Raw genomic sequence first — 72,089 nt, 5'->3', positions numbered from 1 at the left:
TCAATTGAATTTTTTGCATGATTGGATGTGATTGTATGCACATTTCTTTTGATGATAATCCATATTATGCCATTAAAGCACCTTTAATCAGACCCTGCACGTACACCCCGTACATTATTCTGCCTAGTATTCTTAGAGTTAATTTTCTTTGGGATATTTTGATATTACCCTTTTGATATTGTTGCGCCTGTTTTGGCATCGTTTCAATTGCTGAAGTGGGTACCGTTGTGCATGTGTGCACACCACAAATTATAACCTCTCTGTAATTCAGTTTGTGACAAAATAGAATTCACGAAGTAAAATAGACTTCATGGCTTATCTCTTTACAACTAGCCAAACAAAGTATTGAACTATATCATTGCGAGAGGGATGAATTAAATACCAGATGTTTTACTTTATAAATGCTCAACCAAAGGCATAGATAACATTATAAATAAGAACGTTTGAGAGATAAAAAGCTGTACTTGTAAAAAGATATCTATAACATTTAATTTGTAATGATAAAAATTCCCTAATTCCCCCAAAACAGCTGCATAGAGATATGTACGGCGTATATCGAAAGCGTGTGGTGTTGACGAAGACATTTGAGGAGAGTCAGAAACAGCTTCCCACCCCCCCCCCCCTAACCCCCGGTTGTCTTTCAAGGGTGCGGTGAGCGCACTGACAGTCACCTTTTTTTTTTTTTTACCATAGCGCCCTTACTTAAGGTAGGAGGTATAACAAACTATACATTTTTTGAATCCCTATGCCCAGACGAGTAATTTGATATGCAATTTGATAAGGTTCACTGTGTTGGTGAATTTGACCACCATTCAAAAGTGTGTTGACCTTTTAACGTTTTTGACCATAGCGCCCTTATTTAAGGTCGGAGGTATAGCAAACTGTACATTTTTGGAATCCTCATGACCAGACAAGTAAGTTGATATGCATATTGACACGATAGGAACTACTTAAATTTCTATCCCTGTGTGACCTTTGTTGACCTCTCACGAAAATGCCTGGGATTTTCTAGGGGGCAGCCCAAGTCAAAATTGTTCGGTATTCATCAGGGAACACAAAAACACTTTCCAACCTTTAGTCCCCGAGTTTGGTCACGGGACCTACAGGCTGGTCTCCTACTATTTGGTCATATTTCTTCTATCAAAATATAGGTAGAGAAGAGACCCTTGATGGAATGGGAAGTGTGCGCCCATTATGCTTAGAGAAAGAAAACTATGCGATCCTCCGGGCGAGCCTACAAAACACCCGCTCCAATCTCTACTACATTCCATTTTGTGGTTTCCTAGCACGCATCTGGGAGCTGGATTTTTGTGTGTCTTTCTTTTGGGTGGGGGCGGAATCGCTTTGTTATGTTTCAAGGGGTGTGGCTGCAACAGAAGGTGCTGAAGATTCTGTAAATACTTGAAAAATGCTGTCAATAAATCTGTTCATGTTAGTTACTTTGTTGCTTCTGGTGTTAATTTATATTCCGATTACATATTCTGGCTTTCAAGAACTTTTTTGAGTTAATAGGTAATACTCATCAGCACCCCCGATGAAAAAGTCGTTCCGGGCCAGGTGTTCGATGCCTATTACAATAGGGACTTCGAAGACAACGTGGATTGCTACGATCGACGTCCTTTTAATGCACTGCCTTAAATGGACGTCACACGTATCAGTCTACGCAAATCTAAAAGTCCCTAATGATAACCATTTTCAATTCAATTTCAATTCAAGGTTTTATTTCGAAAAACATAGAGTACAATGATGCACATGCTGCAGCTAAAAGCTGAAATGTATGTGTTTACAATGAGTAAGGATACATATAAATAGGAAAGAATATCCATTCACAAAACATATCTACATTATCATACAATGAAACCATGACTGATAAAATACTGGTCTGGTTAAAAAGACAACTGTTCATATATACAAATTTAAAAAAAATGGGTTTGAAAAAAAAAAAACTTAAAACAATCAGCGATTATTAAGAAGATCAATAAAATATGGTATTGCACTTTGTTTAAAATGAGAGGTTCTGCATTTATATTGACTATACTTGTGTTTATTTCGTAATGACATGCCAACAATTTTTCGTTCAGGAATCCAGCTTTTGCATTGTGGGTTATTAATAAGAGATTCGGCAAAAACAATACATAATTTTTCACGTCTTATTTGTAATCGTTCAAGCTGGCATCGTTTCAAAGCGGCTTCATAATTATTATAATTTTTTCCTAAAATGATTTTACATACCCTTTTCTGAATTCTTTCTAAATTCTGTATGTGCTCTTAAAGGTAAGACCTCCATTAAAAACAGGTGCACAATACTCTAAAACAGGACGAATGTAACCAACATATATTTGAATTCAGTCAGGAATCGGTAAGTTATATTGCTTAACCATTCGAAACATGTATAGTTTTCTATTGCACTTTTTTAAAACTTCATTTATGTGAGTGTCCCATTTCAAATTTTGCTGGATGTAGACTCCCAGAATTTTTACAGATTTTATATATGACAATTGTGAGTCACCAATACTAAAAGTCTCAGGAATAGATGGATTTTTCATAAATGTAATTCTCATTGCAGCACATTTTTTAGGGTTTAGTTTCATGTGATTACTTTCTGTCCATTCTAATAAATTATCTAATACATGTTGTAATATTGATTGTTTCTGTACAGTTCGACCTTCAAGTAAAGTAAGATCATCAACATATTTAAAATATAACAACGATTGATCTTCGCAAGCATCATTGAACATAATTAGAAATAAAATTGGGCCTAAGTTCGTACCTTGAGGAACCCCGGCATGGGTGGTTACATATTCAGAAAAAACATTTTGATATTTTACACATTGAGAACGTTGTTCTAAAAAACTTATTATCCAATTTATAATAAAAGGTCTGACTTTGAGATCAATTAATTTCCTAATCAAAATATTGTGATCTAATCGGTCAAATGCTTTGGAAAAATCTGTACAAGTAAAAGTTGACATAGATTTTGGTCTCTCACAATTTTCGAAAATATTATGCAATAGTCTAATAAGATAGTGAGATGTTGATAAAACCAGGTCTATTGCCATATTGGTGAGGGTCAATGAACTTAGATATGTCTTCCAAAAGCCACCTGGCTATACAAGATTCTGCCATTTTTGAGAGACTACTAGTTAAGGCTATGGGGCGCAGTTGTTCAATTGTTTGTGGTTGAGACTTTGGAATTGGATCGATTTGACTTCTTTTCCACTGCCTTGGTACTATGCCCTGATGAAAAGATGCATTTAAGATATCTGCTACAGGTTAACTTAATTCATATGCAAATTCACGAATAATACGAAGTGGAAGATCTTCTTTCAATCCTGCTTTTATACTTTTTATCTTTTTAAGCATGTTGTAAAACTCATATTGCTGGACCTCTGGGCATATAGATTGTGAAGGTAAGAATGCAGGTAATCTGCTCATGTCCAGGGATCAGAAGTCTTTTGTTATTGATATAAACAGCTTGTTACACTATGAATATGATGGACAAGTAAACGGCTGTGGGTTAAAGAGTCCCGATTTAGAGTTCGTAAATACCACCTCTTCCTGTTTCTGAATAGGCGGAACGAAATACTCTGGTGTATGTAGTAACCCGGTGCGATGATGCATGACCTGCTAAGCCTGACCGGTGTACGACAGCACTGGGCGTTGACTCAACGACTTGACGCGAGTAGGTTGCCTGAGCGTGTCGACTACGAACACATGTCCATTCACTGATGGTGCCTAGGATTATGGCTACGAGCCCAGCTTGTCCCTAAAAGAATTAAATGGAAACCAAATAGCCAACCATCTACAAAAATAAACACGATAGCTATAGCGGTGTAAATCCTAACAATTTACAACAATCATTTACAATCTCTAGAGCTTAGCTTCACTGACATAAACCACTAAAATAGGCGACATTTATAAATGACCATGTACGGTATCTTTCACCTAGAAATTATAGAATAACACCTATGTCTTTACATATAGTTATACATGTATAACTTTTCAGTGCAATACAATTTCTTAAACCTCATATATTCTAAGCAAACAAAATAATCAAGGTTAAGTCTTCCTTATTCAACAAGCAAGATAAAACACAAAAATCCATTATCTCGTAGTACATAGAAAATATCTTTCTCTTTATGAAATGTATGAAATTAACCTTCCTTCCAGATAATTACAAATAAGGTAATACATTTATTTCTGTAACTTACAGTTCAGATGTTCAAATGATGATTCAAGTTGAGGCGAGGGCGGATGAGGCTTCTACCACATCGGCCTGTGCTGCCTGGTTCTTGCCTGGTCCCATAGTATAGGGAAAGTCTATGCCAGCAACAGCATGCTTATAGCCTGTGGCTGTAACATTTACCTTCGTGGCCAACACCCCTCATTTACTCCCAAAATCAGACCAAATTCTGAAAGGTCTGCTCCTCTCGAGATCTCATGTGCAATCTGATTAAACTACCCTAAATATCTAATCCACGTTGGCTCTCTCAAAACTGTCCATCCAAATTCCTTTTACTGAATCCTCTATACAAAACTTTCCTATTAACATTCTCCTCATCCTTTCCCCACACACAGACAAAGACAGACACCTGCTCTACTAGAGACCCAAGTTAGTTGACCTAGTAAATCCAAGTTAGTTGACCTAGTAAATTGCTACCAACAACATCTATTCATCTAACACCTGTCCATTACATTCTCTGTCTAAAAAAGAAATCCCAGTCACATTGTGACACACCTGTTCTACACATGTTTACATAATAGCAGTGAAGGGATGTTCCTTTGTCTACCTGAGGAACTGTATATGTTGTACGCTTTCTTTATCAGTCAGGTTCATAATGTTAATAGCTTCTGCTGTTTTTTCATAACATTTGGGGTCATTATCTGCAATACCTTGTACTTTAATGACTGGTGAATCTAAATTTCTTTTAGTTATTATCTTGATCTGTTTGTACCATGCACCTGGGTTTATGGTTTTAAGGTGTGAAACACGAGTATTATAATAACGATTTTTTTGTTATACATTATCATTCGATTGATCTTATTCCGCAAACGTCGCCAAAGCGGCTTATCTTTGAATTGGAAAGCCTTTTCTCTTATACTAAAAATGGCTTTGAATCGTGGAGTCAGCCATTCTTTATCAATATCATAGGAGCCGGAATTGGGGGGGGGGGGGGGGGGGGGGGGGCAAAACGCATTTTTGCCCCCCCCCCAAAAAAAAAAAAACCAAAAAAAAAACGCCCCCCCCCCCTCAAAAAAAAAAAAACAGTAAAGTAGTAAACATGGTTTGTATTTCTAATCCAAAAGAACGTAACAATAATTAAATCACATGAACTGAATTAAATCACATATACCATTCCATTCAAAGAAAAGGAAAGTTCACAGGAATTAAATTTCATAAAATTGCGCATGCCACCTATACGGTATTTATCAATGGTGGTCTCTATAATAGCGATACGCGCATATCGTGGACATATTGTGCGAGAATGGAAAAGCGTGTCCGTTTTTTTGTTATAGGGGTGAGAAGACATGAGCCCCTGAACGCTGGTGTACTGATGGAGGGGGGGGGGGTGATGTATTTCTTATTCGAAACAAGTGATTTACAAATGTTGATGTTGTGACATGATTTTCCGGCATTTTTTGTGTAAGTCATACCCTTTTATGCGTTTGTTGGAAAATAAGAAATTCCCAAATTACAGTCAGGCGAAATACGCTAATTTAGAAGCCTTTATGTCATGGTCTGCAAAGTGGCTGGGCTCGAGCCCCCCCCCCCTCCTTTTTTGAAAAAGTATGTTAAAAAGAAAAAGAAAGAAAGACGGAGAAAAAAAAAGTGACCTGGCAATGTCACAAATAAGGTATAAGAAATGCTCATCTGACCGTAATTAAATGCTTAAAACCCCAGAGCTTACGGAGGCTCCGCCCCGAACCCCACCAAGGAACCTAAGGCGGGCCCCTGGATGTTCATCTGACCGTAATTAAATACCTAAAACCCCTGAGCTTCCGGGGGCTTTGCCCCCTGGACCACACCAAGGGCCCTAAGACGGCCCCTGGATGCTCATCTGACTGTAGTTAAATATTAAAACCTCTGAGCTTCTGGGGGCTCTCCCCCTTGGAACACGTATATTGCCTTACAGAGGGCCCCTGGATGCTCATCTAACCGTAATTAAATACCTAAAACCCCTGAGCTTCCGGGGGCTCAGCCCCTTGACCCCCTGCCGAGGCTCATGCCTAGGACCCCACGCCAATTTACGCTCTACCTGATCGATAATACTCCACTTTAAATAACGTTCCGCGGGACCTGCATGTAACGTGTAAGACTGGTGGTGATGCAGATTTTTCGGCCGCCCCCCCCTTCCGAACTTTTTTTCTCATTACGTCACTGCCCCTGGATTGTGAGCCCCCCGGAATGTGAGCCCCGTGGAATGTTTGCCCCCCCCCCCCCCCCAGTCCCAAACTGCTTCCGGCGCGCCTGATCAATATCATTGAGTTCAACTTCTTAGACGGGTAAGTATTTATTCAACTTCAGCGATACCGAATCTAAAAATAATGAACATTTATCAGAAGGGTCTAATAATTGTGATACTTCACTCCATGAATTCTGAGTAATCCACTGACCAAATAATCGCAAACCACTAACAGGAAGAGGACGAACAACTCTTCTTTTAACTTTCCTTTTTGGCCTCGATCATATAGAAAGGAGAGGGTATAACAAAATACAGTTATGATCACTTCTTCCAAGGGATGACATAGACGTGACCGGGGAGTAAAATTTGCCACAATTTGTAATAATTTTATCCAGGATATTGTCCTCCCTAGTTGGTAAATTTACAACCTGATGGAAATTGTCAATATTGAGAATACTGTGGATATTAAGATCATTCATATCTCCTACTATAAATATACCAGCATATCTGGATGTTGAATCATTACATTATCAATTGCTGAGGTAATGTGTCCAATATACTCATTTTGACATTGATTACGTGGTGGAAAATACAAAACACAATTACCAATACATGAAATTTCACGTGGTAGTAACTTTGGTCTCATTATGACCCGAATTGCCTCAATCTCATCAGGTACAATGACAGGAAGAATGTGTGGATTAAAACTTCTGTTAACATACAATGCAACTCCTCCCCCCTCTTCTTCCAGTTCTAGGTTTTGAGAATAAAGTAAATCCATTTATAGGTATTTTCATCAGTCCATGTTTCAGTCAAAGCAATTAAGTCCACTTTTTGTCATCAGCAACAACCTCTAATATAATCTCATTATTTAGTGACCGAACATTACTCAAAACAGATAAGGTAAATCATATTCATTTGCTTTTAACAATTTAACTGATTTAAGATTAGTTTAATCTATCTGTCTTTTCCTTATATATACTGAATTCCTTCCTCTAATCAAAACTAGTATTGTTTGCAGGTTTAAGTCTGTATTATTTGACCTTCGTTTTCCTTTTGATCCTCGATGTGTTTTGCACTTTCGCGATATTCCAAGCTCGTGGATCTGTTTCCAAACATTGTAGTCCAGCCTAAAGGATTGTGATGCACGATAAAAAGATGGAGATGATGGATGGTCGTTGAGATCCAGATAGTAGAAATTTTGTCTGAATCGGCAGGCAGAAGTAGGTTCCACATCATGGTTACTGTTGCATGGGTTGGATCCTGGTCGTTCTTGTCGATCATTGTTACCATGGTTACTAATGCAGGGGTGGGGTCCTGGGTTGGGTTCTATATCTCCATAAATGGTGAGAGATATTTGGAAAGTAGCCGTTGAATTTGAATAACACCGTATATGTCTACCCAAATATTTGACAGTTTTTATACTCTTTTTTACCGATGAGTGATGTGACGGTTGAGACCAACCAAATAACGTGGAGGAATTGAGAGTGACATTACCACATTCATTCCATTCACAGTGAGACACACACAATAAGAGGGTTAATAAAATCAGACCAGTGATCCATTTCAAAGCCATTGTGTAGTTACTGGCATTATTTCACTGAACAGAACACTTTCAATAGATGAATGAACCAGCTGCTGCTATTCATCACCACTGCACAGACTTGTCACTGATGTATGCATGTAATGTAGTCAATATGGTTGCTAAGTACTTCTTCAGCATACAGGAGTAACATTTTCACTTTCAATCTACAACTATGCTTCGTTTCATGGTTGCTCAATTTTATGAGGGCTTTTGACAACGCACATGTTTTTTTAAAAAAAATGGTGAGTAAAAAGGTGCACTTATTAAAGGAAGAGGGGTGTTGGTCAGAATGGGAAAGGAAATACATAAGCAGCGGAGAGGCTGGAGCACGTATTAGATATATAAAAGGGTTGCTAGAGAACCCCATTAAAAGAGATACATTTCACAATCAAAGGGGTCTATTTTGGTTAATTGGAAACGTGAAGGGGCACGATTATCTGCCCGCCCCCTCTTGGAATCATTTATTTTTCATTACTGTTGTAATAGTTAATATTAGTATTATTTGTTTTATTATCATTTATTTTAAAAAACTCACATTGCTTTACACGTTGAAAAAGTCAATCAATTAGACAAGTTGCCCACTGAAATGGTAAAATATTTATACTTAAATATGGAAACATATAATAAAGGAGACACACTAAAAATGAACTGATTTAGACGACAAAAACATATGCCCCCGCCAACACTAAAGCCTTATATTGTTTTATGTTTCGGTAAAAATGTGTGATTAGCAGCGCCCAGCCAGGGGGGCGGTGGGGGCGGTCGCCCCCCCCAAAAAAAAAAAAAATGGCGGCCAAAAAAAAAAAAAAAAAAAGAGAAAGAAGAAAGGAAGAGGATGTAGGAAGAAAAAGGATTAAGAGTCGAGAACGGTAGAACGAATCGTCTTCTTTCTCTAACAATGTAATGATACGTCAAAGCTTCGCGCGGGAGGGGGGGGGGGGGTTAAACTGAATTCAGACAAGGATTTAGAGTCGAGAACGGTACAATTAACGAATTGTCTTCTTTTTCTGATAATGAAACGTAACAAAAAAACTGAATTTAGACAAGGATTAAGAGTCGAGAACTGTACAACGAATCGTCTCCTTTCTTTAATAATTTAATGAAATGTCAAAGCTTCCGCGGGGGAGGAGGGGAACTCCCCCTCTCTGCACCCAGCCCCTAGGGAGCGCGCTTCGCGCGCTCTGTAAGTGAATCGCACGCTTCGCGTGGTCACAACCGCCCCCTAAAATGAAATCCTGGCTACGCGCTTGGTGATTAGTATACCTAGCATCTTGAATATTTTCCTCTCAGTCGTTCTCGTTTCATACTACGTTTGGGAGACCCGATAGCATATTTGACAGTGGAAGAAAGATATTCTTTCCTTGACTGAATATGTGTTTCCTATCAAAATAATTTTATGTCTGTACCAAGGCTTTTTGCAGCCCGGAAGCAGCAAAATTCAATTCGGTTACTTTAATTTCATAAGAGATGACATTGATATTAACATGGCATTGTCTCGATTAAAAGTTTGAATGCATACAATACACACAATATGTCAGACGCGTTTAACAATTCATGGACACTCTTTGTCCGCATCTAAACACTATTGCATTAGTCATCTTCTTCACCTTCAATGGTCAATATGGTTAGACCTACATACATTTATTTAGGAAAGCTTTGTGCTCAACATTGCTCAGTATGGTTGTAAATAGTAATTTGTGCGAGTACTTTGAATTTCGACCCGTTCAAAATGACACACGTCTTTTCACTTTGTCAAATACCAATGATAGCAGCTTAAAGCCTTCTGAACTTGATAATTTCCCGCTTACATGACGAATTAGGCCATTTTCGTAATGTAACCAAATTTAATGCATAAGTGTTTGTGAAGTGCCTCAATACATATTATTTCATTCACCTGAAAAGAATAATAGTATTTCAATAGACAGAATCCGAACTACATACATCAGTTGTTGCCAGGTTGGACAAACATTATGGCTTGACCTACCTAGCAACACTTAATATATGCAGTTTGCATTCTGACTATTAAAACACTATTATTCTTATCAGGTGAATGAAATAACTTGTATTGAGGCACTTCACAAAGGCTTATGCATTAAATTTGGTTACATTACGAAAACGGCCTATTTGTAGCTCAGTAAAGGGTTACTGTACTTTATCATCTATGATTCAATCAGGAAAGGAAAATGTATACATTGTTTGGAAGGAGTGCAAACCACAACTCAAGTCTTTTGTAGATCAATTGAGTTTAGTCATGCAAGACGCTGCAAGTAAATTCCATACATTTTTCTGCCTGGTATTCTTACAATTGAATTCTTTTAGGATTCCTCTTTTGATTATGTGGCGCTAATTAATTCGGGCATCGCTTCAAATACTAAAGGGCTTACCATTGTGCGTGTGTACACTCCATGAATTATATCCTCGCTGTTTATTCAGTTTGTGACAAAATAGAATTCACCCAAGTGAAAAGGGCTTCACGGCTTATCTCTTTACAAATAGTCATAGAATTGAACTCTATCATTTCGAGAGAATTTTTTTTTTGTTATGAGTGGAATGAAATGTGGAGAGGGATGAATCAAACACAGGAGGGTTTTAAATTCTTTATGCTCAACAAAAGGCATAGATACCATTAGAAATAAGAACATTTTAGCGATAACAAGCTGCACTTGAAGAAGAGATTGTACAATGTCTGGTGACCAGGCACGGATCCAGGATTTCTTAGGAGTGGGGGCCCAAATTTGAAATCAATTTGAAATTTAGTGTGCTGAAATTTAAAACTCGCGCCAGGGGGGTGGGCCCATCTAAAAAAAAGAGTAAAATTAACGTTAAATATGTAAAATTACAACTTTTTTCCCAGGGGGGGGGGGCGGCCCCCGGCCCCCCTGGATCCGCCACTGCTGGTGACGGTACGAGAAGAATAACATTTCTTGATTTTCATTCAACCTAACCCCATTCAAGAATTAGAAGAAATGGAACAGGTTATAGCCAGTATGGTTATGACATGACATTATAACACGGATGACAGTAACCGAGATAAAGGTTATTATATGATAGGTCTATTTTTTCAATAAATACTTGTGCGTGTGCGTGTGTATGGGTGTGCGTGTGTGTGTTTGTGTGTGCGTTTGTGCGTGTGGGTGTGTTTTTAAGGGGGTCCATGGCTCATAAGGTTTCCGTTGATATATATTTCATCTAATATTTCGTTTTTCACTTTCCGAGAAGGTCTCCAGGTTTATTAAAAATAACATTTTAAAGATAAAATAGTTATTTAAGAACCTCAAAACAGTTGGATAGAAGTATGAAGTGATTATGCCGAAGGGGATGCGGCGTGGACGCAGACGTTTCTCGAATTAGTTTTGTATATAAGCCTTGTGATTGAATGAATGATAAAAATGTAAACTAAAATGACAAAAATAGGATGTTTTCGTAACTCGTGCATCTTATTTTACTTTTAAAGATTTTCTTGGAGGAATAAAGCATGGGAAAGACATTCAATTGGGATATTTATATTATATCGAAATAAACTTAGGAAGCGAAATTGCCTTCAATTACAATGGAAATGTATACCATAATGCTTAAAAGAAAACAAAAACTAGTAGAGACTGAAAATTCCCGACCCACGCTCCAGTGCCTTATAATGTGGTGGTGCTGATAACAGCGGCTGCCTGACAAGCATTTAGGAGCTAGCGTGCTTTTCAATACAAAGTGTCACTCTCGTCCCCCCCCCCCCCTGTCCTCGGAGGGGGGGGGGGAGGAGGTCCATGGGGGATAATTTTCCAAGCGGTTATTGTCCTGGGGGGGTAATTATCCAGCTGTTAATTGGCCGAGGGGGAATTTTCCAGGGGGTTATTGTCGTACAACCGGTTGAATATGCATAACAATTTTTTTAAAGGGTTGCGAGAGCAAGATATGAGCGGGGGAGGACGCTCAGAACTGAAAATATCCTAAGATTCGCCATCACACATAGAATTGGGGAGTCAAAAGCCGTCCATTCATTGATTCTGATTGAATTTCTAACTAATGTTAGATCCTCCAAAAATGATACAAATACATGTTGGTGTCAATTTAATACATAAGACTAATTGTTTTTGAATCGGTGCCCAGTTTTTACATCATAACATTTAGGTGAAGGTAAAAACCTAGATACATCTACCTGATTTAAATTTCGAACTAATGCTGGATCTCCCCCCCCCCTGAAAAAACAACAACAACAACAACCAAAACAAAACAAAACAACAACAAAACAGAACGACACAAATGAAAAAAGAAATGGTCATTTAGGACAAAAACGTTCATGTTAAAAAACCCGTCTATAATCGATTCTGACTGATGTCGGACCCCAAAGATGGAATAAATAATTTTTTGCTGGCCAAACAAGGTGAACATTTCGACCAGAACGTCGTAAATGAGGTCAATAATAAATTTTTGTTTTAATCTGCCCAAAATGTATAGCCAGGATCAGGCTATTCAATCTCCTGTAGCATACTTTTACGAGCTCTTTAAATTACATATGGATGTAGTACGTGATACTACTGTGTTACTTTGTGTATCAATTCATGAGTGAATAGGCAATGTTTAAGACCATTTTAATTATGAATATGTATATATTTGGGAGCTTATATACATGGCCGATGGATAAAGCGTTGACGATAGGAGAAAACAAGTGTTAAAAAAATAGAAATATTTGAGGCTCTATATTAATTGTGTTATCTGATTGTAATGAATTGATTAAACATGGATGGTTTCCTAGCATTATATTGTCACTTAATTCTCGTTTTTACTTTCATTATGATTATCGTTTATCCCACACCAGGGAAAATAAAACAGAAAGAGAGCGAGAGGTGGGTAGAGGGTGAGAAAGAGACGGAGAGAGGGTTAGAGAGAGAGAATGAGAGAGCGAGAGAGAGAGAGAGAGAGAGAGAGAGAGTGTGGGGGGGGGGGGTGTGGGAGAGAGGGGACCAAACAAGAAAGACGGGGAGACAGAAAGAATGCATAATTATTAAGGGGGAGCAAAGACACGGACATGCAAAGAAAGAACGAGACAGAGGTTTGGGGTGAAGAGGGAGATAGATGAAAGATTATGATATGGAGGGAGTGGCAACGAGAACAAAAGGAAGATAGAAGTCTGTAAGAGAGAACCAGAAATAGAGCAAGAGAAAGAGAGAGAGACAGAGAGAGACAGAGAGGGGGGGGGGGGGAAGAGAGAGGAGGAAGGGGGGTGGGGTATGGGGGGGGGGGAATGATAAGGGTTGTCGACGAGTTTACATTCCGAACTTTCGGGATTTGATATTAATAGTCATAATATTAAAAGAGGGCAAAGGTGGTTGCAGAACATTTGAAGAGTCGTCAATGGAAAAAAATAAAATAAAAAATAAAGCCTACAGATGACGCTCTTCCTATTGAACAGTTTTTCCATCAAGAGTAGTCGCGTAGTGTCGCATCGGACAAAATAATATTGGCCTACCCTTAAACATGTTCTCTTACTCTCGAGAAATAGGTTGATGACTGAGATGGCTCCCTCTCTGTTTAACCCTAATAAGGCCGGGGGCCATTATGCCCCCCGGCCCACCACGATTTTTCTGATTGTTCGGGAATGCATATGGATGGCGCCCCGCCGCACGCTGACTTTTTTCCTTCGAGTCTTGCGCATCTTTTAAAATAATTCTTTTGAAAATCAGAGCTACAGTTACAAGGTCACGTGACCTTTTGTCTTTGCATGTCAGCCCAAAAATCGCTCATTTTCGTGATTTGTGTACAAAAAATAATATGGAAATGTCTTTTTTCCTAAAAATAGATCAAACATTGGTTATTGGGTCTTGTTTCAGGTTAAGGTGGTTGTTTTGGGAGTCAAAATAGTTGAATTGTAGTTAGAAATGAAATAAAACATCAAAAACAATACAAAAAATAAGTTAAACAAAAACAATGAAATACATAAGATTTTTTTTTTTCTTTCTAATCTCTGCACTGGAAGCTGGTGGTGCGCGTTACAGCTGCTCCACTAGTTTCCTTATTTCTTTGCACTGGGTTCGTTTCTTGCTTATATTTTTATATCGTACGTGTTTCATGGTTTATAGTCCTGATCATATTGGACAAGTTTTTTGCAGATACTGTTTGGTAATTTGTTAGAAAATAACAACTTTCATCTGACTTTCCTAATACTGGACTCTCCGCCAATTATAGTGACCTAACAGTGTCACAAATAAGGTATATAAATATGCTTATCTGACCGTAATTTAATGCCTAAAAGCCCTGTGCTTCCGGGGCTCAGCCCCTTGACCCCCTGCCGGGGCTTCCAAACGTTTTTGCTCATGACGCCACTGCCCCTGGAAGGTGAGCCCCCTGGAACGTTTGCCCCCCCCCCCCCCCATCCCAAACTGCTTCTGGCGCGCCTGACACTATCTACAGTAACGATGATGATAGTGATGTTGATGGTGATGTTGATAGTGATGTTGATGGCTGATGATAGCGATGTTGATAACTGATTATGAAGCAATGTTTTCATGTACATTATAAATAACATGCAAAGTAAAAAATAAATAAATTTGCACATTGTGCGTAGTAGATTTCAAGGAGAGATAGTTGCTGAACCGGAGATAAAAAAAATGTCAATACACTTTTCTCTTTATGCAAAAAATGAAAAGGCATCTCTTTTAATCTGACGTGTACAAACGTAAAATGATAACAGTTACTCGCAGATACAGATACAATATTATACTCGCCAACTCCATTTTATCAAATTATTGACTACTTGTACATCACAAATGATGGTAAGTGATCAGAAGCTCTACACATACATGTAACAAATGAAATGATGATATACATACACTAGTTTTACTACAATAACATAATAGTATATATTACATTTACATAACATGTTCATGATTTGCTAATAAGCAGAGTTTGTGAATATTTTTCTGTCTTCGTCATATCATAGGTAAGTCCTATCAATATACAATTATTCATTTGCTGAATGCTTTAATGTAAGAGTTCATAATCTGATGGATGATAATAAAAGTACATTCTATTTGAAATTCCAGTAATTAACAAAGAATTTATATTCCTATTTTTTTTTTTTTTTTTACATATATCACATGATTACACAGTCATTTATATATTATCATTTGAAAGATCAGTATTTAATACATGTGTTCATATCGTACTGGAATTCAGATTATATATTTCGTGGGGGTAGTACATTAACTAGAAAAGCATTATCTAAATCTAAATAATACTAAAAATACAAATACTGGTAGATGTACAGGAAACACTACCTGGTATAACGTCGCTATCCTTGAAATTTCATAATACCATAGGTTGTTTGGTGCTGCTTTGGAATATGAGAAATCATCTTTGGCATATCTCTTTCCTTTGAATTACTGACACTACATGAAGTTTGTTTCCTGGCTATTTATAGGTCAAACCGATATAATAGGACATATAACAAAACAAGCCTAATATATAACATAATCATCGGGTATAGGCATATTTGATTTGTACACACTGTAACATATAATGCAATATACCAGTTCCTAGTAGCACATGGTACAAATTACCCCAAATATCCACAGATCTTTTGCCCATGGAGTAGTTCCACTTTGTGAATTTTAGAATAATCACCTCCAAAGTCATGGCTGTGATTCATGGATTATGTTTGGAAGAATACTTCCACCTGTGTCCCATAGAATAGTTATTATGTAACCTTCATGAACACGTATCCAGTATTCGTTTTTACAACTTTGGTATACATGACCCTCATCTTCAAACTGGCCCTCATCTACAGACTGGCTTATCGGTTGTGAACTAGGCATCTAATTCATCTTTGTTTAATAACATCGTCATACAGAAATATATGTCAGATAATGTCCTCATAAAGGCATTTTGAAAAACTCGATCAAAAAACTGTTATTTAAAATATCCCTCATGAACAACTTTGGTCCAGAGACCATGCATTCATCCTAGCTACTACTCTGTTATGTCCCTTTCCGAGGAAACCTGTCTAATTTCCACTGTAACTTGACAAAAGTTAGTAAAACAGTAAATGCCTTCTTTCTAGACAAGTCAAACATTATTTTTTTAGTATTAAAACTTTGGTTGCTTTGTTCGTCTGTCTGTATGGTCCCTTGTTTGCCACATGTGCAATTTTGCACCAAACAATATGCACCAATCAACAGAAAAATTGCTTTGTGCAACACAATGGCTTGGCAAAATGACACATATCTGGGCACGTTACATCAAACTTACCATTGATGGTAACTTTGTCATCAATGGCAACTACCATGGTAACATGGCTCAACAGCCAATCAAAATCAAGGTTTCCATGGTAATTACCATTGATGGCAAAGTTACCATCAATGGTAGGTTTTGTGCAACAGGACCCTGGTCTTGGTTAGCTCCATGACAACCCTTTTAACACCAGTAAAGATTAATCTTGCACTAAAAACAGGTAAACGATCTTACGGTATATACGTCCCATGATAAAATGCAATGTGGCACAGTGATTCAGTGAGATTATTTAAATGGTACACCGGTATAAAGATTTAAAGACATTTATTCCTGAATTAGCTATGCAGCTCCATGACTGAAAAACAAGGCAAACCTTGAACAGGTATACATGTAGGTATGAAAGATCATGGCTCTATTTCACATGGAAAAGCTAGAAAATCAATTATATATTTAAAAACATGATTTGAAACACAGAAACATTTTAACTTTAATATGAAGCTTTTCTCAAAGCATATAAATGTATGTACGGCTGACTACGTATATTCATGACTAAGAAAGTTCAATGCACTTTTCTTGTAGGATTCTATCTGGATGGATGGTACTAAGAAAATCAATGCACTTGCAATAAATTCGGTGAGAAAATCTTTTTGTCAATCTAGGACCCTGCCCACAAGCAATTTGCTAATAAGGGTATATAAAGAGCTATTAAAGCCACCATAATCTTCTTGTCTGTCACTTAAATAACTATTGGACTAGTAGCACTTGCCACCTTCTAAACTGTGTGGAATGATGCATTTGTGAATAAACAAGAAGACTTTCCCATTTTGTGCAATGTGCACGGATATCCAAGGTAAAAAATGTCAATGGAAGCACATACAGACTTTGTACCAATATAATGTGATGTGCTCTATAAAAGAAGAATCGACTATCGTTTTCATTAACCACTATGATCCTGGCTATTAAAATGCAGAACGATTTATCTGCTGTGGACGGGGCTGCGCCCTCTATGGTAGCTCTGGGGAGTGTTTCACAAAGACTAAGATCAACTTTAAGTTGGACTAAACTATGGCAGGCCTGTCATGCCACTGGTTGCACTCCCCATTGGTTTCTGAATTATGATCATTAGATAATACTTTTTCATTCATTAATGAACTATCAAAAAATGTAAATTCTGTAGATTTGCGACCATGATTTTAAACATCCCTTGAGAAACCAATGCCAGGTATGGTATAGAGGAACTAGTGGCATTAACGGCCTGTCATAGTCAAGTCCAACTTCAAAATCGATCTTAGTCTTTGTGAAACACCCCCTGGTGTTCATCTAATCTACAACATTTCCACGTAGTTTGCTGGGAAGAGGCCGACCTTACCCCTGCAGACCCCCTTCCACCAACCATCGTCAATCTGTAAACAGCAGCAAAGAAAACAATAAAATATGATTAAAATTTGCCTAAGATATACAGCCGTAAACCCCAACAGTTTTTACAATTTTTGTTTTTACTAAAGTCACATCTATTCGGCTAAGAATGACGTTATTACCATCCTTCATATACATGTACTTAACTGATCTCTGAGAAGTGACTGACTTTTGTTTATAAGTGGTCCAAACATTGTTGGAGCGGCGTGTGCAGTGCTTTGTTACCACAAGGAAAAGGCGCTATATCAAGTATCTTTTAATTGATTGATTGATGTGAAGTCTAATATATGCCACACACATATGTATGTTACAGCATAGACTTGGTGATTAAGTGTAGGACCTTTGTTGTGCAAAGCTGCCATCCATTTACACCTTTTAAAAAACACAACATTTTCTTTACAGCCACTTACCACATCATGTCTGAGCAAGCCTTAATAAATTATATATTATCAAGGTTTCATGAAATGCTCATGGTTTATAGCGCCTGTGGAAGACAATTTCATGGTTTATAGCGCCTGCGGAAGACAATTTCTGATCTTGAAATGTGGATCAATAAAATCTTCTGCAAATGAATCTGAAACTGAATATGTACACTTACCGTCTCTACGTGTGTGATTATTTCATTCGGGTCAAAGGTCAATTCATCTTCAGCAGCTGTTTGGAGGAAAAAAAATGCAAAAAATATTAAAATCACAAGTTTTAGAGACCTTCACGGAAGGGCAGCAACCAAAGACAAGAAAGCAGGATTCAACTAAAAGTCCTTCTCGCTTGGAAAAAAAACGTCTAAATGTATGGTTTTTCCGATAATCTGTTACACATATTTTGGCCCCCAACAAATAAATTTGTAAGTCTGATATTTATATTTGTTTATATTTATCTTATTTCATGTCTAGAAAAACAAAGGAGTATCAACAATAATATAGAATTTACTGCAGGATTCTCATTATACGTTAACAATGTCATTATCGATTGTCATCATCTGTTCATCACCATCATCATCATAATCAATATCATTTATCACCACCGATTAACATTAACACTGAATGATAAATAAATATTCTGACTTACTAGCTTGGTAATCATAGAGGGCCTTAGCCCGAAGGCCATCCTGGCCCTCTGGTACCGCTTCATAGGTGGTGTCTTCAACAGGTTCATTCTGGGGTGGCAAGTCCTCATAGGTGGAATCATCGGCCACTGGAGCACGATCTAGAACAATTACAGAAAGAGCATTGTTTCATCAAAGGATATGAAATGATACTTATTATATTCCTTCTACTGTACTAATCCCCTAACATGTGAAAAATCCTGAAAAAATTCTCAAACCACAAAGATATTCAAGGTTTTCTTTGAAGGCCTCTAACGGTAAATTCTCCCGGCCATTTTTGAACTTTCCCAACCCCTTTTCCATGAAAATAAGACATAAGACAGGCTTTAAAACAAATCTTTCACTCTTAAATGTTTAGAATGGTATATAGAGCCAATTCATTGCTCTGTGACGATTTACATTCACCTTAAATGTAAATAAATTGTAATAATATAGTTCTGAGAATTAAGGAATAGATTAGATCAGTTTTTCCCAATTGTTATCATTAAGAATGGTCTCTTTTCAATCAAAATTTCAGATTATCTTAAATTGTACATCTAGCATTGAATTCACTACCTTAGCACCATTTTCTTTCATCTGAACAATGTTACCAAGTCTTTTTAAAGTGTCTGTACATATCAGACCTGTTTAAACCTGTTTTATACTAAATGTATTCCTGGTAATAAAACATTTCATTTTTTGATTTTGATTTTGATTTGATTTATTGGTTTCTGCATCTTTTTTTTTCTTTTTTCATCATACATTTTCATGAACATGGTTTGATACAATATTTTAAGTGTATATAATCTTATACAGATAATGAACGAATTTAAACAAATATATTGAATGCATAATTAACATACATTAGATGCAGGAGGGCTACAGAAATAAGCAAAGTAGCTTGACGTGCCCGCAGCCCTCAACTTAGATACAACAACAATAACAAATACAAATACCTAATAAATATAATGGCATCTCTAATTATGGATTCCACTGGCAAGCTTTTGAGGCGTCAAAGGAAACTTTCTTCAAATATGCTTAGGAACATAATAATTACAATGGACAGCGCTTAGAAAAATAGATCATCTATCAAGCATTATAAAAGAGTGACATATTATAGTGGAGTACTTACCAACTTCTTCATAAGTCTGTTGACCCATGTCATCTGGAGGCTGATCGTAGGTTGCCGTTGCGTCTGCATCAGCATACGTATCCTCCGGTTCGTCAAAATTTGTACCCACGTCTCCCGTATCCTCGTACAGGTTTGGTTCGTCCGGCGTCGAGGGGAGGGGCTGAGCCTGTCGCCCTGGTAACGATGGAAGCTGCTTGCTCTGTCGGGGAGGGGGGAGTGCTGGGGGTTCTTCTTGGTCTGCTTGTGTCTCCCATTCGTCATCGGCTGCGGCTGGTGGAGGTTCGCGACGCGGTGCTGCGGCGGGCTCGGGCAGGCGGGCTCGCTGTGGCTCTGGCGCAGGTTCCCGTTCTGGCTCTTGCTCCGGCTCCGGCTCATCTGGAAGGGCTCGGTGATGCTCTGCTAAGGCTCTCTGCCTCTCCTGGATATTGAATAATCAAACACAATAATTAATATTAGATAGGATGGGTGTGTTCTTTTATTAACCTTTCAGGACCGATGACCTGGGAGCTGTTTCACAAAGCCTTTTTTCAATGACAAATCTGCTGATAATCAATAAGAAGCAAGGATTTCAGTAGCTTGTAACAAACACTGTAATTTGTCACTGATGACAAGTTTTGTGAAATGTGGCCCATCAGTGCCCTGTTTCACCAAGTAACAATAACTGTTATAAGCTACTGAAATCTTGGCGTTTGATTGGCTGAGAACAATTTGTCATAGAAATGTATTTCACAGCTAATACACCAGTTTACAGTTGTATCAGTGCGCATGCGCAGACATGGGCGCCTTTTTAAATGGCGAATAAACAAAGCCAATGACCCGAGGTCATGGATTTATGTGTAAATTAAGATTGCGCCCATGCAAATTATGATGACATCACTGCCTGCGCGCTGCGCTGTGTGCTCACATCATAATTTGCATGGGCACAATCTTAATTTACGCATAAATACCACTGATCTTTAGGTCATTGGCTTTGTTACTCGCCAATTAAAATGGCGCACACAACTGTAAACTGGTGTATTATTAGCTCTTTTTCGGTAACATATATTCCCCAAATCACGAGCAAGAGAAATATTCAAAAACAGTGTTTTACGTACCTCCTCCTTTTTCTTGTCCGCTTCTTTTTCCTTCTGTTCCCTTGCTTGTCTTCTCCCTCTCTCTTCCTCTGCTTTTCTTCTGCTCTCCTGTTAACAAAAAGAGAAAGAAACAAACTATGATTTCCAAGTTCAAAACAATTCATGAAAAGAATTTGGTTGATATACATGTACTGTATAATGAAAGAACTGAAAAAATGGCCTATTACAAAACAGGATATCACCCTAATTATTCTTTTGATCATCACATTAAGAATTTGTGAAAAGATTTGTAAGAGCATAAAACTTTGATGGGATTCCTAATACCTCACTATCAGCTCATGAAAAGGAAATTACTTTGTCACAAAAATTCAGACGAAGAGTACAGGTTTGAAAGATGTATTGAGCAATAATGATAAAATCGATTTCAATACATTTGTATTTAACACTTTTAATTAAGCTTTTCTTTACAATGTTCGTATAAATTGTGATTGTTCATTAGCTGAATATCAGGAGGATTTGTTCGCAACACCCCCCGCCACCTCCCCTCCCCGTCCCCCCCCCCCCCCCCCCAAAAAAAAGAAGAGGAACAAGAAGACTTACCTCTTCTCCTGCTTGCGCCATCTGTTCAAACTTATTCCTCATGTTTCCAGCGCCACTTTTAGCTACGTAGGGTGAACAAAATAAAAACATCAATATCCAGGTAGAACTATTCAATGTAATACTTATCAGAAATATCAGTATTTTACTTAGTTTTCGACTTAGATAAAATTCAGTTCAAGCCTATGGCTAAGTATTTTACCCTAAATTTAAGACAGCTTCCTAGCAGACTTAAGCCAATTATTTGGAGGCCTTGATTGGCAGGCATATACTTTTATAACACATTATTATCATAACCTGGGCACATTATGAGCACGCATTTCAAGGTGTTAATTGCACATTATTTTGGAATGACAACGTGATGTCAAAATGAATACCAGCAAGCAGTTTACCTTTAAGTTGGCTAAATAAAGTAAAATGCTCCGATATGATCTGATTACGAGTTGAGACACATTCCTTAGCCTAGTAAAATGCTAAGTAAAATACAGACTTGATCCACGTACTGAAAACGATGTTATCTTTCATGTACTTGGTACTTGGTTGGTTGCTCCTCCAAAATACTTGTCTGAGTTTTAACTGGATAGGGTGGATTAATTTGTGGATGGAGGGGAAGTCGGGGCAATTTTGAATTTGACGCGGTCAGTGTGGAAGATAGTCTCCGGCTTAAGCTGGTTCCGATCACGCATTGTATTCATGAAGTAGGAGTTCGCGAATGTGTCTGTTCTTGAGTGGGTTTGTTGAAGTTGCCTGTTATGCCCTCTGAGGGAAAATGAAATGCACGTAGCAGAGAAACGGAAATTGAAACCAAGGAAGGTGTCTTACCTGGTGGTTGAGGTCGTGTCTTCTTATAGGACGATGAAACACCCTGCATGTCACCAAAGCCTCCTGCCGTTGCGTCCTGCGCATTCTTATCAACGCCAAACTTCCCTCCAAATCCCTTACTCGAGTCCGTCTGTGATGCATGCTTTTCCGTCTTGCCTTCGTAGTCGAACCCGACGGCCGATGAGTCCTGGCTATCCTTCTGAACGCCGTATTTCCCTCCAAACCCCTTGCTCGAGTCCGTCTGTGACGCGTGCTTCTCTACCTTGCCTTCGTAGTCGAACCCGACGGCCGATGAGTCCTGGCTATCCTTCTGAACGCCGTATTTCCCTCCAAACCCCTTGCTCGAGTCCGTCTGTGACGCGTGCTTCTCCGTCTTGCCTTCGTAGTCAAACCCGACAGCTGATGAATCCTGGCTGTCTTTCTGCACGCCGTATTTCCCACCAAACCCGCTGGAATAATCTGTCAATTTTGCACACCATAGGATCATGATGGATATTTTTCTTAAATAATATCTTGAACTGAACCTTAACCACAAAAGTCTTACAGTTATATTTTTTTGGAACAAAAGGCACTTGCATTATGTGTGAATCTGCCATAAATTTGTAAATACTTGGGTGACTGGCCTCATGTCAACACAATTTTCACAGGCAATTGTGATGTTTTCCTTTTTCTCTTTTCCAATGGGAAATTGTACAGTTTCCCCATACTTTTGATTTACCGTTTAAATGTTTGGAACCTTAATCGCTCCTTCAAATTTCTATATAGGCAGCAGGAATAGGACTTTTGTACATGTACATTTATAGCCAAGCAGGATGTACTCATAAACATGATACCTTGATTATCTCACAGTAATCTTTCAGTAATTTTTTTTACTCCTTTTTAAACAAAATCCTTGTTTGAGTTGTGTACCCCTAGTTGCCCTATCAATCAGTTTATTCTTTTTACTCTTCCAAGCAATTTACTACAATAGTGTTTGGTCTACAACCCTTTCGTCTAATACCCAATTAGTCTATTCACATTATGGATTGCACCAAACCCTCCATTAGCCACATGGTCCAATAACCGTTTAGTCTAATATCCATTTGGTCTAATCTCTAATTAGTCTACTACCCATTTGGTCTATTGTTCATTTAGTCTAATTCCCAGATTCTCTCATGCCTATTTCATCTATCATCCATAAGGTCTAATAATTATTGAATGATTATCATTATTTAACTGGGAATTAGACTGAATGAGCAAAAGACTAATTGGGGCGTAGACAAACAGGGAGGTGTTTCAAAAAAGCTGTTTGTAAAGTTACGCATGACTTTATGAACGACTTGAATATGAAGTGCCAGAAAGGATGCCCCAAATTTTTCCTGATATTTCAAATAACCTCAATTAAATCATGGCAAAAAATATACCTCATATTAATTTTTTTTGTTATAATAAGAATGTTAATCTACATCTGCACAGTTCAACTTTAGTTGATGCAGTTAAAAAAAGATTGAGCATCCCATTTGGCTTTTCATATATAAGTCGTTCGTAAAGGCATGCGTAACTTTACAACCAGCTTTATGAAACACCCCCCAGGCTGTAGACTAAACTGCTATAAACCCACTACGACGTCACATTTCCCACGGACCTTTCTGCGAAGCGTGTTTCTCTGTCTTTCCTTCATAGTCAAATCCAACAGCTGAAGCGTCTTGGCGGTCAGTCTGCACGCCGTGCTTGCCACCGAAACCGGTAGAATAATCTGTGATGGATGCATGCATGCAAAATTATCATGCAGGGGTACTTTAAAGTGACTCGGTAACATTATTGAAGTTTGATGAAAAAAACGCATAATTTTTGTATGAAATGTTACTTAGTATATTCCTTCTACTGTACTTACCCTCTAACATGCAAAAAAACTTCTCAAACTTGTTTCGAGCACGGGACCCCCCAGTTACAGGACAGCTGCTCGACTACTGAGCCATTGCGCCTCTCTATTTCTCAGGTTCAACAAAGGACATTAGTCTTAGGCCAAAGTTTTTGTTTCGTTAGGCGTGATTTAGACCCAGTGTCAGTGTTAACCTGTCGACTTCTGAATTGTTCTAATTCCCATAGACTTTGCACTTGGACCACCCGGTTCCTGTAGACAACAGGTTAACTGTATCAATAGAATAAAGACCTATGGATCTCTATTTCTCAGGCAGTGTGAACGTACCTTTCTGTGAGTTGTGTTGTGATAAACCTGCTTGGTAGTCCCATCCAACAGCACTCTGAGATGATAGAGAGAGAGAGAGAGAGAGAGAGTCAGAGATTGAGAGAGAGATAAAGAGAGAGAGAGAGAGAGAGATTGAGAGAGAGAGAGATTAATATAGAGAGAGATAAAGAGAGAGAGAGAAATATAGAGAGAGATAGATAGATAGAGAGAGATAGTAAGACAGAGAGAGAGATAGAAAGAGATAGATAGATAGAGAGAGATAGAGAGAGATAGAGAGAGAGAGAGAGATAGATAGAGATAGATAGTAAGACAGAGAGAGATAAATAGAGAGAAAAGAGTCAGAGATTGAGAGAGAGATAAAGAGAGAGAGAGAGAGAGAGAGAGAGAAGTTATTGAATTGGCACATTGCCCTCACTGTCACCTGTACACGTCTCTTTATCATGTGACATGAATTTTAAAGCTTGCGGTTAGTATTGATATGGGGTAAATGGTTACAAAGCAAAACCATTTGGTAGCCTACTGTTAAAAAGGTCCCAAGCACAAAGTAAGACATTCTCAAGTGTTAAAGGGTGCAAAAACTGGTTTCACGTACTGGTGTACTAAATTATGTGTAAAACAATTTGTTGTCAACAGGTTTGATTAAAGGCATTGAAGTTTAACAATATTAAATCGGAGATGCATGGCCCTACGTATCTGTGATACGATGTAATATTGAAGCCCTCAAAAAATTGCGCTTCAAAATGATCATGAAGTGCCTCAAAAATGTAAAATCTTTGAGTGACCGGTTTTACCATCCTTAATTTCCCCAATAGACTGTAGTGTTATAAAAACCGTTAGGAAAAACAGTTTTAGAAATTTAGATTTCCAATCTTACATATCTTGATAATCAGACAGGGGATCGGCTTGTAAAAGTCATGGGGTTCCTGACTAATCTAAAGGTTTATAATTATCATTGCTGCATGAGCTAAATCCAGGATTTTGTTTCAGAGTCCGAGACAAAGATACCCAATCCCTTTAACGGTAATAAATAATTGCAGATAAAAAGCTTTTTAATTACCTTATCCATGCTCTGCTTCTGCACTCCAAACTTCCCTCCAAAACCTGAGGAATAATCTGGAAGGATAAAATAAGACAATAAAATAAAAAAAGTACGTACTTGTATGTGACTGACTTTCATGAAACCAATTTTATTTTTACATTTAGAACTCCTGGCCCCTGTTTCATAAAACTTGTTATCACCAGCAAGCTACAATGACTGTTATAAGCTACTGAAATCTTGGCATTTGAATGGCTGAGAGCAAATTTGTCATAGAAATTTAGCATTTGTTATTGATAACAAGTTTTATTGAAACAGGGCTCATATCCATACTCCCCTGGCTAAACCACCTATCAGCAGGTGTTGGTAGAATAAGATTCAATCACACCATCTACATGTACAGTCAAACCTGTCTATAGCGACCACCCAAGGGAAACACAAAAAGTAGTCTTTGTACACAGGTTCATTTAGTACATGTTTCAATGAGAAACAATTTTCAAGGGAAACAAAACATGTGGTCTGTATAGACAGGTGGTCACTAAAGGTTTAACTGTACTTACAAAAAGTAGTGTACAGAAGCTTTGATCGAAATTATGACACAAACAAAATATCAGATTTAAAAACAATGTGAATTCTTAAATCCTGAAATACAAGGTACAGAGTAATAATGTTTTGCATAAGGATGAGGCTTACAAGAATAAGCTCTTTATTTGTAAAGGGTCATGGAAAAGTATGTCATCAATTGTCCCCCCCCCCCTCCTTTCTCTCTCTCTCTCTCTCTCTCTCTCTCTAAACGATTAAGTAAATGAAAATTGTATATTACTGTATTTTATCTAACCAATTTTAAATGTATTGTATTTTAATTTAATTTTTTAATCTTGTGTAAATTCAATTTGTTTCAGGCTTGCTGCTATTCAATCAATAAACCAGTTTAAAAATAAAGAAATGAATAAATAAATATACGTATCACCATTGTATGCCCCCTTTACAAGTTGCATGTACATTTAGTTTCAAAGTGCTATAAAAAGGCATGAGATTTGAATAGGATGGTGTTGATATCATACAATAGAAGTACCAGGTACATTCTTTCATTTTATACACATTACTTCCTCCTAAAGTGTAGCACTGATAAAACGATATTGAAGCGATGTGCAGATACTAGTTCAGTTGCATGTGATAGAACCTAATGAATAGCTGTTTGATCGAGGCGTCAGACTCAAACAGGAACATTTATACTGCCAAGAACAGAACAATTATTTTGGCACGATCAAGTTGTTTGGTCACATGATGTCCTTCTCTGCACATAAATTGAAATCAAACTTAGGTCATTTCAATTCATATTTGGTCTCGTCTGATTAAGGCTTGTTCATACATGGTGCGGCAAACCGCCAAAAGAATGCTGCTACAGATTTTTGTTAACGTAAATGAATGGTAACTGCGCACACGATGTTCATGCACTTTTCCCTCTAGCTCTGTGTTATATGATACAGAAATGTGAAGGGTACCGGTATTTAAAGCCCCACTATCCTACTTGTAGCTTCTTGCTCCCTCTATATATAAAACTTCCCCAATCGGTGCCTGTTGGTCCCCCATGATCCTCTTTTTCTTAGGTTAGTTGAGAGCTGAGTTAATGAGATAGCCACCTGTCAGTGACCTCGCTGTGTGGTCTAATCCCTTCTGGCCCAGTAGTATTGACGGTCTTTAAACTTTAAGTCAGCATAAAAATGTTAAGAAACGCTGTGTTTCGCAACCGTCATATCTGAACAAGCCTTCAACTGGATGCAATGATCATAAACATGTACGAAGATCTGAGCATTGGTTGGTAAAATATGGGAAACAATGGGTGGTATTCCGGTAGCGTGTACTAGTAAGTTAGCACGTACATGTACATTTACTTATTTAGTCCACACTATTATGGAGTAACTGTTGCAAACTCATTTACCCTGTACATATTATTTCAATCCTTCAATGAAAAGTGTCCAACAAATTAATTTTGCAATGAAATGGTAAGAAAAGATGATATGAGTATGAACTGAATTTTAACAAAATCCTTGATAGATTATTTTTGTCATGAATATTGAAGGAGGAAGATAAAACCTAGCATTTCATAGAAGTGTGAACTAAAATTCTTGTTTAGTCTAGACTTAGTCCGGGTTAACTTATGAGAATACCTCCCAATGACTTCAACTCGCCCCCCTCCATCAAAGCAGTGCAACTCATACTCATATGTACATCTGAAGCAGTGAGAATAGTCCTATGTTAACTACCATAACTTCCTCATTACACTTTGCTGTGAACATACACTCTACAGGGTATGTAAGCATGTCAATTTCCAGGAATCATTCACATTTGTCCTTCTCAATCCAGATATATTTAATTGGTTTGTGACAATGATTGAAGGGCTTATAGGAGGAATGGTATTGACTCTTTCGCAAAAATCACTCCATTTTGTGATTCGGCTCATTAGCCTTTGATGCAGAGCCCTATAAAATATGCCAGGGCCCTGTTTCATAAAACTTGATATCAATAATGCGTTACAAGCTACTGTTATAAGCTACTGAAATCATGGCATCTGATTGGCTGAGAGCATATTTGTCATAGTAATTTAGCATTTGTTATGGATATCAAGTTTTATGAAACGGGCCCCTGATGTGTGAGAAGAGCAAAAAATTCCTGCACTTGTATGATACTGCATCCATTCTTGTTTCAAGACTGTATTGCGTTTGATGCTAGGAATATCTAAAAGGAACATAATCTCTAAAATCCTTAAATTGGCAATTGTTGAGAGATTCAATATCATAGTTTTTCAATCAAAATTTGCCATTTCTGAACTTTTTGACAACATTCGCACCTATGTATAATGTTTATAATGTTTATAGAGATGATGCATTTTACCTTTACGATGTAGCAATAAAATAAAACAAATGGTTGCCAATTTGAAGAACAAATTGTGATCAATAAAGCCATACACATAAATCCTGCCCTGAAAGGGTTAATACTGAGCATCTCACACTATACGATCTGGCCAACATCCAATTTTGGAATAATTTGCATTAGCTTTTGATGTGAACATTCGAACTTATAAAATCTGAATGATTGCAGATCTGAATAGTCATATGATTTATAGCATCGATATTTCAACAAATTTCCAGCTTCCTTTCTTTCGCGACAATCATTCCACGTTTTGTGGCTCGGCTCATTAACTTTCATGGCAGATATTTGATGCGAATATGCCAGATGCATGTTAAGGAAAGAGCACAAATTTCTACACATATTGCATCAAATTTAGCCCTCCGCACACCATACCATCTGGCTAGGATCCAATTTCGGAAGAATTTGCAATAGCTTGTGATGTGAACATTCAAACCTAAATGATCAAAGATCTGAATAGTCATATGATTTATAGCATCTATATTTAAACAAATTTCCAGCTTCCTTGGCTAAGGAAAAGCTAAATCAGCTCAGAGTCGTAGTGCAACTGTCTATGATTTGAAGCCGATTCGGCTTTTATTCTGACTAGAAGGCTTCAATGCACTAAAATTCAAGCTGTAAGAAGTCTTATCATTATTTAGAACTTATATCAGGAAAATTATGTGTTTAGATTTCCATATCTAATAAAATTGCTGTCTGTCACTTATCAGATTTCAGGAATATCTTATAGGGTGCGGTGGGCTTTATAGCAAGTTATTATTTATTCAGTATCCGCATCAACATCATTTATTAAAATCAGCATTTTTCCTCATACAAGGGCTTTCACGCCATGATACCACTCCCTTCCTCCACTTCTTCTTGTATTGAGCATCCTCCTCATTCAGCCAAATCTTACTGCTTACTTTCTTCACCATATCTTTCCATGAAATCTCCGTTCTTTCTTTCCCTCATTATGTCATCCACCTCAAGATCCGATAGGTTCATCATCTTCTCAACACGTTGTTTTAGAATACGTGATTTACATTCTCAAAAGCCATTATTTAAATCGACTCTACTTACCTTTTTGTGAAGCATGTTTATCCGTCTTCCCCTCGTAGTCAAATCCGACAGCAGAAGCGTCTTGGCGGTCAGACTGCACGCCGTGCTTGCCTCCGAAACCCTTGGCGTAGTCTGCCTGAGATGCGTGCTTGTTGAGCGATTCCTGATGGTCATGCCCCACGGCAGACTGTAAGAAACAATTCATAGATGGAGCATATTTATATAGAGCACATATCCACCCAGCAAGGTACTCAAAGTGCTCCAATATTACCTTGGCTCTGCTAGGCTACCTATTTCGGTGCTCACAACATTCAAGGAATTCCTTCCTGCTGGTCCACATTTACTTCACCTGGGTGGAGTGTGGCAAATGTAGATCAGCGTCTTGCCAAAGGACATTAGTCAATGTCAAATCTGAATCAATATCTTGCCATAAGACATGTAATAACAAGAAAAAGTGGAGGGAGTGTCATCATGGCACAAAAGTCAGTAACCCCTCGTATAGAGGGAAAATGCTGAATTTCATATATGATAATGATGATGATGAATCGCTACATTAATACTGCACACATATCCATCCCGGAGGATGCTCAGAATGCCTACAAAAAGGAAGAATAAGGGGACCATGGGGGACCTATGGTCACCGATTATTCATTGTTTGCTATATAGAGGGTGCAAATAGTTATAAGTAGTGCAGTGGGGCTTTAAACCACATGAATACGTCATCTCTTCTAGTCCCATACCTTGTCCATCCTGTCCTGTTGAACACCAAACTTTCCTCCGTAGCCATACGAGGCCTTGGGAGCAGCAGCCAGCTCTTTCTCCTTCTGGTCGGCGTCACCTTGCTTCACATTCTCTCTCAACTCATGGATACTGTGGGAAATACAAAGAAAAAGTATTCCCTTTAGATTTATTTCATTCATAGAAAAATGAAGAAGGAGGAGAAGAAAAAGAAGAACAGGAAGAAGAAGGAGAAGCTTAAGAAGGAGAAGGAGAAGGCGGAGAAGGAGGAGGATGAGGAGGAAGAGGAAGACAAGAAGAAGAAGAAAAAGACAAAGAGGAAGAGGAAGAAGAAGCGGAAGAGGAAGAGGAAGAGGAAGAAGAGAAAGAAGAAGAAGGAGGAGAAGAAGAAGAAGAAGAGGTGGAAGAAGAAGAACAAACTGGCTAACTTACTTGAATTGCTCTTGCCTTCCTGATCCTTCTACTGACTTGGACCCCCATCTCTGCTCCTGCTCACTCACATCATTCTAGTCAATCAATGCAAAATAATAATAAGATGTTTATTGAATAATCAGAAAAGATTAATACATGTGATGTGAATCAACAATTGTTGAAACCTACCGGTAAACAAGAATATTAATGATAATTATTATAAAAATATAATTATGATGATGATTATGATGATGATGAAAACAACAATAATATTAATAATATTAATAATGAGGATGATCATAATGATGATGACCATAATGATGATGATTGATATGCCCAAAATTATTCTTGTATCACTGCTTGTTTGCCTTAAGCAGAATAAACTAAACTAATCTGAATACTTGAGTTGAAATTTAAATGGGATCATCATATTAAGACTTCAGACAAAGTTCTACAAATGTATGTGTACCATGTTTTAAACAGGAGAACACATGAATGAAAATGCTTATCAATTTATTAACCCCTTCAAATTTCCTGGTCTTAATGTTAGAATACCGCACCGAACATAAATAAATAGATGTTCAAATCATAGAGTAAGGATTAGGGTTAGGTTTAGGGATAGGATTAGAGATTAGCTAAGAAACTTAAATTTTTGGATTTACATGTAGCTTCATTGGTCAACAATAGACATCTGGAAGCTATTTCTCAAAACCATCACAAGTCTAATTTATTGGACATCCCTTAGAAACACTTATCAGAGAGTTAATATATGCTTCAAAGGAGTGTCCACAAAGTTAGAATAATGATGATTTTGAGAAACTGGCCCCCAGCAGCTTTTGAGGTGGTGTAACGTTATAACGTTGGGCAAGAGTTCCATATGTAACCCCCACTAAAATTGAAGAAAAAACATATAGATATGTTTCAGAGTGATACCTAATAATAATATAATATTGGTATATAAAACATGGGAAACTAGGGTTAGGGTTAGGGTTAGACAATGAGAGATAGAAAGAAAGTGTAATAATAAGACAATACAAGAAATTTCGTTTTCGTTTTTATTTAGTGGGGGTAACATACAAAACTTTTTCCTAACGTTGTTCCTTTTCCTGTCCTAAACTGGAGGTCAACTCACAACAAAATCTGGATCAGTTTCCCAGTCATCGTCCTCATCCTGTGTGACTGGAGGTTTGTTGCTGCTTCCCACTTGAGACCTCCACATCTTGGGTAAGATCAGAGAACTTTCTTCACTTCAAATCCGTCCAAAAGAAAGAAAAACAAATGAGAAGTTTACTATCTTGCGACACAGCTCAACAAGTTTAGTTATAGTCTATACATTACATGTAGGTCTAGATTAGACCAAATTTTCTCTCTAAAGAGAGAGCCGACCCTACCCAAATAAGAGGCTTAACGAACGAAAGAGACAGAAAATTCGGTCTAGGTCTAGATCTAGATCTATATCTAGGCCCGAGTCAGTCGGATTACGTCTACCATCATGGCATTGCAAGGCAAGCATAGTCTGATAACAGTGATCTGACGTATTCATGGGAATAATATGCAATTTAATATGATGTTATCATCATGTTTTCAATCTCATCTCAGACTCAGTCATCAAGTCTGGCACGCAACATCACAGCATCATTCGTTTTCTGTCACCATCTCAATTCTACAGTCCCACACATAGACATCGGCATAATGAGGAAGTGTGTACCCGCAAATACATTTCTATTTTACTCGTTCAAAATACGCAAAATGGAAGCTCATTTCATCCCAGAATAACGAAAAACAGAACACACAATTACATCAATTGTCGACTAATCAATAAAATATCATATTAATGATGATTTACCTTGTAAATGGTGTAGATTTCAACGCCCACTAGCTGTGTCGCGATTGTCGGTAGTCAACGTTCACAGTACTTCCGCAATTGGATTGTACTATGATTACGGATATACAACGTCCGTTTGCGGTGAGTGTTTGGTAGCGATCAAGGAATCAACAAACGGATATTTACCAGTCTTAAACGGGGAAAAAAGGAGGGGGGGGGTGGGGTGACTCATTGGCTAGGTAAAATGAATTTGACAAGATAAATAGTGACATGTCCAGAGGTGCGTTTGAGGGGGGGGGGGGGGGGGGGGGGGAGGGGGGTAAATATAAGCACGGATAACAAGTTCAAGCGCCTTTTGAAAGGGGCAAAAAATGGAAAGGAAGCAATACAAAAGAAATGAGAAAAACAGCTGCATAATTATGGGTCCGCGATCGACCACGTCCCCATTTTTTCAATATTAGATATCCTTGTTTGCTTCTCCTAGAAGTATTTAGTTTTTTTTCAATAAGAAAGAAAATTTGTAATAAACAGGAGTGTTAAATTTCGGCTTAAAGTGAGGTTAACACTATGGATCGGACAAAGAAAGCGGACAAAATATACAGTTCCTCATGTAGACAAAGGAACATCCCTTCACTGTTATGTAAAAATGTGTGGAACAGGTGAATATGCATGTGACACCTGTTCTACACATTTTTACATAATAGCAGTGAAGGGATGTTCCTTTGTCTACCTGAGGAACTGTATATTTTGTCCGCTTTCTTTGTTTGTCGGTTCATAGTGTAAAGTTTTACTTTGCACTCTTCACCATAACCGTAGAAAACAATAACTGTCGATCAGTATACATTTCTTCACTTCCCGCAGATAAAAAAAGGGCCTATGCGAAACATGATTGATGGACCAATAAATTGGTTAGGTCTACTTTGCTGCCTGAACGAGGTTAATTTGATAATTAAATAGCCCATCATTAATTTTGGTCTTGGGAAAATTATAAGTTTAGCCTATTTCTTTTTGTTCCTGTTTAGTGATCACCAAGGCCAAGAAAATGTCACCTGAATTGTTTGCTCGATTATCAACCTTTCTGTTTTCGGGACACATACTCATTAATTCCCACCTTGCAGATTTAAGGATGTTGGAACGAAATTACATTACATATACCAACATTTATACATTGTAGCTCGAACTTTCAAGAATTAAAGTTCAAGTACTTTCAATAGCCTATAGCTTGTCAGTCAGTCACTTCAAAAACCACGGTGGGGACATTACAAGCACAATCATAATAGCCTATGATATGGGACCTACTCCGAAAGTTATCTAATACACGCAGGTATTGAATTTCGCTTGAGTTGACTTGAACATTTAATTTAATTTATGCGATCGAAGAGCGATCGAAGAGAGATTTAACAAAGAATCATAAGAATCTTAAGTGGTTTCCGACTTCATGTAAATGTAGAATCCAAGTTTGTGTTGTATGCAAAGGAAGTTATTCAACAGTAGCAACTTGCAGTCCTTGCCACCTTCCGGTACAAAGCTCCTTGTCAAAAACTTCCGATGCGGCTGCTGTAAAATCTGGATTTCAGAATCATTTCCACATTCTTTTCATCTCATTTTACTTGATCGACACAGGCGCGGATCCAAGATTTCTTATGGGGGGGGGGGGGGGCCCAATTTGAAATCAATTTGAAATCGTGCCAGCCGAAATTTTTGCTGAGTGGGGGGGGGGGGGGGGGGGGGGGGGGGGGGGGGGGTGGGGGGGGGGGGGGGGGGGGGGGGGGGGGGTTGTATAGTGCTCACTATTTTTTTTTGCCCCGGAAACTTGGAAATCGTGCCGGCCAATTTTCGCTCAACACCCCCCCCCCCAGGGGAGAAAAAAGGTAATTTCTAGTCACCATTAAAAAAAAAAAATTAAATGGTCGGGGGGGGGGGGGGGGGGGGGTAAGCCCGCTGCCCTCCCCCTGTATCCGCACCTGTGTTAAAAAAAAACACAACTCTTTTTCATTACCCTTGTTTTGCTTGCTCCGGCGCGCTAATTTGGAAAATTTTCCACTGCAATGTAAGCTATGAATTCTCGTTTGGGATTAAATGCATGCACGTACGAGTATCGCAATCGAAATATCTAGTACCGAACAGGCCCGTAGCCAGAGTTTAATGCTGGAGGGGGGGGGGGGGCACATTCATGTACTCGATCGAGGTAAAAAAAAGTTCAACCGATCTTGGAAAATTTTTGAGGGGCACCCCCCCCCCCCCCCCCCCCCCATGGCTACGTGCAAATGCATACCGAATGTAAATTTTCATGGCTTGCATGTTTTTTTTATTTTTCTATTTTCATAAATTTTCATAATCGCTCACAATCATGAATATTCAGCCACCGACTGCGACGAATAAATAAAACCTTCAATTATTCCTTATGTTGCTACTTCCTATTATTGCATTATATTATGAGAGGATCAGGGGAAATATCAAACATCATTTGAGAGTTTATCCGTTTTGCAATAAAGAAAGGTAAAACTATCCAGAATAATTAAAAACGCAAGTCTCGCTCCTCGATCATTCATTTCCTTGCGTCTCCTACCACCCCCCCCCCCTCTCTCTCTCTCTTTTTTTTTTTGGGGGGGGGGGGATGTCTCCGTTTCCTTTCCTCTTTCTTTTCCCTGTTGAAGGGGACGTACGTCCAACCTGATATTAAGTTGGTTTGATAAAAGCAGAAATATGAGAGAAACAAATTAGTGAATGCTTGAGCAATATCCGAACACAAATTGGCAAAACCATGACGTTTTTGCGAGCTCCTCTCCAATTTGCTCTGTACAAAAAATTTCATTAACTTTCATTTTCTGAATTATTGATGATGGGACAGATTTGTTACATACAGGGGTTTGAAGAAACATATTTACAATGATAACATTTCGGGTGAATATATGATTGGAAAATGTCTTAAGGGAAAATATGGATTTAAACAAAATTGGTATACAGAGCAAAGGGGAGGGGGCCTCGCGGAATACGTCACAGAGTTGCCAATTTGTGTTTGATTGATATGGCTCCTTCAAAAATAAAACTTCATTTCTAATCGATTTTGATCATACTTTTACTGACCTAGCTGTTTTTCTCATTTTTTCTACTTCTATCAAAACCAGCTAAATAATTAGGAGGGTCTTCCGTTTTAAATTCTCCCCGCAGGGCCGCGATTCACATCACCTTTTTGCGTCGTTTTATCTCCACTCCACAGGCTTTCTTTATCTCACTCTCCACCCCTTCCCAAATTTAACCCTCCTCTTTTTCTATTATTCTTCTTTCTTTGTTTTCATTTCCTCTCCTTCCCCATCTCCATCTCACTCTTCTCCGTCAAACAAATGTTCTTCGCAGGATCATATTTTAATGACGGGTATATACAAAATTACACAGAAATGAAATCCATCAGTAAAAAACGACCTTGTTTACTAAAAGCTATTTTATTAAACACTTTTAACTTCTATACAACAGCTTGTATTTTAGAATCATCACATACCTGAAACGAGTGTATATGGTTATACATGATGGTTTACATGAATAAATCATTGAAAGCACATTTAAAAAAAGAAAGACAATAGGTGGCGTTTTCCCTATTTCCAGCCGTTCCCTAAAAACAAATCATCATTATTTTCCAACATTGAACTTGACCTGTAATGATCAACAATGGCAAATTTACACGAAAAAGGACTAGAAATATGAACTTCCAAAATATCAATACAAAATGTTCCAGTTAACACATATTTACAGCTGAAAGACGTTCTTGAAATCTTTTATACAACAGCAATATTGGCTCATGCCTATATCAATAGCCTTATGTACAAAATGAGTCACAGACACAGGCACAAAAGACAAACGGAAAGAAAGGCGCAGATAGAGAAAAGGAGAAAGGGATTCCCACTTTTCTCTATCTGCGCCTTTCTTTCCATTTTTTAAGCGGCTGGCCGAGTCGTTGCGATATTTTCGGCCAGATTTAAAAAATGTTAACCCCCCCCCCCCCCCCCCCTTGACAAAATCCTGCGTACGCCACTGTGGATCTGTCTATGTCCCCGCCAAAGAAACAAAAACCGAAACCAACATAACATTAAGTTGTATGAAATGAATTATCATTCTAAAAAAAATTCATGAAAAGCAATGGTAATCCCCAACCCCCCCCCCCCCCAAAAAAAAAAAAAATGTTACGTACATATATCCATAATTTACAGGGCATTTTGTCCCTCCACTCTTTTCGTTCAAAAAGTTGCATATTTCACTGTGTGATATTGAAAAAATTGATGTCCAGTGAACTTGTATGAAGAATTTATTATCATAGTACATAACAATGTATATATATCATAATATTTTTCCAACTGCGGCTGCCCAACTTGTCGACCCATGAAACCGATTCCATATTTGATAGGAAGACAGACAAGTGAAATACGTTTTTTTTTTTTTTTTTTTTTTATAGATCTCGAAGATCTACTACCCTTATCTAAACCATATTATATACAAAATGATACGTCTAGTCGATCTCATTTCAGCTTTAACGAACATGATTTCTTTCAAGGTAAATCAAAGATCGTTACCAATGTGTCTCTGAAGAGACACATCCTCCATGTCTCTTAAGAGACACATTCGAAAAATCCGAACAAATTTTTGAGAATACAAATACATGTATATATGAGAAAACTGGAATCAAAGGAAAAACTGCTTTTTGCTGCATTGAGTAGTACTTTGAAGGTCCATTTCGCAACACTCCTCCATGTTTCAAAGAAGTTTGTCCTGGTCTTAAGCCGTCTTCTGATTAGCGATTCGAAGAATTCAATCAAAGAATGTTCTTTACATTGCTTTTTTACACGACAATAGAAATATGACGACTAAAACCTATATTTTCCTCACAGTTCATAAGTGTAGTAAAATGTCCTACAATAACAACAAGAAACAACAACAAAGTATTATGACAAGATATAACAAAGTGACAATTCCAAGCTAAGTTGGTTTTCAACTGAAAATGATATGTTTGGATGTAAGATTCCAACTATATTCAGTGATCAAAATCCATTTGAGGATCTTTGACGGAGTTTGAACGTCTCCTTCTCCTAATCTTCACCTGCGGTTCGGTAAACACCGTGCTATGACCCCCAAACTGTTTATAAACGGTCTTATTGTGCTCCATTGCCGGGTCTAAATGACAGGGATTTGTTGCTAGTTTGTGCAACTTCTCATTCCGACGAACCTGCCCCTCCGGAGGCGGTTGGGGGAGAGGGCGCTGTCGACGTCTTCGGCGCCGCTTCTTCTCTTGATGATGACCTTGATGCTGCGGCGAAGGCAAGTCAGATGTAGCTTCACCATCTCCGTTCTGCTTACTCGGTGTGACCAGATTTAGCCTTCTTAGGCAACTTCTTTGTCTTAGATCGGCATTCACTCGTACTAGCTTCAGCGTCATTTTCCTTTTTTCTCCTTTTGCGCTTAGCCTTTCCTATTCGCCGCCCAGCAATCTTGACACCTTTTTTCTGCTTCGGAAGCCTAACATTGCTCATCATTCCTTTGGCAATGGAATCTAGCTGTTCTCCATCCATATCATCGCAGACAGACCAACGCCGTTTAGCTGTTTTATCTGGGGTAGGTGGAAGGATAGGCCCGTAGCGGACATTCGTTCTCGACTCTGTAGACGGCTCATCTGAGTAAGGAGGCGGTGAAGTAGAGGTTACGTTCGTGCTTGTATTGTGTGATGCCTGGTTTTGACGAGGGCGCAGATATTCTTTGCGATTGTCCTCGCGACCTGCATGCTTTCCGATTCTCTGATGTTGATTCAAAGTGGTATTTTTCTTCTGCAAAATAAGACAAAAACAAATAAATATACATTAAGTGACATTGTTCCCCATTCCCAGCCTTTCCCTAAACGAATCAAGTTGATTAAATTTCATTAAATTTATTAGAAAAAGAAGACAATCCGTTATAGCGTTTAGGCTTAGAGAGTTACCGTGTTTAAATACATAAATGAAATGAAATGAAATTATCAAACACAGAACTTGACTTGTGATGATCAATGGCAAATTTACATGAAAAAAGGACTAGAAATATGAATTTATGAATATAAATACAAAGATTCGAGTGAACACATATTTACAGCTGAAATACATTCTTGAAACAAATAATACAATAAATGCAATATACCTCATTGTGACTAACCTGATCCTCAGGAGGTGGTTGTGATGAGGGCGCTGTCGACGTCTTCGGTGCCGCTTCTTTTCTTGATGACCTTGACGCTGCAGCGATGGTGGGCCGGAAGTAAGTTTCTCCATCTCCTTGCCGATTACTCGGTGTGTGATGTACAGATCTCAGGCTTTGTCCTACATTTTGTGACAGTGCTCTCCTCTGATTTAGATCTTTGCTTCGAACTGCTTTCTGATTAGGAAACATGTTCTTGGTTATGGTACTGACGAACTTGCGACCCTGCGTAGATATGATGTATTACTTCTCAGCTAAGTCCCCAGTCATGCCTTTAACTGTCTTCACTTGAATATCCAATTAAGCAGGACGATATAACCCACTTAAACGAGGGATGGGGATCTGAAGTGTCTGTCCATGTGGTAGAACCGTTTTATGTGCCGCTCATCTGAAAAAAATGAGACATGCGATGGTCAAATATAATTTTCTGTTTTGTTATATTTATAAATATTTCTGCATGGTTCTTAATGATACACAGTATGATCATGATGACGAGCAGATTCGAAAATGTGTAATTGTAGTAAAGTTGTAAGGCAATATCGATTTATACTTCATTTACAACAATGCTGAATAAATAACACAGAGATAATAATAATAACAATAACAATAATAATGATGATGATAATAATAATAATAATCGTCACCCACACCCCTCCAAAAAAAAGAGAGAGAGAGGGAGAAGAGAAAAAAAAGTAAATGGACGTCGGAAGAAAATGGAGCAGACAAAGAAACATTATTGAAAATTCAGACAAGGATAAAGAGTCGAGAACGGTACGACGAATCGTCTTCTGTCTCCAACAATATAATGAAACTTCAAAGCTTTCGCGCTTCGTGCGGGAGGGCGAAACTGAATTCAGACAAGGATTAAGAGTCTAGAATGGTACAACAAATCAATCGTCTTATTACTCTAATAATTTAATGAAACTTCAAAGCTTCCGCGCGAAAGGGGGAAACTGAATTCAGACCAAAAAAAAAAGAGTTGAGAACGGTACAACGAATCGTCTTCTTTCTCTAGCTAATAATTTAATGAAACGTCAAATTAAACTTTCGCGCTTCGCAAAGGGAGGGAACCCCCCCCCCCCCCCCCCCCAGGGAGCGCGCGAATGCGCACGCTCACTACTGCCCCCTAAAATGATATCCTACTTGATTAGTGCTTTCATGTGCTTAGAATAATATGATTCTAAAAACTCTCATAATATTACAAAGGTCCAAACTAATAAAGCGGTATTCAATAATTATGTTTCACTCACATATCCCTGATTATAGCTCTCCTCCCTTTCTTGTCAGTGCATTCAAGGTACTCTGTAACGATGTCTCCCAAACAGGGGCAACAATGCATGCCATGTACATGAACTAGGAGCACTAACAATCACTCCTTTCTCTCTGTCAGCAAACTAAGAACTAGTCTTTAGTGTTCAGACCAAATACATCCCTTTTGCTCCAATAGTGATACATAATGGTTGTCAGTCAAGATACAGGAATAATAGAATATATATATGCTAGATAAATAGAGAACTAAAGCTCTTCCCTCTATATTCAATATATCTCATTAGAAAGAGAATAACTACTTTATATATTATTAATCATTACTCTACAAATGTACGTACAGTACTCTGCTCTTTCATGAAAGTACTCGAGAGGTAACTGTTGGCCTAGTCTAATTATAAATACAAAGGTAGAAAGTAAGGTGTGAGAAATTAGTTTTTCTCTTACCTAAAACAAAGGAGCCAACATACGTCTTCTCTCCCCAAAGTCAAGATGGAAAAGGAGTGACCACGTACGTGTGCCTCACAAATCACAACAATCTTATCATGAATGCTACAAGTGAGCGGGGAGAAGAGAGCTAGAGTATAGATTTGTGTGTAAGCAGGGGGAATCCCACGTATAAGAGAGAGCAAGATAGAAACAGGGAGTGAGGAGAGAAACTCGAAAGTGGGGCTATAAACAAACAGTGGGGTGTGCTCTTATGTAATACACTGATAGCGAGGGATCGGATTATATAGTTTTACAGGGGCATTTACACTGTCATCCAAACACGCCAAAAATGCCAAAACCGGAGCCTGACCGCGATGTTACCAAGGGCAACTATACGCATTACCGGCAGAAATGCCAATTCCAAAACATTCCAAATCGAAGTGTGATCTTTTGGCGTGTTTTGGCGTGTTTGGCAAGTAGAAACGCTCGCAGTTGTAACATCGCGATGTTAGGTGACGTAACTTTAGTAGCGGAGCTAGATGTCGTCCTTAAAGAAAACGATAGAACGATATTGAAGGTACAACATTTATTGAAGAACCACTCGAAGATGAAGGCGAGAGAAAGTCTAATCGTTGACTTTACTCATATTTTACAGTCTGAACTCTGAAGTATCAAACTTCTGTTCTACTCTGAAAGTCTTCCCCCTCCTCTAAGTTAGGAACTTCACTTACATGTATATAGTCATAAATAGTTCTAGGGGCGTTATAATCTGGGAATCTTATTGGACAAAAGTAGGATTGCTCTGGTATATTACATGATAATGGGGTGTGGTGATGTACGTGACTGGGGTTTGGGCCTATGAGTCATAGTTCTTGCAGGCGCGTAGCCAGGGGGGCGGTGGGGGCGGTCGCCCCCCCCCCCCAAAAAAAAAAAAAAAAAAAAAAACGCCGGCCCCCCCCCCCCAAAAAAAAAGAGAAAAAAAAAAGAAGAAAGGAAGAGGACGTACGAAGAAAAGGATTAAGAGTCGAGAACGGTACAACGAATCGTCTTCTTTCTCTAATAATTTAATGGAACGTCTAAGCTTCTGCGCTTCGCGCGGGAGGGGAGGGGAAACTGAATTCAGATAAGGATTAAGAGTCGAGAACGGTACAACAAATCGTCTTCTTTCTCTAATAATTTATGAAACGTCAAAGCTTCCGCGGGAGGGGAGGGGAGGGGAACTGAATTCAGACAAGGATTAAGAGTCGATCGAGATGTGGTACAACGAACCTTCTTCTTTCTTTAATAATCTAATAAAACTTTAGCGCTTCCGCGCTACGCGCGGAGGCAGGCGAACTTGATTCAAACAAAGATTAAGAGTCGAGGACCGTGACGGAACAGCGAATCGTCTTCTTTCTCTAATGAAACGTCAACAGAAACTGAATTTAGATAAGGATTAAGAGTCGAGAATGGTCCAACGAATCGTCTTCATTCTCCTCCCTCCACCCTCCCCCCTAGGGAGCGCGCTACGCGCGCTCTGTGATTCGCACGCTTTGCGTGCTCACTACCGCCCCCCCCCCTAAAATGAAATCCTGGCTACGCGCTTGAGTTCTTGGAATGTGGTTCCTTGAAGTTATAACTCTCTGGGGGTGGTCAAGTGTTTGTAATAAAAAGTTGAGGGGGTCAGTAACTGGGAATAATGGGGTGCTGTCTAGGGATAATTGGGGTTCTGTTTTAAATCATGGAAGTGGGGGAAAGGTGAATGACTGAAGGGAGCGAGGAGTGAAACATGTATTACATAACATTATAACGATAATGATAGTCATAATAAAAATATCAATAATAATAATTAATAATAATAATAATAATAAAAACGTTACTTATAAAGCGCTTACCAATAATTAATAATTAATAATTATTAATAATAATAATAGTAGAAATAATAATAGCACGGTCAATGTGTTATACTCGATTACAAACCAATCATTCCATGGCAATGTAAACATTCTTCAGCGTAGACTATCACCTTTAATATATGAAATGTCCGAATATGACATTTACATAATAATCCGAGTTCACATGATTTCTACTTTGACAATTCAATGGGGATCAAAATATAGGCCTTCAGCCGAGTTCTTAACTCGCGTTTGCTGCTTATTTTCTTAAAGCAATACAAAACAAAATATCATAACATAAACTGGTGACCCCTTTCGTGTTATGAATAGCGGTCCTTCAACTGCACGCACAAAATGTAGGTCCTTATTGATCCTTATGAATAGCGGTCCTTATTACTGAAAATAACCTGGAAACGAATGAAACTCAAAAAAGAGATATTGCACATGGCGTGCAAGGCGCAAACAAATTGCACTGACCAAATGTAGGCTTAGTTAAGGAAAGAAAAGTCAAATACTTTGGTCATGTTAATAAAAGGCACCAAAGCCTCTTACAGGATGTGTTGGCGGGAAGTGGAAGGAACTAGACCGAGAGGGAAACCAGAATCAACTGGGAAGCGAATGTCAAGAACTGGAGAGGACTAAAACTGCAGGAGTGGACCAGCATGACAGAAGGTGGACCCTGGACACCACACCAATTAGTGACTTACCAGTGCTACAAATAAGGTATCAAAATATGCTCATCTGACCGTAATTAAATGCCTAAAACCCCTGAGCCTCTGGGGGCTCCGCCTCCTGGACCCCACGCCGATTCGTGACCTGCAAGTGTCACAAATAAGGTATAAAATTGGGATAAAATTATGTTCATCTGATGATAATTTGATGTATATAACCCCTGAGCTTCTGAGGGCTCCGCCCCCTGGATCCAACACCAATTTGTGTCCTGCCAGTGTCACAACTAAGGTATCAAAATATGCTCATCTGACCGTAATTTATTGCCCCGAACCCCTGAGCTTCAGCCCCCTGGACCCCACGCCAATTCGTGACCTGCCAGTGTCACAAATAAGGTATCAAAATATGCTCATCTGACGATAATTTAATGTATAAAACCCCTGATCTTCTGGGGGCTCTGCCCCCTGGACCCAACGCCAATTTGTGTCCTATCAGGCCAGGGTATCAAAATATGCTCATCTGACCGTAATTTATTGCCCAAAACCCCTGAGCTTCCGGGGCTTCGCCTCCTGGACCCCACGTCAATTTGTGACCTGCAAGTGTCACAAATAAGGTATCAAAATATGCTCATCTGACGGTAATTTAATGTATTAAAACCCCCGAGCCTCTGGGGGCTTCACCTCTTGACCCCGCCGAGAAACGTTAAGCGCGAGCGCGGCCTCCATGTAAGAGTGGGGGTGATGGGGATATTTGTTGTCTACCCCCACCCCCCCCCCCCCCCAAACGTTTTTGCCACTGCCGGTGTCATCATTACGTAGAGGTCTACCAATATTTGGCTCGCATAATTTCAAATTTGGCCCCCCCCCCCCTAAGAAATCCTGGATCCGCGCAGTGGTCAAAGATAAGATAGGCCTAGAGCCTAGAGGCGGTCCTTCAAGAGATAACACAGGGATACAATGATGTTCAGAATACCACCCCTGGTCTTTAGACCTCTACATTGTTCTAGATTTAGATCTGAGTGAGATGTTCGATGTACAGAAGATCTAAGCCTACTAATAGTACTAGTAGCCTCTAATCGGGCACAGGCTACCTAGTAGGCTAGACTAGATCTAGGCCAATGTTAAAGAACGTGCATTTTTGGATTCTGACAAAGTGCCGGGGTCACTTGTTTTGAAATTTACCTCTAACGTTATATTTAGTGGGATGGATTGTTGATAGTAGATGCATATAGCCTCTAAAATTTAGACCTAAGATGATAGATCTAGATCTACTTTAGTACTTACGTGTAAGACTTAGTCTAGGTCATCTGCTCCGGTCTGTTTCTCCGATTGTGAAAAGGCCAGGACTTTGCACGCACTAGAAGTATAACAAAACTAGTTTATTCCACTTGTTAAACTCCAATTAGACACGATGAAACGGATAATTCCAGAAGAAGAAGAAAAGGATATACAATTGTGAATTGTGGAATTGAATTTGGTTTTACTTTTCAAGGAATAATTGTTAAGCAACCAACAAGGAGCTAGAGCAACGCGCGACACGTTCTGCACTTGTAAAATTTTGCACTGCACTTTAATTTATGAGTTCCTTCTTGCTTTTTAGGGTGCATGCTAGCTGCGCGCGCGACATAAGACATACAGTACATTGTATTGTAGTGGGATACAATTTGCTTAGTGTTCAACTCGAACTTGAGACCTCTATAAAATTCACCTTTGTTGTCGAATATGTTATTTTTCAAGGCAATTATTCCAATCAGTGGCGTAATGTGAGCTCGGTCATTAGGGGGGGGGGGCACCAGTTTTTAGGCTATATACTAGATCAATGTTTTCAACAAAAAAACAAAAAAATAGTCACGGCACCCTTAATTTAAGAATAAAAAACCTTCGCTTCGCGGCTCCAATTTTCAATTAATCATTTGCCATGTATACACACGTTTGTATGGACATGCATGCATTGACTGAAACGTTTTTCTTTATCCATTCATGTTCTACTTTATAATAAGGAGAGCAGTCGACTTGCTGAAGAACAGGCTGAATTGAGTTTTGCCGGGGTGGAAATATAATAGAATGGATATTACAATGCACGAAGTAAAGCGGGCCACGAACTCTACGATACGTAGTGCGAATAATAATGTAGGCCACTGGAGGCCATCGACTATTCTTTCCCAATAGGGAAATTCAACACTTTTTTTATAAGTGTTTTGATAATTATCAAATCAATGGCCATTTACACATGAACACTTGTGTTGCATTGTATATTGGAAGTGTGTAACGTCCTTGTATTCGGGTGGGGGATTTCCCAGTGATCTAGCCTGCGCGGGCCGAGCATATTTTTTTTTTTTACAAAAGTGTTTAGCCAGCTCAGTCAAAATACTGTGCGAATGACAGCTGGAGACAGAGTCTAACATTACTCTTCGCGGTATTTTTTGGATTGCTGAAGCTGTACATTATTGAAGAAGAGGCGTGTAGTTAGCAGCGGCTGCGATTAGACAGGGGCGGAAATTCGATAAACTGCAAACAAAAATAATTATGTATAGCAAATACTGACTAAAGACTGAAACACACTTATAAGCTCTGGAGGCTCAAGAGAAAACAGCCTAGACTAATAAAAATGCAACAAATCTGAGCATCACTCGCATAATATGTTCAAAACATACAAGTAAATATTGTGGAAAATCTGTATTCAATTGGTATCATGAAAGCACAGCTTAAACTGTATGTTTACATGATTAAGAGTTATAGAAAGAGATCAGTGCTTCAAAAATGAATATTCCACTTGCTCTTTTCACTCCGAAACTGAAATGTTAAATCACCATTTAAAAGGGCCGAGGAGTGACCACTCTTTCAAAATGGTAGATTAACACTTTGAACATGCTGGATCCAACACTATAAAGGTTGAATCTAGCAGGTTAAAAGAAACAACTTGACATTTTGAAAGAGTGGTCACTCCTCGGCCCTTTTAAATTGACATTTAACATTTCAGTTTTTAGAGTGATACAACAAAGTGTTTCAACTCCCATGCACTGCGATATCAGAGGCCTACGGTGGAAAATAGAAATCCCATCCATGCCCAAGCTCCCTGCTGATACTAAAATTTACCTACTAAACTGATATTAAAGGGAACCAAAACCTTCATATTAGGTTACTTTTATTGTAAAGTTTAAGATATTTAAAAAATATTAGTGAAAATTTGAACAAAATCGGGCAAGGAATAAGGAAGCTTTTTGAAATGACTAGTCACTTTTGTACATAAAATTTCACAATTTTTTTCGTTTTCTTCGTATTTATTTGTGTTCTTGATCCGACTTCATAACATGTGAAGTAGAATATCATTTAGCATTCTATATCTTGCTTTCAGGGGAGTAGATTATCTCAATCACGAGAAGGAAGGAAAAACATGAAATTTGATGTACAAAAGGCATGGAGAGTTGTTCACAGATGATGTCATCAAATTGAATACCGCCCTCTAGTGACTAGTCATTTTAAAAAAGCTCTAACTTCCTTATTCCTTGCCCGATTTTGTTCAAATTTTCACTGATATTTTCAAATATCCTAAACTTTACAATAAAAGTAACTTAGTATGAAGGTTTTGGTTCCCTTTAACAACCCTTCGGACTGCACACTAATTACCAGCAAAGTAAAAATGAAGTCTAAAAAAAAAGGTATATTGTTTGGTTTTATACTATAGTTTTCTAGGGAAAGTAATTTTGTAATAAAACAAAACTTCAAAAACCTGTGGAGGGGTAGTCAGTGCCGTCACCTTCGCCCCTCTCGTTCACTATGCTCCCTCGTCCCTCGCACAAGCGTACTGATGGGGGCTTGGGGGCAATTGCCCCCATAAAATTCGAACGTTTTTCTCACTCTTTTGAAATTATAATTTTGTATGCGTTTGTGGAAATTTCCCAAATTTACAGTCAGGCAAAAAATATGTTTGATTTGGAAGCCTACATGTCAAGGCCTGTGGATAGGGGGTCGAGCTCCCACTCCCTCGGCCCCTCATTTTTTTGAAAAAGTATGTTGAAGAGAACCTGCCAGTGTCACCAAAATAATATGAGATATCAAAATATTCTCATCTGACCGTTAAATAATACCTAAAATCCCTGACCTTGCGCGGTTTCCGCCCCTTGGGTCCTACAAGGGGCCCTAAGGCGAGCCCCCGGATGCTAACCTGGCCGTAATTAAATGCCTAAAACCCCTGAGCTTTAGGAGGCTCCGTCCCCTTGACCCCACGCATATTAGTGACCTGCCATTGTCACAAATAAGGTATCAAAATATGCTCATGCATCTGACCGTAATTAAATGCCTAAACCCCCGAGCTTTGCCCCCGGACCCCTGGTTGATATTGTTAAGTGGTTCGATAGCATCACTCAGTTTGATTTGATTGGAGAAATATCTCATTAATGAATCAGTGTTAAAGCTATATGTTCTCAAACAAACCTACACCATTAAACTTAATTCCACCGCCAGGGACTTGGCAACATCGTTCAGATGAGAGAAAATGATGACTTCAATGCTACAAAATGTAAATGTATAATTAAAGATAATCTGAAAGTTTGAGTAAAAACAGACCATTATTAATGGTACAAATAATTGGGAAAAATGATCTGACTGATTTCTTAATTCTCCCAACTCTATTATTACAATTTAAATACATTTTAGGTTTAAACAAATTGTTACACAGCATGCATTTTAAAAAGCCTGTTGTATGTCTTATTTTCATGGCGAAATGGTTGGGAGACTATAAAATGGTGTCGCACAGTGGATTTTTTCAGTTTTTTTGTTTGCATGTCAGAGAGTTAGTATAGTAGAAGGAATATAATAAGTAACATTTCATACAAAAATTACGCAGTTCAGTTCATCAACCTTCATAAATGTTACCGAGTCACTTTAAGCCAGATTGATAATGTTAAGTTGTTCGATAACACCATTCAGTTTGATTTGATTGGAGATAATCTATGAAACAGTGTTAAGGCTATATAGTCTCAAACAAACCTACACCATTAAACTTCAAGCTCACTCACAAATGATATATTGTGACATTTTCAAGGCTGCTTATTATTTAAAGTTCATGTATATACAAACCACAACAGTTTCAATATAAAATGTAATTTCTTCCCACTTAAATCATTGGTCTGGAAACAATTCTTTGCCCATTGTTGTATATTGTATTACATTTTCACTGACAATGAATTCACATTGTAATGCAATTTTCAAGTTTAGGAGAATAGAAAAATGTTATTGTTAAGTTGTTCGATAACATAACTCAGTTTGATTTGATTGGAGATATATCTCACAAATGAAACAGTGTAAAGGCTATATAGTCTCAAAAATACATACACCATTAAACTTCAAGCTCACTCACACATGATTGCGACACTTTCAAGGCTACTTATTATTTCAAGTTCATCTATATACAAACGGCAACTTCTTGCTCGGTCGCTACGTGCGCTCCTAGATCCTTCGCATAATATCCTTCAAAATTTACAAGTAAATATTGTAGAAAATATGTATTCTGTTGGCATCGTAAGCACAGTATGTTTACAAGATTAAGAGTTATAGAAATAGATCAGTGCTCCAAAAATGAATGTTCAGTTTGCTCTGTTAAGAACTCCCTTCCTGCCTACTTACTAAAATTTACCTAATAAATATTTACAACCCTTCGGACTTCACACTATAGATACCGGCAAAGTAAAAGTGAAGTGTGAAAAAAGTTTATTGCTTGTTTTTATACTGTAGTTTTGCTAAAGAATGCAATTTTGTTATACAACAAAACTTCAAAAACCTGTGAGGGGGTAGCATAGAGCTATATAATAAGACTTATATTATAACTCTATATGGGGGGGGGGGATAGTCACTTCCGTCACCTCCGCCCCTTCCACTTGCTTACTGATGGGGGGGGGGGGCAGTAACCACCCCCAATACATTTTGTAAATGGTTTATTTCTAATTTGATACCAGTGATTTATAAATGTTGCTAAAATGGCATTATTTTCCCATGAGCTTCCGGGGGCTGTACCCCCACGAAGGGCCCTAAGGCGGGCCCCTGGATGCTCATCTGGCCGTTATTAAATGCCTAAAATCCTTGAGCTTCCGGGGGCTCTGCCCTCTGGACCTCGCTCCAATTAGTGACCTGCCAGACTGGCATATTTTGATACCTTATTTGTGCTACTGAGTAGCACAAATAAGGTATCAAAATATGCTCATCTGACCGTTATTAAATGCCTAAAACCCTGACTGCTCATCTAATCGTAGTTAAATGCCTAAAACCCCTGAGCTTTAGCTCCCCACACCCCTCCCCCCCCCTCTCCCCAACGTTTTTGCTCATTACGCCACTGGTCCCCTTGCTCAATATGTTCCCTCATCCCTCGCATTTCGTCCCCCGGTCATGAAAAGAAATCGCCGCATCTGATTGTAGGTGTTTGAAGCCCTAATTAATTGAAGCCCTAATTAATTGGAGAGCAAGCTAGCTTTAATCTATCCTCTTCTCTTTCGTGATTTATTTCTTTGCTTTTCCTTCGATCTATCTTCTTCTCTTTCGTTATGTCTTTGTTTCTCCTACAATCTATGCTCTTATCTTTCGTTATTATGTCCTAATCTGTTTTTCCTTCAATCTATATCCTCTTTTCTTTCGTCATGTATTTCTTTGTTTTTCCTTCAATCTATTCTCTTCTGTTTCGTTATGTCTCCGTTCTCCTTCAATCCATCCTCTTCTTTTTCGTCATGTATTTCTTTGTTTGTCCATATAAATGTATCCTCTTCTCGTCCGTTATGTATTTATTTGCTTTTCCTTCTCAATATCCTCTCCATTCTTCGTATGTTTTTTCTTGTTTTCCCTTTTCTATTATCTTCCCTTCCCTGGGTGTAGGTGCTTGCACATGTACTATATTGCTGATGGTGATTGTAAGCGGTGTGCGCTGATGACTTAGACTCTTTCACCAGAGCACTTCTAGTAATTTCTTCTCCAAAATGGCTAAACAGTTGTGTTAAAACGATATGCGAGCGCGGGCCATGGTCGGGCCAATCCATGATTTATTTATTTTTATTTTGAAGGGGTAAGGGGGGGGGGTACTCCATTCCGATAAAAAAAATTATGACAAGCAAGCAAGGCAATAGTTAATACATTCTTCAGGTCAGGGGGGCGGGAGTAAGAGGACACTTTTTTTTTTTTAGTCTCGAAATTTAAAAATTTTACATTTTGTTCCGTTGAGGGTGGGGGGGGGGGGGGGGGGGGGGGGTAAGGTCACCTTTTTTAGGTCAGCCATTGGCATAATTTGTTTTGTCTTTTTATTTTTGTAATATTTGTTTTAAGTGTCAGATGGTGTTGAGAAAATGAACCCACAAATCCTTATAACCTTTTTTTCGACTTGTCAACAAATTCTTGGAGCATTATGTACCCCCCCCCCCCGTTCCTTTTAATACATAACCCTCTAAAACGCCTGATGAGTTCTGCTCTTAAAAACCTTTTATGTAAATGTGAATGTAACATTTTACCCTTTGACTATTCCCCATAGGCTTGTAGTATAGGCCTACTGGAATCATCCTGTTTCACTGGGAGCCAATGCCGGCTAACGCTGTCGAATCAGTCGGCGGGCGGATATTTATCGTAAACTCCTAATCCATAAGCACTGGAGTTATAATCATAGGCATCACAATACAAATAATGAAACATAACTTTGTGCTTGCTTGTGTCGAATACAACTAGATACATGTACTTTATTAGCTTTATTCACAGTAAAAATGGAAACATCACGAAATGATACAGCAAGTTTCACAACAATTAGTATGTTATTACATTTTTCTTACCCATGATGATCAGGCCCAGATGGACTGGATAATACTAACGAAGTGGTAGGCCTGCACATTATAACAGTAGTGGTATATTTACAAAGTCATTATCCCGGGGTTGGGGGGGGGGGCGGTGGGTATAAAAGAAATAAAAGGTCTGTAACTGAGATTATTGAGGCACACTGGATGTTCGAGGTACGCTCTCACTTTAAAAAAACATAGGAAAATATGTAAGCTATGTTCCTGCCATTTGCGGCACCCAAGCTTATCATCCGTCAACTTCAGGTGGCGCTGTAAAGCGCTGCTGTGGTCTTCACGAGAGCACGCCACGCAACTAAAAATAATATAGCTTAAATAGCTTAAAACATTAATGAACACGAGGAAAAAATACAAACAAACAAAAAGCACTCCTCTTCGTAATTCTGATGACGGAAGAGTCCTCTGAAAAATAGCACAATGTCATCTTTTCTCTCATTCCTTTATAAAAGAAATCAACAATTGAAGAATGACCATCTAAGAATCTGGTTATATTTCAAACGGAGAATGAACAGAATTTCTTAGCTACATATTTGTCTATTTACTGATTTCTAAACATACTTTGGTCATGTTTTATGGTAAAACAGCATCTGAGAAACTAACAAGCTCTGCTTCAAGTTAGTTCCTCTTTTCTGGTGCATTTCCATTATATTTGTCGTTTCATTGCATATTTGTTGTGATATAATTATTCTTGTATTATGTTTTGTATGAGAAATAAAATCATTTGAATCATTTAATTCATTTGAAAGAATAACATTATCGTCGAAGAAAACATCTTAGATAAGGATCAAATGAAAGGAAATCATGCTCCCATTATTGCGCAGTATCATGGCTAAGTGTTCTTATACAGCATTTGAGCTGTAACTATCCACAATATTTCAAGCACAAAAATGAACGGAAAGAATTATGTCGTCGAAGAAAACATGTAAGATAAGCAACCAATGAAAGGAAAATTTGATCCGATACATGCACAGTATTTTGTATAATGGTTAAGACGTGTTCTTATACAGGTATGCCTATGCGTTCAGCATCATTGTGATCTGGAAGTCGCCGAATCACCTTCCAAGATTTTGGATTTGAACCAGAAACCCGCGCGGGTGCAGTGTCAGGGCTGGGGGATTAAGTGGTCACATGATGTACTATGGCCATTGGCAGTTTGGCTTCGTATCCAACATCAATCATGCCTTCAGTCGTCTGAAAGAATAACGTCGTCATTTACACTCTCTTAACCGAAGCGGCGACAAAGTCGTAAGTCGTAACACTACTCTTCAGTCTTCACCACACCGTCACATGCAGGAATAGTCATTTTACACAATAATATAAGGCAGAGACAAATCTGATGAATAAACTACTGGTGAACATTCGTTTGTTACAAAAACCGTGACTATACATGTATACAAGAGTTGGAATACAGGTTGGAACTTCTTTTCATATCTTTGGAAACATCATACACATAATCATAATGACAATGGAATGTTTAAGAATTGGGACAAACTTTTGCCTTATGTCCTAGCTGCTTACAATTACGACAGCGCAACGGGAACCAGTACCAACAAAAAGGAACACGGTGGCTTGGTTCCCCGCAGTAGGGGCAGCCGTACGGTGGATGGACCGCTCCCTGGTTGTTCTTGATTGCTCGGCTCACCAGGACGGGAACAATGAATCTCCAGAAAAATATGTCCATGTCCATCAGGAAAGATCTTTGCCATTGTGGATCCCGTTCGATCCTCTCGAGGAACACCCCGCTGTCTTTGTAGACAAAGAAGTCGCACCAGGACCGTCCTGTCACGGCGAGTTGGGCCTGGATCTGGTCATAGTACGGATGGTTCCTCTTCAGATGAAACTTCCCTCCATTGTCCCTTCTCAGGAACTTCTCGTTGCGGGCTTTTCAGTCGGGGCAGTACTGGGGCATTTGATTTCGACGAGGCCACCACCACAGCAGCTGCAGCTCACTAGCCCATCTGGTGACGCCTCCAGGAAAGACTTCCGTGGATGGAAGAACATTCCACACTCCTTCACATCGACATCTTGATGACCTTTTATCCGCTGATACTCGGCGTACTTTGCCCTAGCCACCGGCTCCATTTCATAACCGCGAGCAATCGAAGGTAGATACTTCAGTGAGCGTCCATTTCCAATAATCCTTCCCGCTAAAGACCATGGGTTCGCTCTCCGTCGGTTGCCGCGATACCTCATGAAACGTAACACGCCCCCGACGTTGGACGCGCCGATGCAGCCATACCGGTATTTCGACCATATAGCTCGTTGTCACTCTGGCCTTGTGTAGCCCTCTGGATAGCGTCTCTGTCGTACTTAGTGTAAACGGGTAAGCTGAATACTCCATTAGTGGAGTAACAAAGCATTATTTTGGTCCTTCATGCTTCGCGGCAAATCATATTTTTGACGATCGGTCACCATGATTTGTTACGGATACTGCACTCGTAGAAGGCTGAAATGTGATCGGAGCCGTCGGTAACGATATATCGGCATCAATCGCTGACGTGTTTTCCCGTTTTAGACCGGCTGATTGATTCCCAGCAATAATCTGCATTTGTAAAGTGACAATTGAAATAACAATTTTTTCATAGACATGTGACAATTAAATAAACAACAGTAGATGGTACTCAGATTGGTTTTGACGGGTGTGTGATCAAGCCTCGAAACCCATACCCGTCATTATGGCGGATTTTTTTTTTCCAAGTAAAGCCCATTTTTCAAAATTGTCGGGTGTTTGCATATCAAAAACCGGAGTTGAGCCAGTAAAATAAAAACAAACTCACAAAAAGTTGCTGGAAGTCATCTTCAATAAAAACCACAAATTTCATTTGCACATAGTGACTTTGTGTTAAACACAATGGTGTTGGACCTATATACCTTGATTTCCTTTTAATTTTATGCTCATTCCTCAGCCCCTATACATTTTCTACCAGAATCGTGTGAAACATATCATTTATTAGTAATCCTGATCATTCATAGTGTGTTTTGTTGGAATCCGTTGAAATTTACTTTCAATCACTGTCAGAACTTAAAGTCACCTAAGCACATTTGTATAAACCACAATTTTTGGTTGCTCTTGAAAACTGCTCCTCGCAACCTGTACTAATATGAAACTTGTACAGAGAGAGACCACCAGCTGTTAATCGCATAATTATCTCCCTCCCTCAAGCCGTCTTTTCTTATGAGTTTCACTGTACTGTGTGTACTTCCAGATTCAAGACTCGCTCCCTTCCAATTAGTCCAGATTCAGTCCGTTCGTTCTTTTTATCCCCCACACACATCGCGGTCTCTCCACTGATCGCGCAATCCCCAAATTTCCTACCACACGAACGTATTCGAGGTCCAGATTTAGAGGAATGGCTAGGTCTACTTTCAACGTTGAGGGTGTGTTATTTTATCAGCTGATTGGGTGCGCTAAACGAAAACGGTACAGAGGCTGGACTACGTTCCAATATGATTATGTAAAAATATACTTTATGGCCAAATGAGACATGAAATCATTTCTCCGACTCATACTCTATCTAAATATGAAGAAAAAAAATGGCAGTCCTTATTCATCCGATGTACTTTTTATAGGCATGTTTTCACTATGTAATACATGAGCTAGCACGCACGGATATTTATCTTTAACGGACGCTCCTTCCGTTATTAATAGTGATAAAGAGATGAACATGGTATCAAATTGTTCAGAAAAATATGAGGAATATCCTGTCAACAAAAATTGAGGGGTAATTATTTTTCGTTCGGCCGTGACGAACGAACCGCGCAAAAATGCGTGTTTTGCGCGATTTTTTATGAAATGCTTATAATGGCCTGAAACGTATGAAAAAAAAATTTAAGACGATTTTGAGCAATTAAAAATTTTATTAAGAAAATGGCCATCTAGTAATCACTCCCTAAAGACGTTAAGCCAAGTCGGTCGGACTACAGTAGTTCATTCATTGTATCCAACTCATTTTCACGGTCCCTTTCGTTGTCGATACGTAAACAAATGTATAAAAAGGTGATGATAATTATATAGGCAGCCTTAAAAGAGTTATGACGAAACCAACACCCAGGGGGTGAATACAACAAATAAAGCGAAACTATTAAAGCGCGAGTAAACAAAACATTTCATGGAAATAAGTGTTTTGGGACTAACTAACGAGTCATCATCTACCAGTGACGTACAGCTATTCCTCAGAATTCCTAAGAAGAAAAAAAAAAAATCGAAATAAGTATTTACCGATATTTTCATTCATATTAAGAGTGTACACTTGGAGAACATACCATCAAACTTCGAAAATCATTCTCTTTATCGTTGCATACCTTATTCCTCCCCAAATGACTTTTCATGACATGTTTCGGTCATTTTATCCCGCCCCGCCCCCACTCAGTGTTATAGGGTACGCATGCGATATAAATATGTGATATAAATACGACCATAATTATACGTATCGGCGGATAGATGATTTCAGTCGATTTCTTCCGGGGGAACGAGGTATAGTACTAATCGCATGCGAAGCCAGCTCGGCTGCTGTACTGTGAGGACATATCCACTAAAGGCGCGAGAAGCAGTAGACAGCAGTATTTCAGCTTCACGTGGGATATATCGTGAGTTTCTTTTATATCTGTTTTATCTACATAATTCTATGTCTGTAATCTACAAAATTATTGTCTACATGCAGTACAGCCTAATATTACGTTAGTTGATAGTATATTTACTCACTGACACTGTTAATATCTAATCATGGCTGTTCTTGTTAATTTGTGATGGGGGCGCAGGCGCGGATCCAGGATTTTCCAATAGGGGGGGGGGGGGGCCGGAAAATCGAAAATCGCGCATACCGTTATTTCAACTTACCAATACTGACAAGGTCATATTAGAAGCACTGTACTTACTGGTACCTACAATCGGGCACAATTTTTGAAAGGGGACATGCTCACGTCACGTCTCTTGTCCGATATTAACATTACCCGTTTTCAAGTTATGCTCGCGCGCAATTTTTTTGACATTTCCATCAATGGGAGCTGAAGCCTCTTGCTCCAATATCTATTTCCTGGTTTCATAATTTGGCGAGCGGAAATTTGAGCATAATTATGTATGTTGTGAAAGTGTTATTTGTCACCAAAATATACGAGATAAGATATAAAAAATGCATATTGGTAATTTTTAAATTTTCGGGGAAAGAGAGGCTGCAACCCCATCCCGCATTGACTGCAGGTGTTTTGAAATGAAATCAGACGCCCCAAAAAATTATTAACCAAAACGCACGAATCCAGTTAAGAAATTCAGCTTCAGAGATAGAGAGGACACCCCCCTCAGACTCTCTCTAAAAGTATTAACCGAATCGCACGAATCCAGTTAAAAAATTCAGCTTCAGAGATAGAGAGGACATCCCCCCACAGACACCCCCTTTGCGCGCAAGCGCGAAATTAACGCTGGCGCGTCCGGGCGCTAATGGGTAAGCAGGGGCGGCGGAGCTATTTCCAAAGTGGAAAGCACCAACAAAGAAGGGCACCTACAAAGCGAAATCTCAAAGCGAAAATATACATTTTTTTAGACATTGGTATATACCCCTTCATTGTGATTCCATTATCAGGGACGATTTCCATATTTGTTTTTCTTTATAATTATACAACATATTGCTTAAGCATCACACTGTCGGTTGGGTGTGATTGTTTGAATATTCATTTGCGAGCGAGCAAAGCGAGCGAGAAAAAAAAAGGTAAGATCTGTGAGGTCGCAGAGTGAAAATTTACATCTTATAAAGAGGAAAAAACAAAAAATGATGGGGTTACAAGTACATTCTCATAACGGAAGACTGAAAAGACCTTTGTTAAGTGACATGTAATATTGTATCATCTATAAATGCGAGCGAGCGATCTTTAGGGGAAATTACTCTTAGTCGCTTTAAATTAGGTGCAAGACTAAATGATGGAGAGGTAAAGGGGAAACTTATCGAAAGTGATAAAGACACATATTAGAAAAGAAAAGGAGCATGTGTCAAAGTACAAAGAGTAATTATCAAAGGTTCAAACGGGGCACTTCTTACACCTGAAAAGAGGCACTCACCAGAAATGAGATGGGGGCACTTATGAGTATTGGAAATGGGCATTTGTCGACGGAAAAGGGGCATCCATCAGAAATTGATTTATCAGAGGTGAAAAGGGGCATTTATGAAAAGGGGATATGTCCCTAATATTAGAAAGGAAAAGGGGCACGATTCAAAATAAAATGGCAGTTAGCAGAGGTGAAAATGGGCACCCATCATAGATTAAAAGAGTACTTATCAGGAGGGGAAGGGGTACTTTTCAAAGTAAAACGAGTATCTCTCAGATTTGAATAGGGGCAATTATCGGAGGTGAAGAGCGCACTGAAGTGAAAAGAATTAACTTCTCGTATATGAAAAAGGTTATTTACCAGAGATGAAAAGGGATACTTATGAGAATGAAAAGGGACACTTTTTTTATGAAGGGCCTCATTTTTCTAAATAGCCCTTATCAGATAGGAAAGGGGGCACATGTGTTGATAAAATGTGCGCTTATCCGAGTTAAAAAGGGGTAGCTCTGAAAAGGGGAAGGGGCACTTCTTACAAAGTAAAAGTGGCAATTTGGGGGTACTTGAAAAAGTGGGGGAACTTTGCCCCCTACCCCTGCCACCCGCCCCATCATCTAAAAATCCAAAATGATGTTGTAGGGGCCGGGCGCGGCTTTATCATGAGTGCTTTTATGGGATCCTCTTTTTTATGAATATATTTTTCCTGGAATCCGACCCAGATTGCACACCCTAAAATGATGATCATCTCCAATATGCTTGCAGTTCACGTATGCACCCCTTCCTCCTTATCCATCGTTACCGTCACTGCCGGTGTGACCGCGCCGTTTGTCCTACCAGTTTCGTTTGTCCGTCGGACATAATATGCGGGTTTTCTGCTCGCACGGATCGTCCGAGGGACGATCCGTGCGGATTGCTATCCGCGCAGTCTGTCCCCCCATTGTTTTACGTGTATATTTGATAAAAGGAAGAAACTCGGCAAATCAATGTATTTAGACTCATTGTAAATCATGTGGTTGGCATTTTTTCTAGAAATTACATAATAATAACTCTCTACAATTTTTTTAAGCAAATGGGCCAGTCCTTTTGAAAGTAGAAGTGAATATTTTCTTTAAAACCTTTATTCTATGAAGGCATACTCGTGATATCGGCCCCACAATTACTGTTGTAATCGATTGTACGTGGCTTAGTACTTACGGTCAGATGAGCATATTTTAATACCATATTCATGACACTGGCAGGTCACTAATTGGCGTATAGTCCAAGGGGCGGAGCCCCCGGAAGCGCAGGGGTTTTAGGCATTACAATTAAGGTCAGATTAGCATCCAGGGGCCAGCCTTAGGGCCCAAGATGGGGTCCAGGGGGCAGAGCCGCCGGAATTAGCTCAGGGGTATGGGCATTTAATTACGGTTACATGAGCATACTTTCTTTTCTATTTCTTTCTATTTAATTCTCTTTAATATACTTTTTCAAAAGTGTGGGGGTGGGAGGGGGGGGGGGGGCTTGAGCCCCCAAGCCCGCCGTTCCGCGGGACCTGACATGTCGGCCTCTAAATAGTAAATAAGCACATTTCTTGCCTGACTGTAAATTGTGATATATGTCATTCTCCAACAAACGCATAAAAAGTATAATTTACTAAAAAGCGAGGAAAAATCCCGAAAAATTAGGCCATTTCAGCAACATCTGTATATCACTGGTATCAAATTAGAAAAAAAAAAAAAAAAAAATCACTTTTAAAGTTTATATTGGTGGGGGGGGGGGGGGGTAGGAACTGGCTGAAAACTTACACCTATGGTGTCGAGGGGCTCTTTCTTCATTTTTTTGTTCGGTAATAAATAAGGTTAGTTTGTGTGGGTGTCACTTAGGCGCGGATATACGGGGGGCGATGGACCCGCCCCCCCCCCTCTTTGAAAAAATAAGAAAGGAAAGGAAAGAAAAAAGAAAGTAAATGAAAAAGTAAAGAAAGAAAGGCTAAAAACACGAGTTAGAAGTAGACCCATCAGGGCACTCACTTATCCGTATCAGGAGGAAAAATACACGGAGGCTCGGGGTGAATTAGCCCCCGAAATGCCAAAAAGAGCCCCAGAAAGTCACAAAAGTAACCCCCGAAATGTTTAAAGTATTTTTCTCTGATCCGTATATAGGACAAGGCCCTGGGGCAGCTAGCCATACTCTGATATTTGGGTCGTTTTCCGATCAGAACTAGCCCTAACTATCATTCCAGGATTTTTTTGTTTCAGAACCTAAGACAAAGTTACCCAATCCCTTTAAGTTTCAAAAAGTAGACTTCATTGAACTGTAATTAGGCTTAGGAACCGGGGGGAGGGGATTGGGGGGCACAGCCCCCCCAAAATATATATTGGGGGGGGGGGGGGCTCAGAGATCATTGAGCCCCCCCCCCCAATATTTTTTGCGGGGCTTATAGATATCATTAATTGAGCCCCCCCCCCCAATCTTTTGGTGGGGCTTAGATATCATTGAGTCCTTAGGGGCTAAGATACCATCGAGCCTCCAATATTTTAAGTGGGGCTCAGATATCATTGAGCAGCCCCCGAGACTCATTGCGGGGCTAGGATATCATGAACCCCCCTCCTCCCCAATGATTATATTCTAGGCATGAAACTCATGTATACCTATAATCTACAGACGTACCATTCAATTATAAACATTTTATAAATATTTATTCAGGGAGGAGGGAGGGGGACTCAGACATCGGATCTCGCATATCATTGACCCCAAAAATATATTTGGTGGATCTCGGATATCATTTAACCCCCCCCCCCCAAATATTTTGGAGGGACTCTGATATCATTGAGCCCCCCCCCCCATATGTTGGTGGGGCTCAGATATCATAAGCCCCCCGATATTTGTGTGGGGCTAGGATAACATCACGGAGCCCCCCGATATTTTGAGGGGCCCGGATATCATTGAGCCACCCCCCAAATATTTCGGCCGGGCTCGGTTATCATGAGCCCCCTCCCCAATATTTTGTTCGTGCTGATGAGTTGAGGGAAGTGTATGCCGGAGATATTGACTTTGTAGCATTAAAGATAAACTTGAGTTCTGGTAAAAAAAGAAAATGAATTCTCAGAGAATCTAACGAAACTTACACTGAATGTTCAAGATTACAAATAAATGTCATGTGCCAAACAATTTTGGACTAAAATGTATACTGGCTGAGTAATGAGCATAGAAAGATAAGGAAATCAGGGCAGTACTAGCCCCGACACCTTGTGTGTTGTCCCATATACATCTTTCTGTGTAAGTGATTGTAACTTTACCAAGACTCTGCCAAATTTATGATGATTTTGATGACTCCAGAACCTTGCATTACACACCATTACTTACATGCTATGATCAACTTTTCTGATCCATTTCACACCTTTTCTTTCACAATGCAATCGCATTACCAGAACTCAAGTTTATCTTTAACTCGGCAGCTAACAAGCCTCCAAGACGTGTGTCACGATGAGAGTAAACCTACCAAATATACATTAAAACAATCTGTGAGATTTTCAACAACAGTCCAATCTATAAGAAATCATTCTCAGAGGTGCACATCCTTCTTCTCATTTACCTTACAATCCCGGTTACAACGGCAACTTGCGAGAGAACATTCTCTGTCTTGAAACGGATCAAAACTTCTCTGATAAGTACAATGACCCAAAGAAAGCTCAACCAAAGCTTAATATTACACATATATAAATCTCGTAAAGATAAACTGAACTTGAAAACTATTGCCCAAACTTTGTTTCCAGGAACACAAGAAGACAAAACTTCTTTGGCACATTTGTCTGAGGCTGCATGAAAAGAAGAAAAGTCTGAAATTTTTCGCCGCGATGACATAGACGAGGAACAAAGAATTTATTTTCAGGTGCAAATTAAAGACAAAGAAGGATCTCAGAATTATATTTTTGGGTGGTGCCACATTTCAGTTTTTAAATGTCTGATTATAGGCATGTGTGACTATAAAAGTTTTGTTTTTCACGTTCCTGGGGTACTATTTTTTCCAAAGGTGTTAAATGTGTGTTTTGTCATACTTAATAAAATAAACTGAATATCTTATAATTCAACGATTTCTTCAAGTAGGCCTACTTTTATTAATTTCTTCAACTGCTTAAAAGTGAGGCTACAAATGCTTTGTTATTGTAGAGCTGTAGTGTGAACGGGCTACTTAGTAATTCACATTTATAGATTGGTGCACATCATTATGCTTGATCATCCTCTCCTATCTGTTTTCATTCCTTTGTTAGTCATTCTTTATTTGCTACCTATGATATTTGAATATTCATTATTTCCTTTTATTATATAAATGATCATGTAAATCCCTATATATGCAAAATAAACCCTGGAGGTTTAAAGTTGTAAAGCCCATGGCAGTTCAACACACGCAATCATGAAATAAGGGTGTCTTCATCGAAGTGTCCCTGTAAGTTAAGAACCACGCCCTGACAATTAGGGTTAAGAGTAGAGAACGATATACAACAAATCGTCTTCTTTCTATAATAATTTAATGAAACGTCTAAGCCTCCGCGCTTCGTGTGGAATGGGGAAACTGAATTCAGACAAGGATTAAGAGTCGAGAACGGTACAACAAATCATCTTCTTTTCATAATAATTTAATGGAACGTCTAAGCTACTGCGCTTCGCGCGGGATGCCTTTCACCCATCCCCTCCCCCACCTAGGGAGCGCTTTGCGCGCTCTTTTAGTGATTCGCTTGCTCCCTAAAATAAGATCCTAGCTACGCGACTACATTAAAATATATAGCTATGATGCTTACTAAGTTGACGAAATAATTTTTATATTTATGTCATCGACGAAAATGACCATGTGCGCATAACAATTTAGCCTTTGGCCCGGGTTTATAGGGTTAAATTTGTAGATATTGGAACATTTAATTTTGTCGGTAATTAATTGGTGGCTTGTTTTGTCGGGAATCGTTGGCCTCTATACCCCCCCCCCCCCCCCCCCCCCCCACTGAAAAAGGACTAGCGACGCCACTGACGACACATCGGGCCTATACTTGAGTTTTGTGAGAGGCTCAAGTATCCGGGCCAGCTATTTATAGTTGAGTAAGTTTTGAAGAAAAACAAAAACGAGTACTCGCTCTCCAATCGTATTGGTTATTGGGGAATTTCGAGTGTCATCAAATATGTTTTTTTTCCTTTAACATAATAATTGTTTTGCGACTCAATTCAGGCCTGACTAAATATAAACTTTTTCGTAAGGCAACAGACAAGTAATTTAGTCATATACCTTATTAAAATTTGAAGATTTCCTACACTAGTGCCTGGCCGTGCGTGTTCCATATTTGAACACTAAGTTGCACCTGAAATTGCAACATGTGCATTATAAGCTCCAAACGCTTTCTTTCATACAAATACACCAACAAAAAATCCCCAAAGCTTGAATGCATACTATTTCACAAGATGTAATTAAACAATATGAATTATATTAATGATACACTTACATGTACATGCAAATGCATGATCATTTTTGCGCTTCTTGCTCCCAGCAAGATAATTTCCTCCAACATTGTGTTGCTGTTATGAGTTTATGAGTTTATATTCATATTTTTGTTATCAAACAGGAATAAATAAATGAATATATAAATACATTTTGTACAATGATAATTGTAAAATGATAAAAGAACAACCAATGAAAATCGCAACTGATCTTCCCTAATTCCTTTTCTTTTCTTCCTCTTTGTTTTCTGTCCCTTTCTCTCCTCTTTCCCTTTCACTTCCCTTACTTCTCTCTCTCTCTCTCTCTCTCTCTCTCTCTCTCTCTCTCTCTCTTTCTCATTTAAGTTTGCTGAGGGTGGCAGGGGCCGTTCACCCCCTCCCCCTGATCCACGCGATTTTGGTGGAATTAATCGCAACTGATCTCTGCTTCTTTTCACCCTTTTCTTTTCTTCTTCCTCTTTTGTGTTCCATTTTAGCTCTCTTCTTTCCATTTCCCTTCTTTCTCTCTTTTTTTTGGCGGGGAGGGGGTGGGGTGGTCGGGGAGGGGGCAGAGGCAAAGGCCTTTCTCCGCGATCCACATCTTGTTTGCAGAAAAATTGCGACTGATATTCCTTTTTTTCTTTTCCTCTTTTGTTTCTTTCCCTTTCCTTCCTTCTCTCTTGTTTTGCGCGGGGGGGGGGGGGGGGGGGGGGGGGCAACAGCATGGGCGGCAAGGCCCTTCCGGCCTCCCAATCTCCTTCTTTTCGCCTTTTTCTTTTCTTCTTCCTTTTCTCTTCTTTCCCTTTCCCTTCTTTTCCTTCCTTCTCTCTCTCTCTCTCTTTGCTAAGGGGGGGGGGGGGGGGGGGGGGTAAAATCGGGACAAATTGCAACTGATCTCCCCTACCTTTCTTATTCCTCTTTTTCCCCCTTTCCCTTCCCTGACTTCTCTCTCTCACACATTTAAGTTTGCTGAGGGAGGCAGGGGCCTTTCGTCCCCTCCCACCGATCCATACGATTTTGATGGGAATAATCGCAACTGATCTCTGCTTCTTTTCACCCTTTTATTTTTTCTTCCTCTTTTGTGTTCCATTTTAGCTCTCCTCTTTCCCTTTCCCTTCTTTCTCTCTTTTTTTTGGCGGGGAGGTGGTGGGGTGGTCGGGGAGGGGGGCAGAGACAAAGGCCTTTCTCCGCGATCCACATCTTGTTTGCAGAAAAATTGCAACTGATATCCCTTCTTTTCTTTTCTTCTTTTGTTTCTTACCCTTTCCTTCCTTCTCTCTTGTTTTGCGGGGTGGGGGGTGAGGCAACAGCATGGGCGGCAAGGCCCTTCCGCCCCCCCCCCCCGATCTCCTTCTTTTCCCCCTTTTCTTTTCTTTTTCCTTTCCTCTTCTCTCTTCTTTCCCTTTCCCTTCTTTTCCTTCCTTCTCTCTCTCTCTCTCTCTTTTTGTTTGCCAAGGGAGAGCAGGCAAAGGCCTTTCGCCTTCGATCCACACCGCGTTGTTGGAAAAATCACAATTGATCTCCCGTACCTTTCTTTTCTTTCCCTTTCCCTTCTCTTCCTTTCTCTCTCTTCTAAGTTTGCTGTTAGAAGGGGGGGGGGGGGACAAGGGCCATTCGTTTCGAGGGTTGGCAATGAAAATAGATAAACAGTAGAAACAGATCATGAATAAAGAAATAAACAGCTCGTTCGATTTGTTTTGAAGCATTATCTTTAAAAACCCGGACAGCTTTATTTTTATTGTCCTTAAAAAATAACTTCTATAATCACTGTCAGACGGGAGATATAATACCAATACGAAATGCATTAAGCAACGTCTAGACATAAAGGTCGAATCTCAACTTTAGTTTTCTCATTCTTCTTTACATTTCGAAGCGTTACATCATGAAGGGGATCTTAATCCCTTTTTCTACAAATACATCAATGCCCCCATTTAAGCATACTTTGAATCTGGTCACGCTTCGAAAAGTTCGTGGCCTAGCATTTTGCTTCTGTTGATGATCAAATAGAGAAAGCACTCTTTATATATCAGGGAGAGTGTGAAAAAGCACGAAGTAGGAGCAGTGCAATTTAAATATCAAGGGATGGATTAGAGTTTATTTCTAAAATGAAATGAAAGGGCTATTTTATTTTCATGAGTCCTTTCACTTCATTGGAGAAATAACCTCTCTTTATATCTTAGAGACACTTTCTCTTGAAAGTCAAATTAACTCGAGAGCATCCTGGGGCTCCGCCCCGGAACCCCCGGTGGGGGCTCTCCTAGGCCCCTAAAGCTGTGCCATATTGTACGAATCCATTAGAAAGCATAGTTCTCCTATGCAAACTTCGTCTGTGAAATGCATAATAAATTCGTTTTCGAGGGTTGGCAATGAAAATAGATAAACAGTAGAAACAGATCATGAATAAAGAAATAAACAGCTTGTTCGATATATATATACAAATTATTTATTGGGCTTATTTATTGGGCTAATCCATCCCTTGATATTTAAATTGCACTGCTCCTACTTCGTGCTTTTTTCACACTCTCCCTGATATATAAAGAGTGCTTTCTCTATTTGATCATCAACAGAAGCAAAATGCTAGGCCACGAACTTTTCGAAGCGTGACCAGATTCAAAGTATGCTTAAATGGGGGCATTGATGTATTTGTAGAAAAAGGGATTAAATTCCCTGTGTAATGTAACGCTTCGAAGAATGAGAAAACTAAAGTTGAGATTCGACCTTTATGTCTAGACGTTGCTTAATGCATTTCGTATTGGTATTATCTCCCGTCTGACAGTGATTATAGACGTTATTTATATGGATAATAAAGATAAAGCTGTTCGGGTCTTTGAATATTATGCTTCAAAACAAATCAAACAAGCTGTTTATTTCTTTATTCATGGTCTGTTTCTACTGTTTATCTATTTTCCTTGCCAATCCTCGAAAAACGAATTTATTATGCATTACACAGAGGAAAGTTTGCATATTGATGAAACATATGGGCGCAGGCCAAGATTTAAACCCACTCAAGTGTGAATTTGGCGCATCTTCCCTCATCTTCTTCAACCAGGAAATGGACTTCATTGTAGCCTTAGGACAGGATGGTGAAATAAAATTGATAAAAGAACATCATAATCAGATTGTCCGACCCCGGAAACCCCATGAATTCATCAACTTTTGTCATACTGGTCCTTTTCCTTTTGAAACTACGCTTGACCTTTAACTCGGATGGCGGCCATTTTTTATTTGGCCAATATGGCCAGCATGACAGCCTCAAGGAGACCTGCAATTGATACAAGCAACATCATAATCAGATTCTCTGACCCAGAAAACCCCCTTACTATACAATTTTTTTTTTTTTTTTTTTTTTTTTTTTAATCATTTTAGCTCTTTTCCTTTTGGAACTACTATTGATCTGTTACTATCAGATGGCGGCCATTTTGGATTTGACCAATATGACCAGTATGACCCTGGGAGATCTCAAATCGATGAAAGAATATCATAATCAGATTCTCTGACCCCGAAAACCCCATAGATATATAAACTTTTATCATACTAGCCCATTTTCTTTCGTAACTACACTGACCTGTAACTATCAGATGGCGGCCATTTTGAATTTGACCAATATGACCAGTATGGCAGCCCCAAGGAGACCTCAAATCGATGAAAGAACATCAACATCAGATTCTCTGACCCTCAAAACCCCATAAATATATAAACTATTATCATACAACCGCTTTTCCTTTTGGAACTACGCTTGACCTTTAACTCAGATGGCGGCCATTTTGGATTTGCCCAATATGGCATACCTAGAGGGTGCCCTTCTTGGCGTCCGGAAGAAATCGTAAAAGTATGGTATAATCAACCTCTGGGCCAAATTTGGTGCTTTTAGAAGAATCTGCACCAAACAACCCCTATTTAGCACTAACAGCCTCCACTATATTGACTATGTATATTTGTGGACTAGAGTACGGACATTCGGTGCGGCAGGCGGACTATTGGTGCGAGACCTCTTCCGCACGGATTGTCCGTCAGACATTTAAGGCGCGCACGGAATGTCCGACACGGACATTCTGCGCGGATAAAATCCGCACCGATCGTCCGCTCTCGATCGATCTCTAATAGTCGGACGATCGGTGCGGGTTACTTTCTACGCGGTCACACCGGCGTATTTTTTATTTACACGCTAGCGAGGGGAATTTCTCGATTAATTCCAAGGGCTATTTGACAGGAGCCCTTTCATTTCATTTTAGAAATAACCTCTTATTCTCTCCTAAAGACAATTTCTCTCTTGAAAAGGCTCTACCAGGCCCCTCAAGCTCTGTCATGTTGTATGCGTACGCGCATGCACGTGCATCCCTTCCTCCTTATTCCCTTATCCATCGTTACCGTCAATACCATTTGAGTAGGGCCGGCCCCCACTTCAATAACGGCTCCCAAGCCATCGGAATGACCCCAGAATGTATAGATGACCATTCTTCCGTTCTTTGGAGTGGCCGGGCGCGGCCTTTTCAGAAGTGTTTCTACACTAACCTTTTTCATGCACTACGGCTTAACATAAAAAAGCATGCTAAGATTTTTTGAAAATAAGCATAATTCCGACTCAGTTTCGCATAACCTAAAAATAAGAATACGGCCAGTCACCCCTCCCCCCTCAATGCATCCGCCTTCACGCACACCCCCCCCCTCCCCTTGTCTTCCCCTTATTCGTCGTTACTGTCACTAATTTTTAGTGCCATTTCGTTGTCTTTCTTTCTCCCCGGCTCCTCTCTTCTTTTTCTTTCCTCTTTTTTTTTAAACTCTCTCTCTTTTCTTTTCTTTTTTTCTCTCTCTTTTCTTTTATCTTCTCCTTTTTCCCTTTTTTTTCTTCTTCTTTTCTTCCGGCTCTTTTTTCCTTCGCAATTTTTTTTGGCGCCGCCAATAGGGGGGGGGGGCCGCGGCCGTTTCGGCCCACCCCTGGATCCGCCACTGGGGCAGGGGGGGGGGGGGGAGGTAACCGCGGCAGGACCAGGCATAGACAGAAATATGGAGTGGTTAATTGCTACTTCATAATTATGATATAATTGTCATGATTGTCAAGACATAACTATTGACCTCTCTTTTTTTTTTCTCTCTCTCTCTCACTCTTTCTTTTTGCCTTTTGTCCCTCTTGTAATCACTCCCTAAAGACGTTAAGCCAAGTCGGATGGACTACAGTAGTTCATTCATTGTATCCAACTCATTTTCACGGTCCCTTTCGTTGTCGATACGTAAACAAATGTATAAAAAGGTGATGATAATTATTATAGGCAGCCTTAAAAGAGTTATGACGAAACCAACACCCAGGGGTAGAATACAACAAATAAAGCGAAACTATTAAAGCGCGAGTAAACAAAACATTTCATGGAAATAAGTGTTTTGGGACTAACTAACGAGTCATCATCTACCAGTGACGTACAGCTATTCCTCAGAATTCCTAAGAAGAAAAAAAAAATCGAAATAAGTATTTACCGATATTTTCATTCATATTAAGAGTGTACACTTGGAGAACATACCATCAAACTTCGAAAATCATTCTCTTTATCGTTGCATACCTTATTCCTCCCCAAATGACTTTTCATGACATGTTTCGGTCATTTTATCCCGCCCCGCCCCCACTCAGTGTTATAGGGTACGCATATGCGATATAAATATGTGATATAAATACGACCATATACGTATCGGCGGATAGATGATTTCAGTCGATTTCTTCCGGGGAACGAGGTATAGTACTAATCGCATGCGAAGCCAGCTCGGCTGCTGTACTGTGAGGACATATCCACTAAAGGCGCGAGAAGCAGTAGACAGCAGTATTTCAGCTTCACGTGGGATATATCGTGAGTTTCTTTTATATCTGTTTTATCTACATAATTCTATGTCTGGAATCTACAAAATTATTGTCTACATGCAGTACAGCCTAATATTACGTTAGTTGATAGTATATTTACTCACTGACACTGTTAATATCTAATCATGGCTGTTCTTGTTAATTTGTGATGGGGGCGGGGGGGGGGGGGGGGAGGTAACCGCGGCAGGACCAGGCATAGACAGAAATATCCATTATTTAATAAAACTGACTTCTGTCAACCTTCCCGATACACAGACGATACCGTTTGTCGCAGGCACCATGGAAGGGTTGGGGTTGGAAGGAGTGGTTAATTGCTACTTCATAATTATGATTATTGTCATGATTGTCAAGACATAACTATTGACCTCTCTTTTTTTTTTTCTCTCTCTCTCTCACTCTTTCTTTTTGCCTTTTGTCCCTCTTTCTTTCCTTTTCTTTCTCGTATCGCACTAGCTGTCTCTCTCTTCCTCTTTTTATCGGAGGAAGTTGCAGTATTTTTACTCATATCAGTTTGCTATTTATGTATGAATGCATTAATGATGTGAATCTGAATAATATATTCTTGTTGTATACTGTCGGCTGAGAGCTGAAGGGTGTCGACCCATTCTTGTTCAACTCTTAGCTCTCTTAGCTCTCAGCATACAATATTATATTTATGCCTATGTTATAAGTAGTTATAGCAGTGAGTACCGGGACGGCCATAGGTTTTGTACACGATTTTTTTTTCGTATTATACTATTTCTAATTGACTCGTGTACATTAACTTTGACATAGTCTATTTTCGAGAAAAAACGGACTTATATAGTTGGAATATTTTTGGTTAACCCCAATTTATGGAATTATTTTAAAAATAATTAAAAAAATAATATATCTAGATAATAGTATACATTCTCAGATTTTATTGAATAATAATTTGACAATGTGTGTTTTGCGTGACTGCTAAAGCACGTGTATGCTACTATGCTTATAAACTAGGGGACCTACGCCCTTAAGTCATAAATGACAGTAACGAGGATTAATGCCCCACAAAAGGGCACTAATATAGCACATCGACACGGTTTTGATCCTGGGGCCTCACAGTTACGAGGCCATTGCTTTGTCACTGAACCATGACTGTACGCAGCGGGGGCTAGGGTAGGGGGCAATTTCCATAAATTAAAAGAAAACAGAAAATGTAATACATTTTCAATAATTTATTGCATTTTACCCCGGTCCACCAACATAATAAAAATCCTCTGGACGGCCATGCATTATGGCACACAGAGGATTTGTTTATGTTGGGAACCGGGGTATAATGCAATAAATTATTGAAAATTTATTGCATTTAAAAAAAAAAAATTATGGAAACTGCCTCCTACCCTAGCCCCCGCTGCGTACAGTCATGGTTCAGTGACAAAGCAATGGCCTCGTAACCGTGAGGCCCCAGGATCAAAACCGTGTCGATGTGCTATATTAGTGCCCTTTTGTGGGGCATTAATCCTCATTACTGCCATTTATGACTTAAGGGCGTAGGTCCCCTAGTTGATAAGCATAGTAGCATACACATGCTTTAGCAGTCACGCAAACACACATTGTCAAATTATTATTCAATAAAATTTGAGAATGTATACAAATAGATCTATTATTTATAAATTGTTTTTAAAATAATTCCATAAATTGGGGTATAAATCAAAAATATTCCAACTATATGAGCGACAGTGTACAAGCGCTTTTCCTTTTGGAACTACGCTTGACCTTTAACTCAGATGGCGGCCATTTTGGATTTGCCCAATATGGCAGTCCCAGAGAGCGCCCTTCTTGGCGTCCGGCAGAAATCGTAATAGTATGGTATAATCTACCTCTGGGCCAAATTTGGTGCTTTTAGAAGAATCTGCACCAAAATATCCCTAACAGCCCCCACTATATTGCGATACACATATATATACATATATATATATATAAAATTTTACAAGTATCGATAATTTGAACTTTCATTAACTTGAATATTATTGTTATTAATATTATCATTATTTTGTATTATTATCATTATTTTTATTATTATCACTATTATTATTATTATTATTATTATTATTATTATTCATTATTATTATCATTATTGTTATAATTATAATTGTCACTAATGTCATCATCATCATTATATTATTATTATTATCTTTATTAATATTACTATTATTGTTATTGAAAGGTATCATTATTGTTTTATTGCCCTATATGATACCTTCCTCATTTAGTATTCGTATGGAGCTAGGTACAAATGAGTTTAAAGGGCCCATGACATCGAAATACAAGTGTATTGCTGTTGGTGTACATCTCATATTTTGAGATGTAAACTTCAAAATTTGTTTGATAGATTTTTAAATATTTTTTGAAATATTTGTTTTTCAAACTTGCTAAGCTCCACCCCAAAAAACCTCCAGATCTCATTCCCCTTGTGACATAATCTGTCAGTCATTAATGAGCTAACTTGGAAAAGTGGTATGTATCTTTGCCGTAGTCGACCACCTGTTACAATGAGAATATGATTTCAGTTAGACAGTTGACAGTTAAAATAATATATCATGAGTTAATTAAAACAAAAATCGAAGAATCTAGAGGGGAGGAATTTTGACGTTATACTTTGGAAATTGAATATATACCTGTATGGTCAGATGTTTGGTTATTTAAGTTAAAAAGTATAAAAGACAGCTTACTAATGAATTTCAATTTCAAATTCTTGTATAATTTTTTAGCAATACCATATAATTTGTTTAAATGGAAAGTTAATGCCAAAGAACAATGTTATTATTGTAATCAAACAGGTGATTGTATGCACATGTTCTTTGTTTGTAACGAAGTCAGTATGTTTTGGAATGAAGTTGAAAGGAATATAAAGAAATATTTCATGTCTAATTTTAATTTCAAACCATGTCATTTATTGTTTGGTATTGATTTAATTCAAAGAAGGAAAAAGATGTTGATATTATTTTGAATTATGCACTTTTTACTCATTACAAAAGCTTTGTTGAAAAAGAATTTAAAAAGAAAACAACAAAACAGAGACTTCTTCATATTTTTATTTACCTATTATAAGTAGAAGAAAATATTAGAAAACCATGTATATCCCTCCAGAAATGGAGGCAAATGCTAAAAATGTGAATATGTTTATATTATTATGAAAAAATAAAGAAGACCTGAAATGGTTATTTTACCACAACCCCAAGAAAGTGGGGAAAAAAAATTATGCAAGGAGATGTGTTTTCGGATCTTTAAAGCGCCGAAACCCTCCTGGACCCAGGGGCGTCGCCAAGGGGGAGGGGGGGTGCGACACCCCCCCCCCCCCCACCCACTTATCAGGATTTTGTCGGTAAAATTGCGCTGCCGTCGGGAAAAATTAGAGGAAAGAAAATGAAAAGAAAACAAAGGAAAAGAAAAGAAGAAAAGAAAGGAAAAGAAGAAGAGTAGAAAGAAAGAGAAGGAAAAAAGATAAATGAGAGGGAAAAAGAACCAGAGCCAACGCCGCTCCTACGCTTCGGTAGCAGCCCCGCCCACCTTTTACAACTACGCTTCAGCGAGCTGCACTTATTGCGGCGAACTCAACCATCGTGAACATAAATGCAAACATGGTGTCCAGCTTCAATGCCGACGATGCTTACAATACGGACACAAAGAAAAAATGTGCCATTACTAGGTTGCAGGCCAGTACGAATCTTTTAATGAAAAGGAAAAAGTTGGTGCATGTTTTCTTGATATTTCTAAATGTTTTGATTGTATTGACCATGAACTTTTGTTGTCCAAATTGAATAAGTATGGTATTTTAAATACTGAACTTAAATGGTTTTCTAGCTTTTTATCTGGTCGGAAACAAGCAGTTTATTGTCATGGTAAACTGTCCGAATCAAAGGACATAACTATAGGAATTCCTCAGGGGAGTATTTTAGGCCCCTCACTCTTTCTTGTTTTTATAAATGATATAACTGATTGCTTACGATTAAGTCCATGTAATATATACGCTGATCAGGCGC

General features: G+C 38.9%; 1 protein-coding gene and 1 long non-coding RNA gene across 4 annotated transcripts; both read right to left on the bottom strand.

The window, feature by feature from the left end:
- Positions 1–14,600: 14,600 nt before the first annotated feature.
- On the bottom strand, positions 14,601–32,649 carry LOC105443607. 3 transcript variants are annotated; one of them, XR_004064566.1, is made up of 15 exons: positions 32,522–32,648; positions 31,808–31,922; positions 30,697–30,770; positions 30,267–30,396; positions 29,548–29,713; positions 25,579–25,634; positions 24,522–24,576; positions 23,958–24,068; positions 22,334–22,792; positions 21,515–21,576; positions 20,936–21,022; positions 19,842–20,259; positions 18,694–18,831; positions 18,224–18,279; positions 14,601–17,612 (listed from the first exon to the last, which is right to left on the bottom strand). It is a non-coding gene; the product is annotated as a src substrate cortactin (long non-coding RNA). The 3 variants fall into 3 exon arrangements; XR_004064567.1 differs by having other exon boundaries at positions 31,808–31,929; positions 32,520–32,583; XR_004064568.1 differs by lacking the exon at positions 23,958–24,068 and having other exon boundaries at positions 32,522–32,649.
- Positions 32,650–37,842: 5,193 nt separating this feature from the next.
- On the bottom strand, positions 37,843–44,291 carry LOC115925003. Its single transcript, XM_030988115.1, has 3 exons — positions 44,232–44,291; positions 38,672–39,098; positions 37,843–38,310 (listed from the first exon to the last, which is right to left on the bottom strand). The coding sequence occupies exons 2-3, from the start codon at positions 38,900–38,902 to the stop codon at positions 37,843–37,845; spliced, it is 699 nt and encodes a 232-aa protein (XP_030843975.1). The 5' UTR covers positions 38,903–39,098; positions 44,232–44,291.
- Positions 44,292–72,089: the final 27,798 nt, after the last annotated feature.

The sequence above is a fragment of the Strongylocentrotus purpuratus genome, unplaced genomic scaffold, assembly GCF_000002235.5.
Source record: "Strongylocentrotus purpuratus isolate Spur 01 unplaced genomic scaffold, Spur_5.0 spur5_scaffold_17, whole genome shotgun sequence".
Classification (NCBI taxonomy): domain Eukaryota; kingdom Metazoa; phylum Echinodermata; class Echinoidea; order Camarodonta; family Strongylocentrotidae; genus Strongylocentrotus; species Strongylocentrotus purpuratus.
The sequence above is the reverse complement of the archived record's forward strand: the minus strand, read 5'-3'. Positions and strand labels throughout refer to the sequence as shown.

Coding starts and splice junctions, on each gene's coding strand:
- LOC115925003 (XM_030988115.1), bottom strand. CDS start 38,902: ATGTTTCCTAATCAGAAAGCAGTTCGAAGCAAAGATCTAAATCAGAGG. Junction 38,311..38,671: donor AACCACCTCCTGAGGATCAG/GTTAGTCACAAT, acceptor CTTATTTTGCAG/AAGAAAAATACCACTTTGAA.